The sequence below is a fragment of the Lytechinus pictus genome, chromosome 7, assembly GCF_037042905.1.
Source record: "Lytechinus pictus isolate F3 Inbred chromosome 7, Lp3.0, whole genome shotgun sequence".
Classification (NCBI taxonomy): Eukaryota; Metazoa; Echinodermata; class Echinoidea; order Temnopleuroida; family Toxopneustidae; genus Lytechinus; species Lytechinus pictus.
The window spans coordinates 17,261,142-17,333,230 of record NC_087251.1 but is presented as its reverse complement, the minus strand read 5'-3'; the positions used below and the strand labels follow the sequence as shown (position 1 = coordinate 17,333,230).

Genomic DNA, 72,089 nt, shown 5'->3' with positions numbered 1-72,089 from the left:
CGGCCATGGCCAATGACTATTCCATTTCAGGCAGTCATATTTGATTTGTAATACGCAAAATTAATATTTAAAATTAAATTTTAATCGATAAGCCTAAAAAGACACTTTTGATATATATATATACATACATTACATACATACATATATACATACATATATATATACATATATACATACATATATATATACATATATATATATATATATATATATATATATATATATGTATATATATATATATATATATATATATATATATATACATATATATATATATAATGTATGTATGTATGTATCTTGAAATATACATGTATACATTCTAGTGAGATGACCAGAATCCTGATTATAATCAACTGAGTGTGTTATTAAAGCTATTTATTCCTATATCCTCTCTCTCTCTCTCTCTCGCCCTCCCCATCCATTTTTTTATTCTCTTCTGTCTTTCTTTCTTCCTTTTTCTCTCTTTGCCTATGACTCTCTGTCTCCTTCTCTCTTCCTTTCTTCATTAATTCATCTTCTCCTTTAAATACATCTTTTGTTCAGAACCCCCCAAAAGAATAGAATTGGCCAAAGACATATCTAATTCCAATTTGACAAATGTATTATTTGCATCAAGCATAATCAGAGTCGATACATATCAAACGTGCTTGCATCTGATTATTATGCTATACGATCTTACCTAGTGCGAGTGCCCCGATGTGAAGAGCCAATGTCAGAACATGGCATGCATGCACGTATATTATAGGCCTATTGATCATATCCATCGTAAACTGATCCCAATATTATGACACAGTCTGAATGTGTACTCTTAATGATGGTTTCCAAGTGGTGGTATTACCTCAAACTGATAGGGTACACTCCAAAATTTTAAATTTTGATGATGAAAAATTGTACAAAATAATCTATCCTCGCGCGGGAAGAATGACAATGCATGATTTCAGTGAAATTCAGTCATTCTATTATACGGCAGTACTTCCCTTGCTACCTTCAAATAACACAATGTGTATATTAGCGAATGGTAGGCATATTATATGATTTCATATTTGCAAAGTCGGTCGTGTGATACGGTGGGTCGCACATCTACAAAAGCTTAACGAGGCATAAACAAACACTCTGGTCCAACACGCCCGGGCTGAGGAAAGAGAGAAAGAGGTAGAAAAACAGAGAAGACAAAAAAAAGTGTGTGGGGGTGAGTGGGTCGGTTAGAGGGTGTGTGTGTTAGTGAGGGTGTGTGTGAGGGTGGGTGGGTTTGTAATACGAAATAAAGAAAGAAAGGGGGAGAAGAGGGGACAGAAGGAGGGGGAGCCTATCCGATTGAGGAGAAAATTACTAAGTTCAAAAATATAACAAAGATAATAATGTTAATAATGAAATAATAATATTAATAACAATAATGATGATAACGCCATATTTTACCAAGGAGGTAGCCACTTCAGTTCCGAAACTTCTTCCACTTGGCTCTTCTTAGCATGATAATGACCCCAGCTTTAGCACGGCTATGATCAGGCGCTCGATCACTTACCCATCATATTACACCTGGATGTGGGTGCTGCGTAGGGATTCGAACCATGGACCTCGTGCTTTATCGTCCGGTGACTTTTCCACTTATTACTTTTGTCATTCGCTACCCCGATGAGCCCAACTTGACTGAATATCTTTTTTCTGCAGTCTCCATATTCTTTAATTTAGTGCCATAAAGAAAGTTAGATCCTGATGGCATATATTTTTTTTTAATTGAACTGTCCTGGGTGTCTTCATTCGTCTTTACGTCTTATCCGTTTCGTTAAATGACTCCCATGCTTTCTCCCGTCCTCTCTTCCACTTATCAGGGAGGTCTTACGTAATCGGGGAAGTTCCCGAGTCGCGCGACCTCAGAGACCACGAGTTGAGGACATATTTACTTGCTCGTCAAAATAAGAGTCGCGTGCGACCCTGACTGACCTTAGCGAAGGTCAGACCTTGTCAGATTCTTATCAAGGCTTGGATAATCCGGTCAAAGCATCGTTTGTTCAGTGGAGCGAGAGTTTCACGCGTGCCTCGTATATATCGTTGTCACCTTTTCTATGTTCTCTGACCAAGGAGTTGATATCTCGTTGCTCTGACTGACAGTAGGCCTATATACCTTTCGGGCTTTTGAGTTGAACTCTGAAGGATAATGTATGTTTTCCATTATAACTAAGCCAATTATTAGGGGCCTTCTCCACACTATTATCAGCGTAGACCTGTATTTGAAAAAATTACACATAAGCATTTATTCCTATACACACGATATAAAAAAAATTGTCTATGACAATTCATCATTTTCATGATTGGATTATTAGCGGTATAAGTCAGCATAAAGTATATAACACTGAAATAAGTGGTCGATGAGGTAACTGTTGAACCACGACCTCTTTCTTTCTCTTCTTTTATTTTAAATGATTAATAATTTTGTAGTACAGAAAAAAATGGTTTCCATCAGATTCTGAACGAATGTGACGTGTTTCCATCATGTAGGCTTAAATGCACTAGACATACATTTCTATAGTTCCATACAAGTCGAATGAGATCAGGTGAGTAAACCAATCGAACCCCGGAATGTCCTGGTTTTTGTCATACTGAACGCATGTATTAGTAGGCCTATAATGCAGGCTTACTAATACATGTGTGTAATACAAAGAAGAGAGTCAACACTCCTTGCTTAAACACTGGGGCCCGTATTCTGATAGCAGGTTTAACTTAAATCCAGGTTTAAAGTTGTGGTTTAAGTATGGGAAGCCAAAAGTATCAAAATTTTTATTAAGTTGTATGTTTCTTATGTTTACTGTGCTCTTTCCTGATTCATCGATGCCAAGACAATCATCTATTTATACTTCCTAGACAATTATGAATGATTTGAGAGCCAAATGATCTGAAGTATGATATCTCTACTGTTAGTGATTTATGTAACAATTGGCTATCCATACTTAAGCCTCAACTTTAAACCTGAGTTTAAGTTAAACCTGCTATCAGAATACGGGCCTGGATATTTATAATCGACCATACAACATGTATACAGCTGCTTGCAATCATTTCATCAAAATGTCTATCATTTATCTTATGCAATATTTCATATCAGGAACATATTTTGTCTCCCATTATGCTGGAGCGCAGAGTAAGTAACTATAGCTCGAGCATGGTAAGTGCATGTTCCATTCAATATGAGCAAGGAGATACACAGTTTCCGGAGTGTATCCTGCCCGTGTATATTCTGCATGCCTCATCTCATGTAGATAATGTCGGTTGGCAGAATGCAAAAACCTCACATGAACGCGTGTACGTGAGTAGAGGGGGAGAGTTATTTTTGTCGCGTTCGAAATTATTATGGTGTACTTTCCAAAATACTATATTCTCATTTGCACTTTGGCTCATGCTGTAGTGGTGGTGGTGTTGATGACAATTTTCATCATTGATTTCATTGATGATGATGATGATGATGATAATGAAGATGATAATAGTAATGATAATTATGATTGATTGATGACGTAACAAATCTACAAAATGGCATTTTATTTTTCATCAGTATGCCTACATCTACTATGAACGCGATTTCTTACTTTTTTCTCCTTCTCTCCCTGTCTCATATTTACTTTGGTCATCTTGAATTATAATTTATAATTTTTATTTTTATCATCCAACATTGGAAATGATTATCACGGACCCCCCTCCCACACACAAAGATTGAACAATAACACACCCAGGAATAACACGATTAATTCGAATTCAAAAGCATTTTTCTTTATGAGGAATTTTCCTATGATTTCATTTCTAAAAAGTTGGCCGTTGGGAAGATTCAGAACGCAGACATTAGTGTCTCTGTATCTAATTATCTCTGGAATCGACTTTTTAAACGATGACACATTTTGTGAAATTAACTAATGACCATTAAGTTAGCATTCGGAGATGTTTTAAAGGACAAGTCCACCCCAACAAAAAGTTTATTTGAATAAAAAGAGAAAAATCCAACAAGCATAACACTGAAAATTTCATCAAAATCGGATGTAAAATAAAAAAGTTATGACCTTTTAAAGTTTCGCTTAATTTCACAAAACAGTTATATGCACATTATGGCTGGTATGCAAATGAGGAGACTATGATGTCATCCACTCACTATTTCTTTTGTATTTTATCATATAAAATATGAAATATTCTAATTTTCTCCTCATTGTGAAGTGATACAACGATTAATTCCTCCCTGAACATGTGAAATTAGCATTGTTTAACACTATATGGTTCAGTCAAGTTGGTCCTTATTGTCAAATCTATTAATGAAATATTGTATAATTCAAACAATAACAAACAAAAGAAATAGTGAGTGATGGGCATCATCAACTGACTCACCTAGTTGTGCATATCACTGTTTTGTGAAAAATAAGCGAAACTTTAAAATGTCATAACTTTCTTATTTTACATCCGATTTTGATGAAATTTTCAGCGCTATGCTAGTTTGATTTTTCTCTATTTATTCAAGTCAGCATTTTTCTGGGGTGGACTTGACCTTTAAGTTATAACATTTTTAAAAAGAACTTACATTTTACTCCCTGATCCCTGCATTCCTGTACTGGATGTCTGGCGAAGTAGGCCTAAAATTGACCATGTCTAAAGGTAAATGCCATGTGAATTGTGACTTGATCAGAATAAGTTGACATTACGAGGACTGAAGTAAAAAAAAAACAAGATTCTTAAATTCGGTATTTTTCCTGCATGAGAGCCCTGATGCAGACTGGGTAGACCTATCATGGCCAAGACATAATGGCAAGAACATTTATACTATGACGAGAACGCTATCATGACATAGATAAGACGAGAACGCTATGACATTTAATGACAAGAATGCAATCAATAACAATAATAATATTCCGCTTTAATATAGCGCTTAATACATCGGAATGACGTATCTATAAGCGCTTTTTATATATATACCAGCCCCAAGGGATCGTCGCCGATTGCCCAAAACATATAGTCATTTCATTTGATAACTTTTCATGACCAAGTAAGTTCAACCATTTTCTTTTCTCAATAACAACAGGAAGTCTTCGCATCTCCAATGGAATTGTACCTGGTGAGGGTCGTGTTGAGATTCTTGGAGAATCAGGAGTTTGGGGAACAATATGTGGTGATGGATGGGACATGATCGATGCAGGAGTGGTCTGTAGACAGCTTGGTTACCCGGATGCTCTAGAAGCCTTAGTAAATACAGATTTCCGTAACATACAACCAGTCTTTGGTTCTAGATCGGGTCCTATTCTTCTATATGGACTAGGATGTAATGGATATGAGAGACATTTAATAGACTGTCACGTCATTAAAAAAATTGGGACTTTACAATTGCAGGCACAGTAAAGATGCAGGGATGAGAGTCGATATTGTCACTCACTCACTATTTCTTGTGTTTTTATTGTTTATTGAATCATACGAATTTCATCTCTTTTACAGATTTGACAATAATGACCAACTTGACTGAACGACACATGTTAAACAATATTAATTCCACATGTTCAGGGAGGAATAAAACTTTATTACTCAAGACAATGAGGAGATAATTAAAATGTTTCATATTTCGTATAATAAAATGCAAAAGAAATAGTCAGTTGATGACGTCATCAGTCCCCTTATTTGCATGCCGACCAGGGGGGCGTTTCATGAAAGGACTTGTCGGACGTTTTATCCGACAAGTCCCATTTTATCCGAAAGTTACCATAGGAACTGTGCCTCTCTGCCAATCAAAATCATGGAAAGATGTCAGATCTGACAACTTGTCGGATGAAAATATTGATGAAACGCTCCCCAGGATGTGTATATAACTGTTTTGTGAAATTAAGCGAAACTTTAATATGTCATAACTTTCTTATTTTACATCCGACTTTGATAAAATTTTCAGTCTTATGCTTGTTGGATTTTTCTCTTTTCATTCAAATCAACTTTTTGTTGAGGTGGACTTGTCCTTTAAAGGTGCACTGAGATGTTTGTGTGTGTATGAGAATGTTTTGTGTTTTTATTATATCATTGTTACTTCAAGTTTTGAATGCATGATGTTGCAAGGGGAAGTGTCCAAACATGGAGCTATTATCAGTCAGACAGTGAATATCTTGCCAAATGCCTTGTGCATTAGTAGTCTTGATACATAATATGCTTATCTTTTCATATCTAAACTACATGTATTGAAATTAAATTGTGTTGCCGGGTTGTGTTGGTCTAAAACTATGTTGGTGATTTGATCACCATTGAAAAAATAGCGATGCTTTCAAGCACAGCTCCTTCTGTTTCTCAGCAAAACATTATGGTATGAACTTTGTAATGGAAAAGGCAGCATAACATAATTATTCATCAGAAGTGGGTATATATTATAAGAATGTATGATCAAAATGATGCATTCTTTTTTAGGAAACCAGGAACCATCTTTGTAATGTTTATGTACATAATGGTGTGTACATAAACAATGTGTTTGGGAAATGCGGTACTCATACCTCGATCACGTTTGCTCTACGGCGGCCGTTCGGCGAGTCGAAAACAGTCGTTATTAAATTTAATTCAAACCACATGTAGCTGGTACCAAAAAAAAATGTTAAAACGGCCGTTTTCGACTCGCCGTACGGCCGCCGTAGAGCAAATGTGACTGAGGTATCAAGGTTTTCCCGTCGAATTTCATCAGTGTTGAAATTAAGTTAATGAATGGGCGTTCAAGTTCGAGCGGTTTTTATAAACTCTCTGTACCCATGGTTCATTTTCATTTATTCAGCATTCAATAAAGTTTAATATAATTCCGTTAAAATTGGTAAAAACTCAATTTAGAGAGAAATATGTTCTAATTAACGACTCAAAGCTATCATTTAATTTCGCGCCATCAGAATAGTCGTTCATTTTCACCCTTAATACCATCTTCAATTTCATCTACAGGCACACAATTTTGTACTTTTAACGTCCGAATTCAGATATCATGTTTCTGTGCTGATTTTTTTATTACGTCACATTACCTTTAAAAGATCTTTTAACTGAATGGAGAGTTTTGCGGTAACAATATGTATGTTAGTCCTAAAAAGGAATTGGTTTATCTTTCTGATATAGTACTAGTAGCTCTGAAAACAACTTTTATTCTCGACGTTTCGAGCACATAAACTTTGCTCTTCGTCAGGAGTCTTTTGTCTTTCTATTATTTTTCTTATCCATAAATGAATAACACAATTTTTGATAACGTAATTTCATAATTGGCTAATTTCTTCAGTATGTGGTCACCTTCGGTGATTTTGTTGTTTATTCGTCTTCTTTTCTCTTTTTAAAAACATAATTGTGATTCATATCATGCGGTGGAAGGGATTTGATCGGGCACATTTATATCTATAGTTATCACGGAGGAACGACAAAAAAAACGAAGTTGCTTCGATGAGGTTTGTCAGAGGAATGATAAATTTCGGTTTATGATAAAAATCTAAATTCCAAGTAAATCGAATGTGCATAATTATGTTAAAAAATAGTAAAAATGGCATAAACAACGAAAACAGTGCCTATATCCTGTAAAATGTTTGCATATTCAAGAATTTGAATTCTTCAACATGCGCAAAAAGGGTGCCGGTTCTCAATTTGAAAACACTTCTTGAGTCATTTTAATTTGATCGCCGTTTTTGCACATTTGAGTGAGATAACCATTTAATAGCATGCCAATAAAACTATTAGGCTCTTTAAATGTTGATCTCATAGGTCATTCAAATTCGTCCCACATTGAATGATTATATCACTAAATCGGATGAAATTTCGATGAAGTTGGACGGGAAAACCTATATTATCTATCGAATGTTGTACACCATGTTGAAAAATAATATTGATAATTGTGCTATCATATTATAGGTTCGATGGTAAATAATGTACTTATGGATCCGTTGAGATGTACTTATTTTGTGATTCCAATTGAATATTGTGCAATAAATTTTGAATAATAAAACATTATTTCACGGGTGCAATGTTCATAATTCAATTTTTTAACAAGGTGATCATGATACAGGAAATCCTGAGGAGAGAGAGGGAGAAGGGGGGGTGGGAGGAAGAGAGAGGGAGAGAAAGGGGAGCTAGGGGAGAGGGGGAGGTGTGCAGAAAGAAAGCGGGACTCGTAGACAAAATGTAGAAAGAGAATGAGAGTGTCAAGGGACTTGGGTTGGTATGGGAAAAATAGAGAATAGAAACGGGGAAAGGAGACAGAAGAAAGAGGGGCAGCACGAGAGAAATTACACCATGTCCTCCTGTCCTGATATCCTTTATCTTTTTCAACCATTGCGATGAAGTTCTGTGAACATCGAGTAAGCTATTAAATGTTCATTTCCTTTTTTTTCATGCTCGTCATTTGCTACAATTTTAAGCTGTTGCATTCACCCATTTTCTTAATGTTTGTGTGGTTACGTGGTGAGGAAGTGTACGTGGGTACAGGTTTACTAGTCATAAAACAGAAAGGGGACACTATTGATAAAATTTACAAAGACCGTTATCCGTAAGTCCGACATCCATGTGAACTAAGAGGAACTGTTCACAATTTACCATGAGGATTTTTTTATCATAAAGACTGCTATTCATAATCAGTAATTGTGGGTCGCTTATTATTAGGACCATTATATCAGGGTTGCTAGTTATGGCAGAAGTGGATTGCTATTCATATTCATCAAAGAGGGGATCTGCTCATAGAAAATCTCTATGCATTTTGGTAGAAAATGATCACGATGCATAAGTTGAGGAGGTTGCTGGTCTGACACATGTTTTTTCTTATTTTTAACCCTTTAATCATTTACGACTTGTGACTCTCTTCTTCATTTATCACTGGCAGTCTTTATTGAACATTACTAACAATGAACCCCTTTCGGTGTGAGTACTGGTGACACTTATACCTTGGTCACATTTTAGTCCAGTCAATATAGAGTTTGACCCACCACTAATTGCAACACGAGATATTCCACTGCAATTATTTCAAGGAAGGTCCCCTAAACAACATACTAAAAGTCCCAAGAAATCCAAGCAGTGGAAATTTATGAAATTTGCATATTATGCAAATTAGCCATAAAAAGTTAGAAAAATAAGGAAAATAGCCCAAAGATTACAAATTGAGTGTCCAAAACAATGTAATTTGAGCGAAAATCCATGATAAATAATTGTATTCAATGTTCTTTGTCAAAAGTGCAAAAAAATCTACCTCATTTGCATAATATGCAAATAAGCATCCTTATATGGAAAAATGTCAAGGTATTGTGATTTTTCTCTCATTAACTGCTTGAAAATTTCATTAATATTGAAATTTACATGCTGCTATCACTAAGGACGTTGAATACATTTGCATTCAGCTTAGTGTCTGTAGTGTAATTTGCATATTATGCAAATAAAAGTATCTAACATGTTATAAATATTCAAGAAAACACACTGGTGATACATCCCTCAAAAATTGCAAGTAGATTATCTATTGAAATTGGAATATGGCAAAACATTACAGGAAGGTTTCCTAAACACCATATTAAAAGTCCTTAAATATACAAGCATATAGGAAAATCACAAAATTTGCATTTTATGCAAATTAGCCATAATAAATTACGAATAAGGAAAATAATCCAAATATTGGAAATCAAGTGCAGAAAACAATACGAATTGAAATGAAGCCCATGATAAGTTTTACAAATTTAGTTATTTTTAAAATAAGAAATCGTAAATAAATCTACCTCATTTGCATATATATGAGCATTTTTATATGGAAAAAAAATCAAGAAATTTTGACTTTCTCACAAAAACAGTTATGAAAACATTTCAGTCTAGATCAATATGATGTGATCACTAATAATGGCAAAAACTTTAATAATCAGCTTAATATCTGAAGTGTAATTTACATATTATGCAAATAAGCATCCGACATGTTATAAATATTCAAGGAAACACATAGTGATACTTTCCTCTAAAATTTCATGTAGATTATGTGTATTAACCATGATGACCTTCCCTACACTTCTTGCTTGGTTGATATTGACTTTTGTCACGAGCAGTTACCCCACTCATATTGTACAATGATGAGTCCATTCTACATGGATCCCACCGCTTGAATGCTTCATTATTTCCATCCAAGTCTTGCTCTCTATTTGAATTTGTAGAGACTTTGCGTTTCTTGCGAGTATAGTCCACGCTAGCATGCTCCTGGATTGCCAAGTGATTAGCACAAGATGTCACACCCGTACAAATAAAAGCCCGTTAGCTTCGAATATTTGGTCCTTGTAGCACACCACTTAGCTTATAAACTTGGGGTCCTTGTATTTAAAGCGCTTAACGATAAATCTCCACCCTACACATCAGATCGAGCTCTTATCTCAGCAAAGACCAACACGCAGTCTCAGATCAGCAGATCAAGCATTGCTGAGGGAATCTCTCAGCCACACAACGTGGGGTGACAGAGCCTTCTACATCTCTGGACCAAAGCTGTGGAATAGCCTTCCCCAATTTATCAGGAGAGCAGAGACCCAATCAGTTTTGAGTCGTACCTTTCTGTTCCCCACTCCAACATTATCCCAAGAATAACTCAATTGTAGCATTACTAGAACAGTACTTGAACTGAATGATGATCCTAAGCACTGTTTGAAGACATTGAAATTTGTGAGATATTCCCTATTTTTGAGCAAGCGCCATGAGCGCCCAGCTGAGGCGGATACCGGCGCTTTGCAAGAACCCATCATCATCATCATCATCACTTGTCTTGGTGGTGAATATGAGTACTTGCTTGGATCACAAGATCTCTGGGCATGCTTAATAAGAGTAACAATGGGCATTTGCCTATACGAGCGACATGAACATGATGAAAGCCATTCATAAATTCATGATGAAGGCTTAAAGTGCATTATAGGCATCTTTCTCAGATACAGGAATCGTGATTAGACGTTCTTGCTGAATCCATTTTCTGTTCTTTCCTATTTGATAAATCTCCTATGGCAACCATCTCCAAATATTAAAGCTATAGTTTCTAAGTAAATCGTATGCAAATAATAATATTAATGTCCTCATATTTATGGTAAACAGAAATTCCTCAGTGAGACAATGAACAAACCAGATGGAGGACTAAGCCAGATTATTGCCTTTCCAACAAGAGGACACAACACAATGGAACACCCTTAACATCACCATCAAATACCATCCAACATTGATCAGACAGTGTGTACCACTTCCAGGATACTGTGAGGTTATCCAGAGGAATAAACCTTTTAGTAATTATGGTACGACTAAGGATGTTCTTCTGGAGGAATGCTGACTTTAATAGTGTCATGCAGATGTACTTTGGACAATCATACAACTCTCTGTACTGAAATCCGACAAGTCGAGCATAGGAGACTGAATGCCAATGAAGAGGACTTTAACAAGAACACACCGTTAACCATGTCTTCTTCCGACACAAGTTTCCTCAATGGACAATGGACATAAGTTGTGTCGGAAGATGTCAAGAGTTTTAGAGAAAGGCTAGGAAGGCTTGCACATTTTAGAGCTCCAAGAGCATCAGTAAGGTAAAGCTCAGAATTGCTACAATGCATTAAAGAGGACCATAAGAGGGTTTGTAGACAGGCCTATAATACATAATTTGTTGACCGGATCGACAATGATCCAGGCTGTAACAATTAGCATGTTGGGAGCCCATAATATCAATAGCTATGACTACATTGGAATAGCATTATTAAAGGAAGGCAAAGATTTTTAGTCTTAGTATTCACCACTGATCATGATGATGATGATGGTAACGCTGCTCTACAAGTCCTGGGACCCAGTCCTGACCCAGATATGGCCAGACAACATATTGTTTAGTCAAACAGGTGTAGCCAGACTACTGAAGAAATTGTTAAAGAAAACACCCTGCATGAAGCTATTAGGCCAGACAGAATCTCTGCTACACTTCTTAATGAGACTACTCATCAGATCTTACCTGCCATAAGTTTGCTTTTCCTGGCCTCCCTTTATCATGTTTATACGGTGAATTTTCAACAAAGTATAAGTCGTTCCCATCCAAGGTTGTCAACTCTAACAAACTACACACCAGTTCAAATACTGTGCTTTGTTCTTGCCGTATCCATCATCTTGTCAGACTAACAACGCGGCTTAGGAAGCGAAGAACATATTTCCAGCATTTTTCCTTGAATATAAATCATATTATGATAGATTTGAATGCTTAGTGATAGCAGCATATTAATTTGAAAAACTGATATGTTTTCACTGCAGTCAATGTGATAAAAATCAAAATTTCTTGACATTTTCCATATAAGGATACTTATTTGCATAATATGCAAATGAGGCAGATTTTCTAGCTTTTTTTAAATAAAGACATTGAACTTATAATTATTCATCATGAACTTTTGTTCAAAATTACTTGCTGTGGACATTTAATTTGTAATCTTTGGATTAATTTCCTCATTTTATATTTTTTTAATGGCTAATTTGCATAATATGCAAATCAATTTTCAGGCATTGGGATGAATTCTCATGCTTAGTGATTTAGTAGCATATTAATGTCAACATTAATGAAATGTTTTCAAGCAGTCTATATGAGAACAAGTGGAATGCCTCTGGCCGTCTCACCTGCATCACGCGATTCAATATAGCAGCAGTGCTGATTTTGAAAACTACTATAACTCGCACAAGATGTTCAGTGATACTTGGTTACTCTTATTTCCACGTTTTATGAACTAGACCAATACACTTATAGAGATATGATGGCAATTCAACAAATACCCCCAACGTGGCAAAAGTTCTTTGACCTTACATGACCTTTGACCTTGATCATGTGACCTGAAACTCGCACAGGATGTTCAGTGATACTTGATTACTATTATGTCCAAGTTTTATGAACTAGACCAACACACTTTCAAATTTATGGCTGTAATTCAACAAATACCCCAATTTGGCCAAAGTTCATTGACCCTAAATGACCTTTGACCTTGATCATGTGACCTGAAACTTACACAGGATGTTCAGTAATACTTGATTACTATTATGTCCAAGTTTCATGAATCAGATCCATAAACTTTCAAAGTTATGATGGTAATTCAACAGATACCCCCAATTCGGCCAAAGTTCATTGACCCTAAATGACCTTTGACCTTGGTCATGTGACGTGAAACTCATGCAGGATGTTCAGTGATACTTGATTAACCTTATGTATAAGTTTCATGAACTAGGTCCATATATTTTCTAAGTTATGATGACATTTCAAAAACTTAACCTTAGGTTAAGATTTTGATGTTGATTCCCCGAACATGGTCTAAGTTCATTGACCCTAAATGACCTTTGACCTTGGTCATGTGACATGAAACTCAGGCAGGATGTTCAGTAATACTTGATTAACCTTATGGCCAAGTTTCATGAACTAGGTCCATATTCTTTCTAAGTTATGCTGTCATTTCAAAAACTTAACCTAAGGTTAAGATTTGGTGTTGACGCCGCCGCCGCCGTCGCCGCCGCCGCCGCCGCCGCCGTCGCCGCCGCCGTCGGAAAAGCGGCGCCTATAGTCTCACTCTGCTATGCAGGTGAGACAAAAATCACAATATCTTGAATTTTTTCATATAAGAATGCTTATTTGCATAATATGCAAATGAGGTAGAATTTTTTGCACTTTTGATTAAAAACATTGAATTCAGTTATTTATCATGAATTTCCATTCAAATTAAATTGTTTTGGACATTTATTTTATAATATTTGGATTATTTCCCTTCTTTTTCTAATTTTTCATGGCTAATTTGCATAATATGAAAATTTCATAAATTTCCACTGCTTGGATTTCTTGGGACTTTTAGTATGTTGTTTAGGGGACCTTCCTGGAAAGCATTTCAGTGGAATATCTCGTGTTGCAATTAGTGGTGGGTTACCCCCCTATTCTGGCTAGATTGACTGGACTATTTGCTCTACGGCGGCCGTAGATACCTGAATTCGATAAATTTCTGCGGCGGCCGCAGAAAATCTGCGGTGGCCGCAGGGTCGACGTACGGCGGATTCTTACTTTTTACAGGCCGTAGGGGTGGCCGCAGAATTTTAACGCGGAGTTATAACATTTTTTCTTTTCTACGCTCGCCGTAGAAATTAGACTAGCCGTAGGCATGGCGTAGAACGGTCTACGGCGGCCGTACGTCGAGCGTACGGTGGCCGTGCGGCTGCCCTCGTGTTTTTCTTCCCTCCTTTCCCCTTCTCCTTTTGTGTTATCTGCTCGGGAGCCACCAGGCGCGTATTTAGAATTTTGCACCTCGGGGGCCCTACCTATAATTTTGGCCCATATGCATGTGTACTTTTCAGAAAAAATGGCGACCCCTCCTCGTCAGGCAAACAGGTGTCTTAAATGCATGTTGAATTATCTTATTTCATAATCTCATGAAAAAGGGCAACTGCAGACCAGGCACTTTTTGAATGATGACTTGATAAAAAGTAATCTATCCATGAATATGGTGTAATACCACTTTTTTTTAAAGAACAAATGTGACCAGGAAGCACAGATATTGCCCTTTCACCAGCGGCTAACTTGGGTAAAATATGACGTTATTATCATTATTATTAGTATTATCATGGGGAGTTAAATGCTGATTTTTGTTGTTTCCTAGGGTGTAGTTCTTACTTAAGACTAAAGCGTTTATTAACATCTTAACTTTATTCATACAAACAAATTAGCATGGTTAAGGGAGATTTATTTCATAAGTCCAGATAAATAATGCGAACGCGATTTTTGATAGCTTCTGTATAGACCTGAAAATAGAATATTCTGAGAAGTTTTGTAAGCATGAGCAGGTTGGGTATCTCTCTATCTGTCAGGGCGAGCTGAAAATTGTCTATATTCCAAAATGACCCAAAGTTTGGAAATTCTAAGCATTATTGGTAATCATGAACAGGATGGGCACTTAAAAATTATTCGATCCGTGAGCTGAACCTATTTTATATTTCGTTCCAAAACTAGACATTCTACGCAATTTAGGTAATCATTAACAGGATGTCCATCTAACTAATCATTCGATGCGAGCGCGAATCACCCAAAGGTCGATTTGCCCCCCCCCCCCTCCCTTCCTAGGTCGAACATTACTGATCGTATAATATTCAGATCAGTGTCAAACATTAATTTGGCGACCCCCCCCCCTTCCTAGGTCGAACATCAATTTGCCCCCCCCCCCCCACTTTTATTATTCCCCCTTTTCTCTTCTCCCCTTTTCTCTTCTTCTTGTTTCCTTCTCTCTTTCTTTTCTCCCTTTTCTCTTTCTCTTCTTTCCCCCTCCTTTTTTATCTCCCTTTTCTTTCCCTTTCTTTCCTCCCTCTTTTTGGCGCCCCCTTTTCGCCTACCCGGGGGCCTGGGCCCCGAACCCCCCTCCCTCCCACCCAGAATACGCGCATGGGCATGGTGCGACACTTTGAAAACTTTCTGAAATGAAATGTCTAATGTAAAATATCATAAGTGTGACAAGCAATTCATGGTATACTCACTGTATAGTTCCCCTGCGGCCGCCGTGAGGGTGCCTTGCGGCCACCTCGCGTCTGCCGTAGTATTTGTCAAAAACCTACGGCCAGCGCAGGGTCGCCCTAGGGCGACCGTACGTCATGATTTCAAGGACATACGTCAGCCGCAGATTTTTTTCTCCATAAATTAAAAAATACGCCATGCGGCGACCGTAACATATGTGACCACTAGAGTAAGTGGCCGTGGAAATTCTGAGGCGACTGTAGAATTGCTACTCGCCGTAGAAATTTTAGAATCTACGGCGGCCGTAGCAAATGTGACCAAGGTATTAATGACCCTGTTTCCATGTTCTGACTAGCAACTAGATCTATGAAGAATAGGGAATTTGCATATCTCAAATACAAACTGAGAGCAGAAAAGATATTCTGTGAAATGTAGAATTAAAACATGAAGCCACTCAAATTAATTGCATTTTAAATTGACTTTTGAAAAATTACTGATTCAGGGACAAAAGCATATGCAATGATGAGCCACTAACTTGTAATATGTAAAATTGACTTTTCATCCAGGCCATCAGTGAGAGAGTTGAAGGTCAAATACACTCCATATGATACATAAGGACATTGAAAAATTGAACGAAGAAACAGAAAATAAAATATCTCCTCTCTTCCTCCTTTATTCCAACCAGATCAAAAATGAATCAACTTGTGAAGACAGAATAAAACCCCTACTATTCATAAATATGGATCACAGCTTAATAAACAATTCATGTCCGATAATAGAATAAATAACTTAGATAGTATACCATCTTCACAACATGAAAATAAGCATGCCCTGCATGGTCATAGACAAATTGTATAGTATGTAAAAATAACTCCTGTAAATTAATGCTCAACAGAGCTGCAACAAATTTCAGCAATATCGTTTTAGTGTTTGAGGTACACGGTAAGACAAATTGTTCAACTAAGGTTGAAAACATGCACTTTATGCTTCTAGTCTCATGAAATTACTTAAAAGTTGTCTAGACAAACTAATGATGTCAATTATTTTATGTGGCCGTGAGTTATGAGGTGTAACATGATTTCATGGATTTACGAGCACAACTATCAAAGTTGCACTTGCTCTTATAAATAAATAAACTTTAGTCATGGTTGTGAATCAATTAAAATATCAGTCTCAGATTGACTTTGAAAGGATGTTCATAATGCACCTAAGAAATGGGGTTCATTGTAAAGCAATGGAATCGCCAAAATGATAACAATTCTTCCAAAGGTGACATGTACCACACACAGATATTGAGTGCTACACTGCAAGTATTTATATTTTGAATGTGAGTGTGTTTGAAGAACAATCTGTTGCAATGGGCGAGTTTGTACTGATTTTCTTCCTAAACATCATGGAAAAGATTTGAGTTTCCATCGTCCCACAACTTTAATCTCTAGAGAATTTGATTTGTATGCAATTTGTTTGCATCCAAGGAACAAAAAATGAGTTTCCTACCATTGTGACATTTTATGTTGCCTTATGACAGGGACAGTGCCTCAGGGGTAAGGGGTGCAACCACCCCCCCCCCCCCTTGACTTCAATTAGTGGAGAAAAAAAAGAGTATAAAATGACAAACCTAGGTTGACTTCCCCTATTTTTCAAATGAAAACAAAATTATTTCACCCTCCCTCACCCATCTCCAATAAAAATATCCTGATGCTGCCCCTGCTTCATGATAACCTATTAGATTTGTAGAACACATAGAACGTTACACAGCTTTGCTGTTTAGCTTCGTTGTACTGTCCATGTCTATAAAAAATTTGGTAGTTCACGCTAAAATCATCCATACCTAGCATTGTACATGTACATGTACATTAAAGGACAAGTCCACCCCAACAAAAAGTTGATTTGAATAAAAAGAGAAAAAATCAACGAGCATAACACTGAAAATTTCATCAAACTCGGATGTAAAATAAGAAAGTTATGACATTTTTAAGTTTTGCTTAATTTCACATTTAGTTATATGCACATCCTGGTCAGTATGCAAATGAAGGAACTGATGACATCACTCACTCACTTTTTCTTTTGTATTTTATTATTTGAAATATTAATTGCTTAACATATGGTTAAGTCAAGCTGGTCCTCATTGTCAAATCTGTAAAAATTGAAATATTGTATAATTCAAATAATAAAAAAAATAGTGAGTGAGGGACATCATTGATTCTCTCATATGCATGTGACTAAATTGTGCATATAACTATTTTGCAAAAAATAAGCGAAATTTCAAAATGTCATAACTTTCTTATTTTACATCCGATTTTGATGAAATTTTCAGCATTACACTTGTCTGACTTTTCTCTGTTGATTCAAACAGTTTTTTTTCTGAGGTGAACTTGACCTTTAATGTTAGATATCTGTTCTCTGTGTCATTGACTTATTCTTGAATGACATTAAAATAAGGTGTGAATCAAGTACCTTCAATTTGAACCATCCCTATTTAAACAATCACACACAAGATGCAATAAATATCAATAATGTGAAGTACTCAGTACACAAAACTTGTTCATGTATTCTAGAAATGATTCTTGGCATGTAATGATTTCAGTACATCAGAATTAGATTAATCAAAGTATGGTTGACAGGAAGTGACAAGGTTTATCTATGTCCCTGTAAAGACCAAATGTGTCTTACCAAGAGTGAGTAGAGTATTTTCTTGCTCATATCTGGAAATAATATACTATTTTACTAGAAATTTTAATATACATGTAGTTGCTGTAAAATATACTTGACATTTTAAAAGAACCTTCATTGAGCAAATAGCCAATATTCATGCAATGTGTTGTAAATGAGAGAAAACAAAGTAACTTAAAGTCCTTTCGTTAGTTGGAGAATGAAATATGGGGAATGTTTCCATGAAGTAAATAATGTTGAAATAGAACTTTCATCTAATTTATACAAAGCCAATCTATGTAAATATTTTTGTGATTTACAACAGTTGTCAGTGAAAAATCAATTTTTTTTCATTTACAATCAATGTTTTCTCAATTTATCCGAAAGTGTAACTAGTCATATTTCATATATCTTGAGAAAGTAGCAGGTTCATTTAATTTGATGATTGTGCTTACCCCTTTTTATGCTCACTGCACTCTATATATAAGCAATTGTGTGGCATAAGCTTTAATATGGTAGCATTTGACTGGACCTAAAGTAGATTTTTGTTGTAAGTTGCTACCAAAAATATAGACAGCAACCATTTGTTGTCTCCTACCAAGTAGGAAGACAAAAGGTGAGAAAATTAACTTGTAAGGAGTGGGGGGGGGGGGCTCAGGCAGACAAGACTGGTTTAATGTTAAAGTCTGATACGGAACTCGTATAGGAAGGCACACAACAGAGCAGAATACAAACAGTAAGATACACTCAATAGATATGTATCAAACCATTAATGAATGCCAATTTGAGGTACCTTGGTTCCCTAAAGCACATATATATTATTTTCTTTATTGAACAGGATGATAGAGGTAGTTTCAAAGTTGAATATATGCTAGAGTGAGTACTGGTACCTTCCCATATGATTTCATAAAAGACAACCTTCCAATTTTTTCCTGGCAAACAAAAAGAAATATGGACTGTTTTTGTTATTTCTGTGAGCTCTTTAGTATTGCCTGGAGTCAAAACTAGCTCAAGCCTGTATCTGCTTCTCATAGCAATCCATATATTTATTATAAAGACTAAAAGCAGAATCTTTATAACTTATAGTTTGTTGTAACCATTTAATGGGAGCAGTCCTTGGTGTAGTTGCTTAATAAGATAACATGTCATCAATGTCCTTAACCCTTTGCGTGCGACGGGCTTCCACAGAAGCCCAGCGAGTCATTCACTTAGCTACGACGGGCTTCTACAGAAGCCGAGAAATGTTTGGTTTAATTCAATGAAGTTTTTCAGCTTTTTCGTAATTGTTATGTACCAAAATCTCTGCCACTATTTACTTTATAAACATATTTCGATAACAGATTGAAAAAAATATACAGCTACGTGGGGAAAAATCCCGAAAATAGGAAATCATTTCAACTTTACCCGATTTTTTCGTTGGAGTCGGACGGGAAGGATAAACTTTGTGACGAGCACGTACGCGCGCGCATAAGGCCTGATCACGTGATTTTTTTTCCGATCACGTGATTTGATCCATATCGTTGTTCTGATAGATATACGCTAACATCTTTTCTGCAAGATCGTCACGTAATAAGCTACGCGTTTATTCACCATTTTCGTCTTATTTGTTTAATCAAGAAGATATCACTCTAGATAGAATGATATCTCCTTGGTTTCATCGATTGATTGCATTTTCAGAAAAGCAAAAAGCTTGTAATGTCTTAGTACTTTGAGCTGATCTCGGTGCACTTTTGAACTTTTTCCCTCCCCATCATCCCTCTTCTTCTCATTATTTTTTGTCTATACTATTATGAAAAAAAAGAGAAAAGAAAGCAGTTTAGCACACCATTCATCTTCTGTTCTTTTCAAAAGGGGAACGTCCATGTAGTTCATGATATCGGCACTACCCGAACAAAAGAATGTCTGGGCGGCCACTCAAGCAAATTCCTTCCTAAAAGAGCAGGATACAGATGGTCAACGCCCCGAACAAAAGGAAGATTAGTGTTTATCGGCAGGATGACCCATTGAACGCTTTTCGTACTTAGCAATACAAAAAGCTTTTATGAATTTTTTTTTTTTCGACCAACATACCGTATCTACAAAAAAAAAAGGTCTCGTTTACCGACAACACAGGTGCTTATGACATCCGTCAGTGATTCATATTGCATAAAGGCGCTTCCCGGCTGGGTGATGATGCATATAAGGATGAACGAATAATTATTTAGGGAAATTATCGAAAAAAATATGTTCAAATGTCAGGGATAACGAGAGAGAATGAGATACAGTGATAAAAGGGGGAACAGACAAGTGCGCTTTTGCTAAAAATTCCATGCATGAATATCTACTTAAACGAATTACAACATGACTTTATTTTTTGGTTAGATTACTTCAAAAAATCCCACAACGTTTATTTGTTGCAACTCGGTCCTCAGACCCTTGCCAAACTGATGACTGTTTATCATTGTTCTTGTTTGACCCCCCCCCCCCGATGGAAATGTTCTGACCTACACTCTCATATATTGCTTGTTTGTCTCCTCTGTCCGATTTTCTGTTTTTTTAATTGCGAGTAACGCGGTGGAAAAGATAAGAATAAAGACCGTCCTGGCCCCCTTTTTCCCCGTTACGACCCCCAAAAATCGCATTTGGGGCGCTTACCATGGTTTGCATCTAAACCAAAATGTTTGGAAAAAGATGTTATTCAGGGACAGCAATGCTTTTTTTATGGTACAGGGGTTGAGCTGTGGGACGGGGATGAAGCGGCTAAAATATTACAATTTGTTAATTCATATCATTTTACAGAATGAATTTATAATAGGTTAGGTTTTAGAAGCTCTTCATCTTATTTTCTTTTCTCTCCCAGATGAAAACTTTTGCATTGAAAAGTTGACGGAATCATAATCACTTCAAATGATAAAACCAATAAAGAACTAAAAGTTTCCTCGCGCGAACTTGGAGGAAATAGAATGATACAGGATGAGAAATTACGCTAAGGCACCCCCTATAAAGAAAACACGTTTGACTGGCGTGTCACCCGATAGAACTCTCTCAATCCTACAAACTTTTATTCATGTGTAACCTACACCCCCCCCCCGCAAAAAAAAAAATGTTGATACCGACCCAAATTTTATTGAATTTCCTACTTTTTTGCCAATTTCTTTCTCCCTTTTTTTTACCGGCGAATAGCGTGGTAGAAAAGATTCATAGAGGGAAACAAAATTGCTTTCGTTACTGAATGTGGGAGGGAGTGGACCGGCCGAAAAAAAAATCAGAAATTTATATAGACTTCGGATTTTTTGTACATGTTTGCTGCAAGGGGTGAGGACTGAAAATACCTATACCAACTCCGCCGCCTCTGTACTATTAGATTGAACGATTAAAACGATAGAGACAAAAATGAATTCTAACTATTGTGAATGTTTTTTTTTAATGATTTATTTTCGGTTGTGAAATCAAGGAGACAATAGAACAGAACGAAGGAGACAATCGAACAAAACGAAAGAACAAATAAAAAACACTTATGATTGCGGATGCTATAATTTATTCAAGAAAAAAATACTTTCTGTTACTTTCAGTAATTGCTTGGCTCTTTTTGAGGGAATAGTAAGATAAAGAAAGAAACGTATAAAGTGACAAGAAGAGAGTCGGGAGGTATGATTTCAGACTTACAATTTTAGTCACTTTTATTCTTTTAACTCTTTTAAATAATTTCAGGATATTATAAATCGAATACCGATGCGCAAACTTCAGGAACAATATTATTTTATTATTATTATAATATCTGCGCGGGAAATCGACTTAAATGAGACATAAAATTTATGAAAAAATCTAAAAAAAGAAAATTACTTTTAGTGAAAGATTGAGGCCTCTGTCTTGCCATAACCCTAAGCCCCAAGTTCACAAAAAATAGTTTAGTCGTGCATTTTTATACGATGATGATGATCATCATCATCATATTGTCTTTTGCAAAAGATATCTACCCACGTTATCAATATAGAAAATGGAAGATGATATAGAAATTATTGTGAATTGACAGTTACAATAGTAATTTTAAAAGGTTTTTCGGGACATTATTTGAGAAACAGGGGGGAAAAACACCAACATTTTCGACATGATGACCACGATGCATTAGGACGAGAGGCCCACAAATGCAACCATCTCCGATCAATACAAGTTGCCAAAAACGAGGCATTCTCTCGGAACCGTTTCCGATTAAGAGAGAGAGAGGGGGGGGGGGGAGACGTTAGATGTAATGTAAAATGACAGGTACTGAGAAGAAAAATCAGAAGGGATTGAGGGGATGGGGGCGGGTATATACCTCGTAATCCAAACCGGGAAGAAAGAAGACGATACAGATATTATTTAAATGAGAAGAACTTAGAGAAAAAAGGTGTAGAAGGGAGGGGATAAAGAAAGACGATAGATATAAGGGAATGAAAGCGATAGATAATACATTCAGTTACAGGTTAGAAACCAGGGAAAAGGGAAAACGAGGAAATCTTTAATTGGTACCGTTTTATAAATACATTATACATGCACATTTTATATTGAAAAATGCGCAATAATTTAAAAAAAAATTACCATCCGCCAGTTAAATAAAATGGTTTCAGTAGCTTTCAAGTGCTATTGAAAATTTGTAAACAAATTTTATATAATACGAGCCCCTGGAAAACTTTTGAACCCCCACCCCCGCTTTCTCTCGTTCTCTCATCCAATATTGCTCTTATTTTTGTCCTCTATTTCAAAGGAAACAAAATAAAGGAATTAATAACACCGTTTATCCTCTGCTCTTTTAAAAATGAACAAAAGAAAGTCATGGCGGACGCTCAAACAAATTCCTTATAAAAAGAGCAGGGGACAAATAGCCAACGCCCTGAATAAAAGGAAGATTAGTGTATTTCGTCAGGATGACCTAGTGAATGCTTCTCGTATTTAGCGATACAAAAAGCTCTTAGGAATACTGCTTTTTATATTACGACAGTAACAATAAAAAAGTAAATGTTTACTTATTTAAAACATGCAGGCGCTTAAGACATGCCAAGAACATTTTCTTGAGCATGACAGTGCTTTCTTCACAAAAAATACAATTTTCCCCTGGGTGATGATACCCATAGGGATGGAAGAAGATGCAAGTGAGATTTAAAAAAAGAATAGAAAATGCAAATCGAGATACATGTATAGGAGAATGATAAATCGACAGAAAGAATGGAGGGGGAAAAAGAGGAAATAGAACAAAAAGGTATAATGTAAACCATTATGTGCGCTTTTGCTATTGCATAAATATTTACTTATAAAGAATTAGAATACTATAGTCCCCCGCCTCAATTTGAAATTCACGTCATTTAATAGAATGAATTTGTCATGTTAGGTTTTGGAAGCTTTTCATCTCATTCTCTCTTTCTATTCCATGTGAAAATTTTTGCACTGAAAATTCGACAAAAGCATAATCAGTTCAAACGCTAAAACTAACAATGAACTAAAAGTTTATGCTACAATTTCAATAGATAATAAAATTTACTTTCTCTCATTGTGACGAACAGTAATCGGTAGCATCGTTATTTTGGAGGGAAAAGGGAGATAGAAAAATGAAACGTAGAACGAGACGAGGAGAGCGTTGGGAGGTGTGATTTCAGATTTGAGTCACATTTACCCCCTTCGCTCTTTGAAATTGCAACAGCAACAGGAAAACAAATCGAACACTGGTATGCAATCTTCAGGAACAAAATTATTTTTTATTACAAACTATAATATATGAAAAGAAGAAACCAAGGACAATTTTTAGTGAAATATTGAGGCCACCGTCTTGAAGCCCAGAAGCCAAAAATCACAATATAGTTTCGGACTTTCGTTGCGCAGCATCATCATCGTACTTGCAAGTGAATATATTCACCCTTTTTTATTCATTCTGGAAAATAAAGGTATTTGGTATGCTGTGATTTCACCCAAAACGGATTATCGTCGTAATTATACACTTTGCAAATGATCTGAATACAAGGAGGTAAAGAGACCATTCATGAGTAGCGTGACAATAGGCAATGAAAAAAGCACTATATAGAGCAGACAACAAAGCGGTATCGATCGAACCCGACTTGTCCGCGCGTGCTGATTGCCCTTACGCAATTTTGTACACAGTGCCTATTGACTTGGGGAAAATATGAAGAAATTACAAAATAACACGACTTTTTCCTCGTAAATTTCTTAACTATTCTGTTGATTTGAGAAGCGAGACCTTTAATTCTAGAAAGAAAAAAGGCTGATCTTTCATCTTTACATTTACTAAAAATCCTGAAAATACTTCAGTTTGGCGCAATTAGCAATAGATTATGAAAACACCGCCACAGATCAAAATAGCAGCAATGTACAAAAACGGCTCCGCCGCAGGGAGAGGTATCCGGTTTCGTGGGCCCGCACGCAAAGGGTTAAGGCTGTTTAGGACATCTTAGAAATAATAATTTACACTTACTTCATTCACAACAATTCACTTTCAGCACTGCACACAAACCTCTCCAAAATGAAAATAACAGTCATTGGTGTGTCAGGAAAGATGATTAAAAAGCAAAGGGTCTATTCATTCCACTGGAGTTAGACGTAGAGTTGCTTGGAGGGAAAGGTGATCAGATGCCCAATTCAAATTAGGAAGCCCTCCCATGGCGCTAACTTCACTATCTGTGAAAAGGTTCAGACGTCCAACAAGAGAAAGTTCACCTGAGAAGTTTGATGTACCTAGATGTTTTGATGTACTACCTTCCTTTATATGTTTACTGTAGAAGATATAATCTACCGTACAGTTAGTTTTTGAATGATTGGTGGTGACTTCAGTATTTCCATGGCTATGATCATAGACAGAAGAGAAGAGGAAAGGATGGACGAGTTGGCCTTCGATGTCATCGATTTGAATATCTTGATTGGCTGGATGATCTCTTGAAGATTGTCTAGTTCGTCTTGAAGTACCACCTGTATTTAATGTACAAAGTTGTGTGAAAGCAACGATTGCATCATCAATTAAATCCTGATTCAAGATTCACTCTAAATATAGTGCCATTAAAAAAATGGCACACATAATATGGTGTAAATAAAGTCAAATCTCTTTTTAAGACCAAAGAAATTCCACTACAGCGGTGAATATGTCAATAACACATTCTTTGCATATTCTGGTTATACCTAGAAACATTTTCTGAAATAAAAAAAAATAAGTATGTTCTGTTTCCCCCCAAAATTCTAATATTTCATAAACAAAATAATATATAATTCCAAGAACCCACCTGGATTTCTAGATGATTGCATTCCAGCATCCGCATAACGGCAGTGTGGGGTCACTCCCAGTTCCTTGGGCCAGAGTGGGCTACTCAAGGGAATCTTTGCCCGTCCAAGCTCCTGACCAGATACCTCCACACTGGCCAGACCTTCATAGGTCACCTGACCATTCTTGATGAACTTGTAAAGAGGACAGTGCGGAACGCTGTTAAAATCACCACACAGGATGACAGGATGATAGGTGTTTTTTCTAGACCTGTGGTTGGTTCTAGAAAGTCTCTCTATCTCTGCAAATAGCAAACCTGAATGAGGACAATAAATATTTCTTGTTAGCGGAAAACATGATAGGTTATTTACAGCCAGGATAAAGTCCATAAGAGATGACACCTATTGCATTTCAGCATCTAGGTACAACTGAAAACTAACTGGATGGCTTAGAATTAAAGGATACTAGATAAAAAATGTGATAAAGGTACATACTTCAAATTAACTTAGTAAAAAATGGGTTCAATCCTTCATTTTTTCACAATACCATGAGCAGATGTTTATGTACCCATCTAGCCAATCTATTCAATAAGTTTCAATGCCACAATACTTTCAGTACCATTGCCACATTGTTCAGCCCTAATGTACACCCATTGCATAAAATGATTGTTCCTTCCTCTAATGCTTCTCCATGAAGTATTTATTAAGTGAGGTATATTGTTTACCTAACTGTGCCAGCTTGATGTCCCCACGACGAGGGTTCCACAGAAGATGTGTATTAGCAACACATAGCTTATGGGATGAGGTCATTCCCCTTGGCTGTAACATGACCACGATGGCTACATTATCTCTGTCCATCAGTCCGATGCCACGTTGATACTCCAGCTTGGTGTGAGAGACTTCATAGAAGCGGTTCATTCTGTAGAACGTTGCACATCCATCTTCTTTGTCCCCAGTTCTCTTCTTATAAATGGATGCATAACCTAAGATATAATGGAAATAAAATCGTCACTTAGAAATATAATTATGGTAGGTTTTATGTATGTAAAAAATTACTTTACACGCTCACATTTTGATTGCAATTTTGCGGTCATAATGGCAAGGAAGGCATTTTCTAGTTATTCATATTAAAATCATTTAATAATCTAGTTATTAAAAAGCCTATGAGTTAGAAAGTCTTTTGTAATGATTACACAAGTTACACATTATAATTTTTATTTATGAATCTCTGCATTAAGTGCTGTTCATACATGGCAGGACATTCTATGCAACTTGTACAGATCTATTTAAACTATATCAATAAGCATTCACCAACCTACATGTAGTGACATCTTCCTGTCACACCATGTATGAACACTAACAACAATGATGCTGATCTATGACGGACCATGTCTGAACATGATAGTGAACATTAAGGCTTAAAAAGAAGACAGATAGATTTGCCATCTCACCTCTTGCCTGTAAAGCAGGATAGAAGAAATCATGGAAGTGCCTTTCTTCAACTTCTTGTAGACAAATTATCTGAAGTAAAGATAAAAGGGGGTGTTACATTCTTTAGCCTTCATATGGGTGAATCAACATATATAACAAGCAATCAGATGTTGTGATCAAATTTGGATCTAATTACCAGTAATATAAATGCACCTGTCCATGTAGACAACATTCTACTGGAATATTTTCTAGTAAAGTAATCTAAAGTAATAGCTCTACATATGATTAAAGAGAAATAACTTTGGACTGGAGAATAAGAGCAATCATTCTGAACTAACAAACTACTGTTAATACACATAATATTGGGAAAGATTTAAAGTAATCTTCAAAATACATGAAGCTCTCAAAATATCAATATTAATCTTATATAAATAATTATAAATTCATGACTGTTATGAAATGTTGTCTTGACTCTAGAAAGGTCATATTCATGCATTGGTCTGTGTAACCAATATCCTTATGACTTTCGTAGTAGATTATTCATCAAATAAACCTCAAATTACCACACACACAAAAGACAATCAGAAAAAGTAATGACTCTAGAATCTCTAGAATCAATCCTAAGTGAATCGAGACATATTAAAGATAGAATGAATTGGCTAGGATGACATAATAAGATGTAGGGAAGGGGTAGGGGCTAATTTGCTTGTCTGAGTCTCTTTTGCTGGTAGCAGCATGGTACACATACATGGACATCCTGGGTTTCTCTAAACCTATCTCAGAATGCGCCCACTCTTGATAACAATACTCACATCAGCATCAGCTTTTTGGATCTCTTCCAGGATTCTCTGTCTACGATGGTTCCACAGGAGGATATCCTGATCACAATGCCTGTAGAGGTAATAGTTTGTATCCAGGAGACCCTGTGCTAGGACGTTGTAAGACACAATGGAAAACTCACAACATTTGCCCGGAAGCTTGGAACTTGGGTTGCCCCTCTGCTGAGGTACATTGAACCATAGTCTCTTCCTATAGGTGCTCGTGGAATCTATCAAAAGCAATTTGTAAAGCAAAATGTCAGCTCTGTTGAGTGCACAGAGAATATGAATATTGCTTGTATTTTGTAAACAGTGGACAATAGTTCCCTATATTGTGAATAATAAAAAAAAATATGCTTCTTTTTGTCATCCTCCATCCATCATCAGCAATCTAGCCTTAGAAGGAAAACAAAATGCATCAAACAAATTGTCACTTATGTTGAATTGGATGAAATGTCAACCAAATAGATATTTTTATACATTAAAGTTGGCATAGATTCCTTAAATTAATCAATTGCCTATAAAGTCATAACAATTTTTTGGACAAGAATATGCAAAGCATTAGCTTTTCCCCCTTTTCTCAATCCAAATTACTCCTAAAAACATTTTTCTGTGGGCCAAAGGGAACTGTGTTTACTGGGTACCGGTAAGTAACCTTTATATAACATGACAGAATAACCTCACCTGTACCTGACTTGGAGGCTTGCCGTGATTCTGTGGATGAATGAAAATTGCAAGATGGTTGAAAAGCAAGGTTTGGAGGTAGTGCTGACCCGCTACATGGTTGACTATGAGACCTAGGATGATGTACAGGGGCTGTGTTCTCTGCTGTCTTCTTGGAATCTGGCTCAAAAGAAACAGATTTACTGCTAGCTCGATTACGACTGAAGGTAACTGTCAAGTGTTTGGGCCAATCAATCTGCATATTTCTGACTTGATTCTGTGTGCATTCATTCTTCCTGGGACCCCTTCTCCACTCACAATCTTCTGTTCTTGTGGGCCAATTAGCCTGAGTGAAACCCTGACTGCTGGAAGTTCTTGAGTTGTATTTATTACTCTTCCTTGATGAAGCTTGTTCTGAAGGGTCCATTTCACGTGTGTTTGAAAGATTTGATCTCGAGTATGGATGAAAGCCTGGAGATGTACGGCGTCGCTGAGGATCCATTTCCGATGAACGCTCCATATTCATAGACCCTGGCATCCTTTCATTGTAGTATGATGAGTAATGTGGAGTACGCAAAGGGTGACAAATCTGTGCATGAATGGGCATTCGCTGTTGTGTCTGTTGCAAGTAATTCAAGAACAATGGATTATTATACCAGGTCCATGAAGTTGGAGAAAGGTTATACCATGGATGAAAACTTAAAGCCCTGTGGTTTCTTTGAATAAGAGACTGGTGGTTGCTCAACTGACTAGCATTAAAGCGATGTGCTGAGTTCAGAATATGTCTTGGAACCATCGCTGTTGTAGAGAGAACAATTGGTGGATAGTCTAGAAGCCCATCAACAAATTCCATATATTTCAAGTTCAGGAAAATTCAAAAGCTTCTGTCTTCTCCATGTATGATGGCCTATGCATACAAAGAAAACAAACAAGAGAAAACCTGATCAGTAAACTAGACAAAAGGCAGTGCTGCACCAACCCAAAATCTCGAGATCCTGGCCCGATCAGCCCTCTTTGCGATTAATCTTGAGATTCAAGAAACTCCATCTCCACCAGCGCAAGGAGAGTGATTGCATCAGATCCTATATATTTTGAGCATGCGACTTTCGGATCTTAAAGTTTCAACAGCCCGTGCTTTTGAATAACTTCCCGCGGTTGTACTCCCATCACTTTTCTAAGCTCAGCGAGTCAGTGATGTATTTTTCGTTAACTATGATGATTCTAGTCTTAGCATATATACCGGTAAATTTAAAAGCCCTAATCAGGTCGACTCATGTGGTAACGTCTTGGAAGACAAAGGCAGATGTAAAATGCGAGTTGCATTATGGTCTGCCGCCATGAATAAATAATCCTGAGTCGAATCTCGAGTGCGTCTCTGACGTATTAGCGGGATAATTCGAGCTATTTTGCAAATAATCTTAAGTTGACTTAGGATTGCAATGTCGAGATTAATCCAGCAACCTATCGCGATGATTGCATCTCCGTTACAAATAATCTTGAGATTGTTCAGATCGGGATAATTTGCCGGATTAGAAATAGTGCTATTATTTGAAAACTTGGGCTGGTGCAGACGGCTCTATTGCTACTTGGCCTCAGGGTTAGTAAATCCATTCTCACAATAACTGAGTGAAAATGAAGTTGGTACCAAATCCAAGAGATCTGTGATAATGTACTCAGGAAAAAGGTAAATGCAAAGAATAAAAAAAAATAATAAAAAGATATGTGATGACGTCATGCCTTTCATATTACAACAGAAAAACTTTGTTTCTCGCCTATGTACTCATTACCTTTGCAGGTCATAACCTGTTTTCACCATTTTAAATCTGCTTTTGCACATAAGAAAGTGGATGCTGGTCTTTTGCTCATTTGTCTTCTTGGAAAATCATTTTGGTATCACGATGGGTGGGCATGTCTCGATAAACATCTGATCTGAAGAATCAATGAAAGTGGAAACTTTTGTTTGATCTATGTTATAATTGCGTGTGCATGTTTCTTTGCCCAGAGCTCAAAAGAAGGGAATTCCCCCATCTCAAGTCTCAATTATCATGCATATAGACATGAACTACATACATGTAGGATTCTACACGTACAAACAAACTTTGTTTCTATAGCACATGTGCATCCATACCCATTTAGTCATTTTTAATGTACTTTGCTTAGCTTTGTACAGACACAAGAGACCGAAAGACAAAATTTTCCTCATTTAGATCTAGATCTAGGACTATATTCAGGGAAAAAAACTATGAATCAAGATTTGATGGTAAGGGAACAGGAAAACAAACATCCATGACCATGGCATGGGTAGGTACAATGGCCATGGGCATGGAAATATGGAATGAGGAGAAACTAACATTACTAGGACACCGTTCTCTCTACCTTCCTAAAACTAGTTTACTGGAAACTAGTTTAGTGGAAACTAGTTTAACGTGTAGTGAGAACGGTCGAAGCAATCTTCCAAACCGGTTCAGAAAACCACCTCGTAGTTTTCAAGATCGCTTTGCCTCGTTAAACTGGTCAATTTAGGATTCCCTTGAATACCCCTGGCAGTGGAGGGGTATTTGGACCAGCACAGTAAGCGTTAAAGGGGAAGTTCACCAATAATTTTTCATTATTTATTCTGCTCTTTTTACAATTTACTTTTAGTCAGGTTGATCTTTGAGAAAGAACAAAATGTTTAAAAATCAACAACACAATTAGTGAACTCCTTCTTCCCCGAAATAACAACCCGTTGCCGTTGGAACAATCTCTAATTCAGGCAAGCAATTGTCACCTCAAGAAGCTCTGAAATCTTCAAAAACAAACTACAAAGGCCCTCCCAAAACCCAAACCCCTCAAATCATAAATAATACCACCACTCTTGTCAGCCCTGAGTAACACTTCCTGGCTAGAGGACTTCAGGGAAAACGAATATAAGGCACAATTACAGACACAAGTAACGTTAGATCTCTAACATAATAGTCAGGCAGCATATGTCATTTACTTCGACAAATTGGCTAAGTCTGATTTTTCACTTTTATGTGATTGGTGACATCACAAGGAACAACTTTCAACTTGGTGACAAATTTCTAATGGTCATCTTGACCATGTTAGCGGTCAAAAGAGGGTCAATAGGGATCAATTTTTCAAATTACCCCGATTCTGTCGAATGGCATATCAAATTGTTTGTCTTGTTATACTGAACAAAAATTTGTACACAATTATATACTCTTGACCTCCCGTTAAAAAGTTATGACCGGAAATGTAAAAAAGGTCAACGAACTTTTGTTAAATGGCAAATTACACTGAAGGTGTGAAGAAAGCTAATTTTTCCTTGTTTTTATGCATGTTTGTACTTTTTTATTTTCGATGTTGATAAGTCCATCGTCAGAAGTCCTTATCCAGAAGATATAAAGGGTCAAGACAAGGTCAGGGAAAGGTCAAAAGGTCAACAATTTTCATTGGAAGCCAAAATACACGTCTAAAAGCGGTTAGAAGTTTAGAAGTCTTATTTTTCGTGGGTTCTTTATTTTGAAGTCTCTTTCTATATAAAGGGGTCAAACGTGCTCACTTAGGAACAAAATAGATAAACAGAGATAGACGTCGAATACATTCAGTGTGGTATCATGGTATTGCAGGAATACCTTGAAACGACTTGACAAACCCTAATGCCCTTAAAAGTCGTATCATCTTCATGATGTTATAAGTGCAACCAGCTCTTTCCGAGTTTCTTGATTTAGAAATTCAATTCAAGTTCAATTCATTTTCAATATACTAGTCTTTGATATGTAAAGATACATTTCATCCATTTGCTTTGTACAGAATATTTTAATCAACAGAAAGTATTATAATGTTTTGGGGTATATATGTGCACTATGTTAACAGACACATTGATTGATCAGTGCTCCCAGCTCCTAAGAAAGATGCCTAACATCTTATTTGGATTAACTTACGAATAAGATTATCAGGATAGGATTGATGATGATATGATAAGTTGGAATCCAATTGCTCTTTAATTGATTTCAATGTGTGGCGGTTATATTATTTCTGACAAAGAGGCAACATCGTGCAAGCATGCTCATAGTAGTCAGTCATGGGTCTCCATCTTGCTGATGTGATATATTCTGACCATTACTCGATCTGGAGCCAAGAAGGACTACACATTTTTGATTATGTTCTGCCATTAACACGGCTTGTACTATTTTATCAAGTGTGTTTTTTCCAGAGCATACAACGTGAAATTAAACTTAATATCAGTTCTCACGATAGTGATGTGCATAGATGCAGATTTTGTTTTTGTTCTTTTGTCGTTCTTGGTTTTTTTCCTACTTGCTGAACGACCTGGATGTTACTAGAAAGAATAATCACATATGTCATTGAAGTAAACCACGACCATACCGCAGCGGGAAGGGGGGGGGGGCGGCAGCTGTCCCCATAAATTGTGAAGACTTGCATTTTTACTGAAAAAATAAATATAATTGACCAAAAGTATGCACGAATTCCTTAAATTTCACTTTACAAAATGCAAAAGGGCCCCAATGATAAGCTCAGAACAGCACATGCACCAGAAATGTGTAGTCCTCCTTGGCTCCAGAGATCGAGTAATGGTCAGAATATATCACATCAGCATAATGGACACCCATGACTACAATGATCATGCCTGCACGATGTTGCCTCTTTGTCAGAAATAATATAACCGTCATACATTAGAATTAATTGAGGAGCAATTGGAGCCCAACATATCATCCTCAATCTTAACCTCATTATCTTATTCACAAGATAATCCAAATGAAATGTTAGGCATCTTTCTTAGGGGCTGGGAGCACTGATCAATCGATGTGTTTATTATGTTAACATAGTATTATACTTATACCCCAATACATTGCAATAATTTCTGTTAATTAAAATATTCTGTATAAAGCAAAAGAAGGAAATACTTATTTACATATCAAAGGCTAGTATATTGAAATGAATTGAACTTGAATTGAATTCCTAAATAATAAAAAATCCCTGGTTGCACTTATCACATCATGAAGATGATAAGATTTTAAGGGCATAAGGGTTTGTCAAATCGTTTCAAGGTATTTCTGCAATACCATGATACCACGCTGAATGTAATAATAATAATAATAATAACGCATTTCTTGTATAGCGCGTATCACATTATGTATAACGTCCCTATGCGCTTCCAAATGACTTGGATATACATTACCCTGGCTTTAGCCCCGCAGCCTTTTACAGCGCGGTGGCATTTCAAGGAATAAATTCCTGCCAGGTACCCATTCATCTCACCTGGGTTGAGTGCAGCACAACGTGGATAAATTTCTTGCTGAAGGAAATTACGCCATGGCTTGGGTTCGAACCCACGACTCTCTGTTTCAAAATCAGAAGACTAATCCACTGGGCCACAACGTTCCACATACTGTATTCGACGTCTATCACTGTTTATCTATTTTGTTCCTAAATAAGCACATTTGACCCCTTTAAATATAATGTCTTAGATATAGACTTTTCAAAATAAAGAACCCACGAAAAATAAGACTTCTAAACTTCTAATCGCTTTTAGACGTGTATTTTGGCTTCCAATAAAAGTTTTTTGACCTTTTTACCTTTCCCTGACCTTGTCTTGACCCTTTATATCTTCTGGATAAGGACTTCTGACGATGGACTTATCAACATCGAAAATAAAAAAGGTACAAACATGCATAAAAACACGGAAAAATGAGCTTTCTTCACACCTTCAGTGTAATTTGCCATTTAACAAAAGTTCGTTGACCTTTTAACATTTCCGGTCATAACTTTTTAATGGGAGGTCAAGAGTATATGATTGTGTACAATTTTTTGTTCAGTATAACAAGACAAACAATTTGATATGTCACCCGACAGAATCGGGGCAATTTAAAAAATTGATCCCTATTGACCCTCTTTTGACCACTAACATGGTCAAGATGACCATTAGAAATTTGTCACCAAGTTGAAATTTGTTCCTTGTGATGTCACCAATCACATAAAAGTGAAAAATCAGACTTAGCCAATTTGTCGAAGTAGCCGGTAAATCATGACATTTGCTGCCTGACTATAAGTTGAAGTTACAGTAGTCTACACAAAAACTCCTCCAAACAGACGGATTTCAGTTGGCGATCTAATCAAGAGTCGGCCGTTTGGCTCTTAGACTTTAGAGTACCTATTTGTGCAAGACTTCCATATGTCCCCCAACTAAAATTGAAAAAAGAAAATATGGAGGTTTATCAAGAATTATCTAACATAGTGTGGCGTAACCGGGCCCTGTCGGGGGTAGCGTTCTGCCGTCTCGCAGTCTCCAGAACCCGGTCCACGCTTCTCCTCACTTATATATCTCTTTTTGGGCAGGTTCGCTCACAAAAGTCTATTGTGCAACATGGTACACTCTCTCGCTCCTCTGAAATACACCGGATCACCCGCTCACTCACCCTAAATCATGCAAATGAAGCAACTTTGGAGATATTCAATATAAAGTTCAACTTGATTTATTCGGAGCTTACATCTTACAACAGCACGCCACCGCAGCTCCCAGCGAACTGACGTACTTCTCCAATAATCGCAAAGCATATCACAACTAAAATATCGCCCTCTACGATTAAACTATGAAATACATCTTAAAGGTATAACTCATTATGCTACACAGCCCCTCCCCAAGTCTGGGATGTCCTCGGACCAGGTATATTAACAACAAAACATAAAAATGAATTTCTTCAAATGTTATCTCGCTCTCCCAAAGAAGAAAATAAAACATTAAAACATCGTTAAAAGTATACAGGTATATACATTGGCATAGTACATAAAGGGAGTACCGTTCTTACATTAACAACCAAAACAATCTATATACAGAAATAGATAGAAAGAGCAAACAGAGTTGTATTGAGATCAGAAAATGTCAAGATGAGAATGATATAAGAAAGGTTAGAAAATAGGAAAAGGAAAACATGGAAGCAAAAATATAAATCATACATTAAGGCATAAAACAACATGTTGAATACAAAAATCAAATGCGTCAGAGTCTGACTGTTTCTGGCACAAAGTAATATATAGCGAAAGTTCTGTCCAATATCTATTATTCGGATTTCTAAGTGCTTGAGGATTTTTCCTGGAGGGTTTCTTCAAGGCGCATGTCTAGAACTACTTTTCATCATCTCGATCTCTCTCTAAAGACTTCTTTGGAGGCCAAGGCGTTACCCTGTCGTAACAATCAGCGGATGTGCATCCATTCCAACGCAATTCCTTCGAAATATCTATCTGAAGAACAACATCACATGCCAGGTTGCATTCCAACCTTGGTCACACTCCTACTTCCTGTAGAGTATGTCTTGCTTCCTCTCTAGCTGTGCATCCTCCAATAGGACTTCTCCACACTAGACTTTGAAGCCACCGTTGACCAATCGGGCCGGTCGACTGACTGATGCTCTGCTTCCAAGATCTACCTGATCGAAGGTTCTTTCTGTTGGTATCTGCTCATTGCTGATGTCAAGTTCCACGGCAACCACCCTTGCCTCTGCAAAGATCCAACCAAGTGCCCGATGATCCTTCCTGATCTCCGCCCATAGAAGTTCTGTTGCAGCTCCGAAATACTACCATGGCCCATGACTCCTTTTGAGCCCCATAGTAGTTTTTTCTCTGCTTTCTGAATGCAGTACCCCACTAGCATAGGATATGACTTGCTCCTTCCCAACATAGGACAGCTCCAGTTCCCTCGTTGCTAGTATCTGCATATCCAACAAGTACTTCTCTTCGACGTTCAGAGATCCCTATCTCCACGCTGCACTTATCCTGCAAGGAATTTCAGATCCATTCTTCATAGCCACTCGTCGTAGGCGCTATACATTTACATGTATAGGCGCTATCCACGCTGTCGTCTACACACCGACTCAATAGGCGCTATTCACCCACGTGTATAGGCGCTATCTCCGCCACACACACCCAAGGCGCCATTCACCAACGTGTGTAGGCGCTATCTCCGCCACACACACTAAGGGCGCTATTCACCAACGTGCATAGGCGCTACCTCCGCCACACACACTCAATACGCCATTCACCAACGTGTGCAGGAGCTATCTCCGCCACACACACTCAGGGCGCTATTCACCAACGTGCATAGGCGCTACCTCCGCCACGCACACTCAAGGCGCTATTCACCAACGTGCATGGGCGCTACCTCCGCCACACACATCCAGGGCGCTATTCACCAACGTGTGTAGGCACTATCTCCGCCACACACATCCAGGGCGCTATTCACCAACGTGTGTAGGCACTATCTCCGCCACACACACCCAGGGCGCTATTCACCAACGTGTGTAGGCACTATCTCTTCTTGCCTCTCTCCAGGCTCCCTTCCTCTGCGCTATCCACGCTGTCGCCAACACACACACTCCGGGTGCTATTCACCATGTGCATCGGCGCTCTCTTCTTGTCTCTCTCCAGGCTCCCCTTCCTCGGCGCTATCCACGCTGTCGCCAACACACACACTCCAGGTGCTTTTCACCAACGTGCATAGGCGCTCTCTTCTTGCCTCTCTCCAGGCACCCTTCCTCGGCTCTCTTTACCCCTCTCTCCTGGCGATCTCCATAGGAGATATACGTGGCGCTCCCTGTAATACAGGCGCCTAAGTTCAATGAGCTTCCAATACCACGTTGTTCAATCCCACCGCGGCCACCAGTGTGGCGTAACCGAGCTCTGTCGGGGTAGCGTTCTGCCGTCTCGCAGTCTCCAGAACCCGGTCCACGCTTCTCCTCACTTATATATCTCTTTTTGGGCAGGTTCGCTCACAAAAGTCTATTGTGCAACATGGTACACTCTCTCGCTCCTCTGAAATACACCGGATCACCCGCTCACTCACCCTAAATCATGCAAATGAAGCAACTTTGGAGATATTCAATATAAAGTTCAACTTGATTTATTCGGAGCTTACATCTTACAACAGCACGCCACCGCAGCTCCCAGCGAACTGACGTACTTCTCCAATAATCGCAAAGCATATCACAACTAAAATATCGCCCTCTACGATTAAACTATGAAATACATCTTAAAGGTATAACTCATTATGCTACAATATATATCTAAGAGATTTAGGAAGGAAAAGTTGTATACATATTCCAAAATATGGCTTAATTCCGTCAAAATCTTAAGGGTGTGTGTAATTCCCAATGGCATCAGTTTATTTGGTCAGAAAAATAAATACCCAATACTCTTGGAGAGTAGACTAGTCGTAATATCAGTTAAACCGTTATGAAAACCCATGGCGGCTTTCAACAATTCCCGCTTTCAGTGCTAGCTCAGTGAGTGAGGCGACAGAATGGAGAAGCCTCATTCTGCAGCAAGAGGTTCGAATCCAAGTTCCAACCACGACCGTAAGGAGAAAGAAGAACGAAAGAAGGGGATTTGGAGAAGTAATTTTTAAAATTATACCCCTTTCATATTGCGCTTTTCCCCTGCTAACTTTGCCAGCGAAGGGGAAAGTGTCCAGTATGTAAGGTACACAGGAGAACTTCGCCCGCGAACTTCTTGGTGGAGAACTTTGCCAGTGAAACTGTTTCCCCGACGAAGTTCGCCGGTGAAACAGCCAGTATGAAAGCAAACCGGAGGTCATTTTTTCCCTCCCCGAAATCCCCTGAACTAATTCTGCGCGCTAACTAGCTATTATTTCCTTGGCTAAATGTAGAAGGCCACTTATTTCCATCCAAGTAAATCACCTGTCGACTTTAGCCGAGGAAGAGATGTCAGTGCGAAAGGGTACATTTTTTTCTTCGCCGGGGAAGCTAAATGAGGAATGTGTGCCGGAGAAGTTCGCCGGGGAAAATGAAGAGGCCAGTTTGAATTGAAAGGGGAGTATAAGTGGAGGGGACATAAAGTCATAAGGAAGTCTTTCCCTTCTTTGGCCTGGGTGTTGGAAAATGTACCCCAAATCTCAAAGAAGTAGAAGGTTTCAGTTCTTTTATACTGGGCCTAGATCTAGAGTCTAGACCCTATAAATTTTAGACGAGCGAGGCGCGAGGCCGAGGTCGATGAAATCAGCCCGGTCCCATATATGCAAATTTTCGTTAGTGCTGGACTCCTGGAGAATGAAAAAAAATACCCAGAAATAGTCAACTGTACAAACAAATTAAGTAAACAATATTTTCAACATTGACAATCTCACACAAAAATACGAAATTTTCTTCAGATTACTAAGAAAAAACTAGAATCTGGTTTACAATTGAATCGAAAACTTACATTATTTTTGTCCAATCTCTTTGACTCGTCTCTGGTCTGGACATAGATAGCTCTTGAGGATGATCGATGACGACGACGGCCGGATCGTGATGGCGCTGTTCTTCTTTCTTTTGTCTGCTTTTTTTTTAAACAAAACAAAATATCATACAGTGCGTTATCATCAATAAAAGTTTTCACTTTGAAAAATAACTAGAAAATATTACACCATGGGGTTGTTTCATATATATTCTTGGTTTTGGTGTCATCTATCAGATGAGAGTAAAAATTTTGCCAGAATATTTACATTTTAGTGAGCATCGTACTACACCATATTACACTATTTTATATTACGCCATAATTACACCATATTTCAGCATATACGCAATATTACATCAACACTTGACAAATTGCAATGGTTCCCCTTCAAATTTCGCATATACAGTTTAAAATTGTCTCATTTCAACTTTCAATCTTTTGAGTCATGCTCCAAAATATCTTCTGAATAATCCAGGTACACTCCCAGGCAAGTCGCTACGCTCTGCAAATCGAAATTTCTTAACTATAAAAAATTACATAAACATCTTTTTCATTAGATAAGTCCTTTTTTATGTGCATAAGTGCAACAAAGAGAAAAAAATAGGGAAAAAAATGAAAGAAAAAACAAATGACAGAAAGAAAGAAAGAAAGAAAGAAAGAAAGAAAGAAAGAAAGAAAGAAAGAAAGAAAGAAAGAAAGAAAGAAAGAAAGAAAGAAAGAAAGAAAGAAAGAAAGAAAGAAAGAAAGAAAGAAAGAAAGAAAGAAAGAAAGAAAGAAAGAAAGAAAGAAAGAAAGAAAGAAAGAAAGAAAGAAAGAAAGAAAGAAAGAAAGAAAGAAAGAAAGAAAGAAAGAAAGAAAGAAAGAAAGAAAGAAAGAAAGGAAGGAAGGAATTCGAATAATTCAGGAAGCGGGAAAGAAGAAAGAAAGAAAGAAATGAAGGAAGGAAGGAAGGAAGGAAGGATTAAGGAAGGAAGGAAGCAAGGAAGGAAGGAAGCAAGGAAGAAAGAAAGAAAGAAAGAAAGAAAGAAAGAAAAGAAAGAAAGAAAGTAAGAAAGAAAGTAAGTTCTTTTGCCTTTTGATATAAGCCTACTCTTCTCGAGGATACTATACACTCTTCTCGAAGTTCTCGGGGATACTATAATCTACCAAAAAAACGTCGACAGTGTCGACAAGCAGCAGGTCTAGAGCCAGCGGCCGGTCGAGGTTAGATTATCAGTAGGCTCATCTTTTATTTAAACAAAGAATCCTGAAAACCATATAATAAGAGGTCAAATTTTACAACTTTTTATTTTATTTTTTAAGTTCACCCTCGGTTTATTTTGAAAGGCAATGACAACTCAGGAAGAAGGGGCCGGGGGGGGGGGCACTTTTATAATCTTATCTAACCTTTGCTACGCGCGGTGCAAAAATGTGACGTAATAATGATGAAAATGACAAGTGCGCAAAAGTCACCACGGTTTCACGTCAAGCGCATAATAATAGGAAAAACAAAAGATTGAAAACACCTCGAAAAAGTAAAAAGAAATATCGGATTCATAAAACCATGCACACAAAGTAACAATTCCCGAAAACTTAAAAGCAATGCAACGTTCGAATTGTCAATCAACAAACAAATACATGTAATACAACAAGCTTCCTTCAAAGTTTGAATTCTTTTAAAGACGGCAAAACCACGGATAATCAACAAGTAATAATTAAGTTCGATCTCATCATGTCACTTTGGCACCATACATCTCGCAATGTGATTCACTATCGTCGATTCTTGTCGAAGGCCTCTCGGATTCAGCATTTCTCACAGCAATATAAATCAATATGGACCGATCTTCAACCAAGTATCAGTGTTAACCCTAAAGTATCACTAGTTGATGAAGACTTGATCATTAAGGCATCAGGATTAAGTCATGGCCAACCGGTGACAATAAAAGCCGAAACTCAGATAGGATGCAGCGAGGAGAAACTTGTATCTCTTGGGTGCTACGTGGCCGACGAAGCGGGATGTGTCTCAAGTATGTTGCAACATTATGATCAGTAGACCTTGTCGCCAAGCCTAGGTGTTGTCTTTATCATTCAAATTTCTTCTAAGCCTTGATCATTAGTATCTGTTATTGGAAAAACATCAGATAAAACGAAACCACCTTTCTTAACACGAAGTCTCCCTGCATGGTGTTGTGTCGCTATATTGCTTTAGTTATTGAATAATGCATTTTAAAAATATAGTCATGACCAAGAATACTATGGGTTTTCTTAAAGAGTCAAGGGATGAAAAATCTTTTGTTACATCTTCAGGGGCGGATCCAGCTTTCGCCAATAGGGGGGGGGGCCGAAAAAAAATTTACCCATATTTTCCCAGATGGGCAGCTCAAAGTTGATTTTTGTTTGTTTCTTTGCAGGGGTAGTCCTAACGGTCACTTCTTAGCTTTATTCTCACAAAACATGAATAATGCCATATAAGCCTTAATTGAATAGTACGAGCACGAGCTAATTTTTACGGAAATTTCATGTATTTTGTCCTGAAAATTGAATATTCTGACCAATGATTGTGATCATGAACAAGCTGTGTATGTAACTAAATAATTACTGCGAGCGCGAATCGCTAGCAGAAATTTTTAATATACGTTCTGGCCTGATGGAAAACAGAGCGTAAGAACTGTTTGCAGTTACCCATGAAAACAATACATATTTCAACAATCAAATAATGCGAGCGCAAAGCGCGAGCTGAAAATGTATGACATTTTGACCTACAATATGGACATTCTAAGCACTTTTTGTAATCATATACAGAATAGGTATATAACTAAACATTTCATGCGAGCGCGAAGCGCGAGCGAAAAAATGAGATTTATACCTAAAAACGGGACACACTATTCATGTTTCGTAAATCACAAAAATGATGACTAATTGGGTATTTTCCTCCATTAATAATGCGAGCGCGAAGCGCGAGTGGAAAACTTTTGATATTCTGATATGAAACTGGAATATTCAAGCACGTTTTTAATAAAGAACAAACTGCGTGTTTTTGAGATTTAGACCTAGAAATATCTGTATTCTAGATACATTTCTTTTATCATGAAAATCAATAAAGCGCAAGCGCGAGCTAAAAAAAATGAAGACGTTCTGAAGAGGGTCAATTTAAGCACTATTTCAAGCATCGTAAGAAAATTGTGAAGTGGATATGGATCGTACTTGAATGATGCGAGCGCGAGTCGATTTTTTTATTTATTATTTAGACCAAGCACCCGGAGAAATTGTAAGGACATTTTGTCATCACTATGAAAATGACTATTTTTTCCTATTCCTCTTCCTAATCGCGAGATGAAACTTGTCGATATCGATATTCCATTCTGAAAAAGAGACAATTTCATTATTAGGAATTCGTGAAACTGTTACCTTATTTATCAATTGAATATTAATAAGAGCTCGAAATCTGTTGATATTAAGGCCTGAAAACAGGACATTTCAAGCATATTTTAAAATACTGTTTTACAGCCTACTTGTGCACATATGGTAATCCTCCTATCGAGCTAATCGGCCGTTGATGGAGTGCAGGAGACCCATGTGCAGGAGAATGTCTTGATACGCGCAGAACCGGTAGCGTGGTTTACCTACAGTTTGTGAACTAACAGAATGCGGTGCCACTGCAAGTAGGTCTGGGATCGGGCCGGCCGTTACGAGGCTGTAAATTAAACATGGGTATAATACCCCTTCGTACCTTTCTTTCTGTTTTTTTCAGCGTTTCTGTCAAGTTAAAAGGATTTTGTTTTTGGTTGCCAAAAAATAGGGGGGCCGGGGCCGGCTCGCCCCCCCCCCCCTTGGATCCGCGCCTGATCTTAGTTGTTATTAAGACCTCGGCTCTACTCGCCTTGTCTGTCTTGAGAATAATACTTTCTTGTATTCGTCACCAGGACGAGCGACAAAAAATGCCACTTCGACGACACTCTGTGGAGTGTCTTATGAAGGATTTGTCGGACGACATTTACCATAGTAACAGTCAAGCACACGTGCTTCTCAAACGATCACATTCAAGGAAAGTTGTCAGATCTGACGACTTGTCTTGACAGACGAAAAATATTGACGAAACCAGAACAACACTATTCAGCCACCCTTTCCCCAGTTTCTGTCCAAAGCATTATGATCTGGCAACAATTTCTCCAATGATTATTTCGATCTGTTGAAGCTAGTATAAGTCAAACAAAACCTATACTAAAAGTAACACTAATTCTGAATAGATTTTGATGACGATGGAGCGTATCTGTGGTAAATTTTTATTTATTTACTTTTTTTGGTCAAACTTTATATTCCCTGTTATAATCTAGCTTCGTCGCAGCCTTCGTTAGGGGGAACCTATCGAGGGATTGAACCCCTCGGACCTATGTGGAGTATGCGTGCTTCCTCAACCAGGATACCCTTTGGTGCTTTAGGCTCAGAACATCGCCCAGATCAACCACTCAATATCTCATTCTCCCTCCTGAACGGCCATGTTGGTAAGGATCATACAAGGGATGACGTCATGGTTGATGATTGTGACATCATAAGAGGTTTCATGGCGGGAAACATTGAGAGGATTCCAATCCAGGAGGGACCGATGGAAGGGACGTTATACGTACCAACAGACCGAGGTTAGTGAAAAATTATAGACTGCCAAATAAAATAATGCAAATATTTTAGTGTCAACGTCATGATTTATTCTTTTTGGGGGTCTGGTTAAGAATTTAATTTGTGTTTGCTTTTAGATTTTCCATATTTTTGTTTCATTTAGAAATTTTTGTTTTATCTCATCAATATTCTGCTCTAATCTTAGTATTTTGAGAGATAGGATATTGCGGAATTCACGTCAACCCTCAGACTTTATACTTAATACTCATATGAATATTCAATACATTGGTTGATAAATTTCTTGTTTTGACCTCAATAATTTGTGTCTATTTTATATGTTGATTTAAATCTGATACATTTTGATTGCTTCAAGTCATGGGATTCGCATCCGAGGACATTCATTTCCATTCATGCTTTCATAATAAAGTTAGATTCCTAATTCTTTTCATAACCACAGAATATACATGCACTTAACCCAGTGGCGTACCGTGGGTCACGGCATTGGGGGGGCACCAGCAAAAATCTTGAGTCACTTAAAGAGCGCGCGAAGTGCGCTCAGTTGCCAGGTATACTGACATAATAGAGACATTTTTAGGACAGTGTCATTAAACGGATATGTATCTCACTGATCACATAATGCGAGCGCGAAGCGCGAGCTGATTTTTTTTTAAATTCAGACCTAAAAAGGACATTATAAGCAAATTCTTGTAATCATAATACATACCTGTCTCGCTAAACAAACCATGCGAGCGCGAAGCGCGAGCTGAAATTTTTGTATATATTGACCCCAAACAGGGACATTTTAAGGACTATATTTTAGGAATCCATTAAGAGTATACATATCTCACCATAGTCATCTATTGTGAGTGCCAATCTCTTGCTGATTTTGTTAGAATAATATACATCTAAACACATGAAGCACTTTTTGTAATCATTGTAATCATGGTTAACATACGCATCTCACTAATGAAATATTGCGAGCGCGAAGCGCGAGCTGAAAATTTAGGAAATTCAGACCTGAAGAGGGACATTTTAAGGCTTGTTTGTAGGAATTCACGAAGATCATACGTATTTCACTAACAAAAATATGTGAGCGCGAAGCGTAAGCTTAAATTTTTGCATATCATTGACCCAAAACAGGGATATAAGGACTATTTTTTTAAGGAATCCATTAAGAGTACATATCTCACCATAGTCATCTAATGCGAGTGCCAAACGCATGCTGATCTTGTTAGAATTACATGTAAATGACACATGAAGCACTTTTTGTAGTCATTATCATATACGCATCTCACTAACCAAATGATGCGAGCGCGAAGCGCAAGCTAAAATTTTTTGATATTCAGATCAGAAAAAGAGACATTTTAACGACTGATTTTGGGAATTCATGAAGAACAGACATATCTCACCAATCCACGAATGCGAACGTAAGCACGGACAGGAAATGTTTTATATTAAGACCTTAAAATGGGGCAATCACTTTAAGTAGTCATGAAATAGAAGCATATGTCACTACATAAACAATAATAATTCGAAGTGCGAGGAAATATATTTGATGTATATTGACTTGAAAACGGGAGGTTTTAGTACAACAGGATTATATATCTTGTTAAACATACAAGGCGAGCACCAGGAACAATGAAGACATAGGCCCTGCGCAAATTATGTTTCATAAAGTTATAATTTTTTTTAAATGTAATATAACATAACATAATTATAACATAATATAACATTATAATTAACAATAATTTCTTCTTTCCCCACTACGTTTCTTTCCCTTTCTCCCTCTTTTTCTCCTTTTCCCCGTTTTTTTTTTTTTTTTTTTGGCCAGCCGATTGGGGGGGGGGGGGGCACGTGCCCCCCCATTCCCCCCGTAGTTACGCCACTGACTTAACCCATTGCCCAATAGAACCAAGTGGTCCCTGTGCAAAGCCTGTATGTTAATCAGAAATTCAGTAAGCAACAGGTTAATTATACTTCACAAAAATAAAAACTTTTCCGTTTTATATTGTAGGTTCAAAGCCTCTTCCTGCTATTCTTGATTTCCGAGGAGCAGAAGAAGGCAATCATGAACATCTTGCAGCTCTTCTTGCTTCTCATGGTTATGTTACCATGACAACAGGATTCCCTCTTCAAAGTGACACCCTCATCAATATCAATTGTCTTGAGGTATTTTTTTTGGGTTATTCTTCATCTTGATAATGTTTCATGAAAATACCTAAGTAATGATTTTTAGAATATTGCAACAGTAGTTATACATTATGCACATTGTATACATAAACGTTTAACTGTTTAATAGGTCATGCTTTCAAATTCTGGCAATAGTTTTGTATTGAGGGGTGGGGGGGGGGCTCGTTGGTATATGTCATATGTAAAAAGTTGCGATGCTCTTAAATTACCATCGCCTAGGCATTTCATGAATTAGAAGTGAAGTAAGAATGGATGAAAATACGTGTACATCAGACGACTCTCCCCCCCCCCTCTTTCTCTCTCTACCTCCCCCCTCCATCTCAATTTCACTATCCCTCTCACTCTCTTTTATTATCTCACCATCCTTCACCTTATAATTTTGAATACTTCCACTCTCATCCCCTATCGCTCAAAACTTCCGCTTTTCTTATCAACAAATATATACAAAATCGATTAAAAACAACAACAACAACAATGGATTGGGAGCAAATGGAATCTTTCGAAAAAACAAACAAACTTGTGTGTAGTATCACGTGCAGTTGACTGTCTCTTAATTTTATCTGTGATAATTGTCTTTCGATTTTTTTTTCTATATTCTCCATATATTCATGATATTATAGCAATTATTCCACCGCCTGGCTTACCACAGGATGGTTGATGAGAGTCGAATCGGTGTGTTATCAAGGGGAGATGGTGTTGCCGTTGGTCTTGGCGTAGCTTCTCATCTTAACCACCTTCCCCTACAGTGTTTAGTGGGTATCAATGGAGTCAGCTTTAATACCTCATTCGGCTGGATTCTACCCGATGGTAGTAAAACCAATTTCTACCCGTGAGTATGATAAAATGCTCATAATAATTAATCAAATTCTAATTCGTATTTATTCATTTGCAACAGAATATATAGCAAAATCATTACATATTTTACGTTCGGTATCATAACTGAGAATAAAAATAAACAAGTGTAAGAACATTATGTTTTAGTACCTCATAATACACATTTATAATTTGTAAACAATAACTCATAATACACATGATATTTTTCTAAACATGAAGCTTTATGATACCAAATTTAACTTTATGAAATCGTGTTTTAAGCGAAGTTTTTCTGAATTGTAAATCAAGAGCTTCTTATTATAACAAAACAAAACAAAATGGAAAGAAGTGTAATGACCCGAGGAATGCGGGTGTCGAACTCGACATCCACAAAGTTTGGCTCGGCTAGGGCATTACAAATGTTGTGAAATAGGGAGCAGCATGATCAATCAAATGAAAATGGTTACAGTAGTTTAATAAAAAAATTGTGAAGTGGATATGGATCGTACTTGAATGATGCGAGCGCGAGTCGATTTTTTTATTTATTATTTAGACCAAGCACCCGGAGAAATTGTAAGGACATTTTGTCATCACTATGAAAATGACTATTTTTTCCTATTCCTCTATCTAATCGCGAGATGAAACTTGTCGATATCGATATTCCATTCTGAAAAAGAGACAATTTCATTATTAGGAATTCGTGAAACTGTTACCTTATTTATCAATTGAATATTAATAAGAGCTCGAAATCTGTTGATATTAAGGCCTGAAAACAGGACATTTCAAGCATATTTTAAAATACTGTTTTACAGCCTACTTGTGCACATATGGTAATCCTCCTATCGAGCTAATCGGCCGTTGATGGAGTGCAGGAGACCCATGTGCAGGAGAATGTCTTGATACGCGCAGAACCGGTAGCGTGGTTTACCTACAGTTTGTGAACTAACAGAATGCGGTGCCACTGCAAGTAGGTCTGGGATCGGGCCGGCCGTTACGAGGCTGTAAATTAAACATGGGTATAATACCCCTTCGTGTCGAACTCGACATCCACAAAGTTTGGCTCGGCTAGGGCATTACAAATGTTGTGAAATAGGGAGCAGCATGATCAATCAAATGAAAATGGTTACAGTAGTTTAATAAAAACTTGAAAAATCATTAAAAAAATTTTTTTTTGCTTGCAGGTACTATGAGAGAGCTAAATCATATAAACCAACCAATGGATCAGTCAAACTCTGCTCTCAATTTGATCCTTTCAGGATCGAATCAATATTGAGTAAAACACCAGATTGTTTTGTGCCGGTAAGTTTCTCTCCGTTTCTCAAAATGATGGCTTTATCTCTTTATTTGTATTTATTCATAGTTATCTATGGAAAGATAGAAAGATGAAAGAAAGAAAAAAGAAAGAAGGAAGGAAGGAATGAAGGAAGAGAAAGAAAGAGATAGAGAAAGAAAGAAAAAAAGAAAGAAAGAAAGAAATAAACAAAAAAGAAAAAGAAAGGGAGTAAGTAAGAAAAGGAGCACTGGCAACGTAAAGGCTATTATAGGGGTGAATTAATGACTGAAAGGGAAAAAAAATCTCCATTTTCGATTTTTCAATAAAGAGGGAAAGAAGAAGATATTAAATCTACAAGCATGCAGATTAGATTTGATTGGATGTATTCACTGTAAAAGCCATATTCAGCTGTTAGGCTGATTTACAATGAGGCCATGCAAAATAGCAAAAACGTAAAGTTAAGCATGACAATAAAAGAAAAGGAGGAAAATGTAAAAAGAAAATATTTATCGATGGCGCATTGAGCAAGAAATGGTATCAGAGAATTCGTTGAATCATATTGTTATGTATCACATGAAAATACATATAACCATATGACACTGAATATAAACACATAATATGGTTTAAACCTACAATTTAGTGAACGATGATTCCGTGATCTAACATAAATAGTCGTGATTTCATTGTTTAGTCGACATATACCATTCCAGTACTTTTTTAGAATTCCATCTTTACTTTTATACAGGTTGAAAATACCTCCATTCCTTTGATGATGTTTAGTGCCAGAGATAATCCTTATCTACCATCGCAGTACTGTATGGATGAGGTAAGGTACCCTCAAGTTATTCTACCGAATGCAGTGTAATTGTAATAATGAAATAGACACATCTTTATGGGTGAAAAGTTATCATGAATCAGAAAACCGTGACAGATCACTGTATGATAAACCCTTAATCATGTGAAATGCCCTCAAGTAACAGCAGTTTCACACACATGACTCCACATATATCCTCATAAAAAGATGTGAAGGGCGGGACCCTTTGCCCCCCCCCCCCCCTCTCTCTCTTGACATCTTCATGAAGATAACAAATTAATGTTGGCGACCAAGGTGTCTGATTTTTGATGATTTTAAATGATGAAATTTTCTATGTCTTGCTCTTAGCTGAAGTCACGGTTACGTCATATTGGGAGGAGTGACCAGTTGGAGGTGATTGAATATTCGGACATTGGTCATCTTCTTGACCCTACCTATGTATCTCATGTCCATTCATCGTATGGGAATATGCCAAGCATGACAGGTGGGCTTATAATGAATGAATCCTTGTATCATAAGCTGATTTCATGAAGAAACAGAAGTATTACACGATGAATACAATCTTTAGTAGTAGTAGTAGTATAGTTGTTGTTGTTGTTGTTGTTGTAGTAGTAGTAGTAGTAGTAGTAGCAGTAGTTGTAGTAGTAGTAGTAGTAGTACAGTAGTAGTATAATAGAAATAGAATAGTATTATAGTAGGAATAATAATAATAAAATATAATAATAATATTATTATTATTAATGATAATAATAATGATAAATAATAATGATGATAATAATAATAATAATGATAATAATAATTGATAATGAAATGTTCATCGTCATCATCCAAACTTCAAACATCTGAACGACTTCTCCAAGCGATTTACTAACCACTAAGTCTAGTTTGTTTTTGTTGTTGCCGACCAAGTGGAATATATTGTAGCAATGTAATAATAAAGTTTACTTTTGATACTGTAGCAAATATCAAAATTGTGTAATATTTTTTGTTCCAGATGGGTTGCGAATAGCATGGGGAGGAGAGTCGACATCACATGCACGATCACAGAGAGACATGTGGGAACGAACTTTGGCTTTCTTTAAAGATAACCTTAAAGTATAAAATATCTAGAATTTATGTTTCGATTCACAAATTTAAACGTTTATTTTCGGTTCATTTATCAATCTAGATTGTTTTATAACGTTGCATTGCATTGTAAATATACAGGCAGCAAATATAATTTGTATCATAGTATCACGTAATTGTACAATAAAAGATGTATAGAAACGATAAACATATCGAATTGCTTTATTTCTTTGTTAGTTTGCCTTTGATAACGGAGAGCTATAACGATGCCACTTTTTTCTTGATGAAAATAGATTATATAATTACATGTATGTATACATAAAATTGAGGGCAAGCTTATGCACGACGGAACTATCCCCCGGCCCTTCTCCCTCTCCGTTGTTCGCTCTCGATCTCTTCCCTTCCCTCCCTCTCCACCCCCTCTCTCTCTCTCTCTCTCCTTCTCATTCTTTTATCTCTCCCTTCTCGCAAACGATATAGTTCAGAAAAAAATCTTTAAATACAAACGACATAGATATCACATTACTAAGTCACTTTTCCCATACTACAATCATGACAATAGTCAAAACTGTTTCAAATGTTTGATAAAGAATTTATTCCGTTTCTTATACCAAATTATACAAAACAACCATGAAGATCATGAAATGGGAAATACTGGAAAACAAGACAGGTTGTTGTAGGTTTCCTCGAATAAATAAACAAAAATTATTATCACGGAAAGTCTTAATGTTCGATGTTCGAAGTAACAGATTCGAAATTCATAAAGCAAAAATATACAGCTTTACATTTTAAAAAATCGCGCAGTAACACAAAACAATTTCCATTGTTACTGATATAGCATGACTATTTTATTTTGGCCAAGTTTTGTAAAAAGAATATCAAGGCCGGGTATTTCATGAGTTCCATTATGTTTAACCCGGCGACAATATCTCCGATGGAAAATTTGCACGTTAAGACAAATATGAAACCTAACCTACACAACTAAAAATAATATACCCTATCCTAATCTGTGATATTGTTCCGACTCAAAAACTTTATTACAATCCTATCTCTAACTTTTTGTCCTCGGATATCAAGACCGGATCAAATGTCGCGGGAGCACATTTCGTGTCACTGTTTAATGAAGATAAAATCTTTATATTATACATTTTTTTCAATTACATTGAAGCGGTCAAGACTGTATGGAGTAACGTACACAATGGACACTGTCTGATTGGCCTGAATTAGCTTGCTTGCTTCACTCCGTCACTTAAAAGCATAATCTTCAACATTTCAAGCAATCTTACCCCCAACCCCCTCCCTCCCTCCCAGTAATATATAGGACCATTCATAGTGGCGTTTTTAAATGACATAATTGACATTCTTATTGTAAACAAACTTTATGTAGAGAAAATTGTGTCATTTTGGAACTGAAAATTACACTCTTAAAAATGTTAGGCGACATACTATCCACACAGCAATTGGTTAAAACTTTATCCAATTCTGGGTAGTTTTAGACCAATAATGTGTACTTTGGGTGAAAACTACACAGTATTGGTTGAAAACCACCCAGAGTTAGATAATTTTTGTAAACAACTGTTGTGTGGACAGTATGTTGCCCAACATTTTAAGAGTGTAGGGGAAAATTTTATATGCAGAAATATTGCTGTCAAGTTTCGTCATTACGCAAACTGGAAAGAAAGAAAGACAATCCAGTTTGTGATTGCTTTTACTTTACTGTTCAGAGACTCAAATTCACGCTTCTCTTTTCATACAGAAAACAATCTGAAAAAAGCCATTGGACATTCACTTTAAATAATTGACATGATTCCTGTTTGCCAATAAAAATGAACTCTGCTCTTATCCATTTCGAAAACACTTAAATAAGTACCGGTCTTTATAGGAGTTCATAATTATTATATAAGCATACACTCTAAAAAAAGTTTACCCAATATTGGGTAAAATGGGAACTTGCATGTTTTGGGGTAAAAAGATACAAAATTTTTGTAAATTTTACGCAATGTTGCGTTAAAATTTACCCTTCTAACACACATTTTACCCAATATTGGGGGAAAATTATCCAGAAAACATGCATATTCCCTTTCTATCCAATATCAGGTAAATTTTTACTGTCTGTTTTTGGAGAGTATAAAACTGCTACAGACACGAGTTTCAATTCACCTTCTCTGTCAAATAACTTGTAATCAAAATATATTTTTTATTCAGAAAATCATTCAGGTGTCGTCAGTGGGTAGCAACACATTTCTGTCGGTTTTACAAGCTATCTCAGTATCAACTATTCCTCCATACTTGGTCTCTTGGTGATCACTGTTAAGTTTCTCTGCTTGATCACATTTTGCCCATGATTGCAGTTCTGAAGTCCCAAAGACCATGAAGAGAAACCATGCTGCAACAGCAATGTAAAATGTCACCCAGAAAAATGACCTCCATCCCGCTATATCGGCCTGTAATGTACCAAACAAGCAATAATTTGACAGGCATATTCAACGATTTCACTTTCAGGCAAAGCAATAAAAATTGAGAAAAAATGAAATCTTTTAAAAACTGTATATTTCATGTTATACATGCAATCTTAGTAAAATAGAAAATGCCATGCACAGTGGCGAATGGGGGCCAGAAATTGCACACAGAGCAAAAAGCTGCCAGCGAGCGAAGCGGTCGAGCAAAAAAATTGAAAATACAAAAATCGAGCTTTGATGATAGATTTTTGGACATACAATTCAGAAAATGATATAATTGTTCATCCTTTTCCTTCCCTTTATTCCATTTTCTACTCTTTTCTTGATCATGAAACTTTTGGGAAACATGTGTAATTCCGAAGGTTCGTCAATCCGAAAACGAATAAGGTTCGTTAGCCCCCAAAATGAAATAAGGTCCGTTTTTCCGAAAATGAAATTTTAATTTATTCTAGGAACAAAAACGGTATTATGCAGTAATAGTTTCATCGGAGGATGATATATTTGTATATGGTGTGGTCAAAGCATGTATTGCATTAAAGGTCAAGTCCATTCCAGAAAAATTTTGATCTGAATAAATAGAGAAAACTCAAAAAAGTATGTCGCTGAAAATTTCATCAAAATCGGATGTAAAATAAGAAAGTTATGACATTTTAAGTTTTGCTTATTTTTCACAAAACAGTGATATTCACAACTCAGTGACATGCAAATGAGACAGACGATGATGTCCCACTCACTATTTCCTTTGTTATTTATTGTTTGAATTATACAATATTTCATTTTTTACCGATTTGACAATAAGGACCAACTTGATTGAACCATAAAGTATTAAACAATGCTAATTCCACATGTTCAGGGAGTAATTAATCATTGTTTCACTTGGCAATGAGGAGAAAATTTGAATATTTCATATAATAAAATACAAAAGAAATAGTGAGTGGATGACGTCATCAGTCTCCTCATTTGCATACCGAACAAGATGTGCATATAACTGTTTTGTGAAACTAAGCGAAACTTTGAAATGTCATATCTTTCTTATTTTACATCCGATTTTGATGAAATTTTCAGAGTAATGTTTGTGGGATTTTTCTCTTTTTATTCAAATCAACTTTTTGTTGGGGTGGACTTGTCCTTTAAGAACTTGAATCAAACATCTTAATTTCGATTTTCTCTGAGCAATTGCTGCTTGATCGAGCGAAAAAATCAGAATGTTGGGGACTTTGTGTTGGTCACAATGTCCAGATAAGGGAACTTTTGGGATAAGGGAGTCATTTTTAACAGAAAAAAATTCCCGGAGGAAAAAAGGGACTTTTTTCAAAAGGGAAAATACCCTTTTTTCAAAATGAAATGTAACCTTTTTCGAAATTAAATACTCTTTTTTTTTTAAGGACATCATAATACATTTCAGGTTATGGGCAATTTACGTGTTTCAGATTAACGAACCTTCGAAATTACGAAGTGTAACCAAACTGTTGGGGGTCTATGGCCCCAAGGCCTATGATCTGTAAGTCAGTGCTCATGCACGTATATTATCAGGGGCGACGTCAGAGCACTTTGATAATGGGTGGGGGAAGACGACCGAAACGAGAGACAATTTATTCTCAATAATGAAATAGGGGTATTATTACTTTATCATTAAGTTAGAGGGAACGTGAGGGCTTTTGGGGTAAGAAACACGAAATACGTTATTTGACCACCGCCCCCCCCCCCCCCCTTGGCCTTCTGACTCCACGAATCTGCAGACCTACCTGGTTCTCTGTGTAGACCGCAACAACCGCTGGTGAAATAAAACCAGTGAATGTTGCAATTGAGTTGGATATAGCAACAACCATTCCTGCATAGGGCGTGGCAAACTCCATCATAGTGAGACTCGATCCAGAGTAAGCCAAACCAGTACAGGCCAGCCCCAGTGAAATGAATGTGATGGCGAGAGTTGCATTGCATCCTACATAGCCCGCCAGGACGAGGAAAATGCCCGATGGTAAAATACCTGACGATGAAAAAAAAAAAAGTTATCATTTCAGGGTATTCCTCCGCCTTCATAGGCCTTATACAAGGGAGACGTTTGAATTTAAATTTTTATCAGCGTTTAGACTGGAATCGTTAGGCCTATGTGTGAGCGAGTAGAGTAATCAAGCAAAAAATGAATGTGATTTCATAAGAATTTTTTTTTAAATCCAGCACCACATCAAACAAGTATAGCCAACGCCAGTTCTTCTTATGATAAAGTGATAAAATTCTTCTTTTTTCACGATTTGCTTTTATCCTCAGAAGTCAGAACTCATTCGATGGAACTAATATGTTGTTTGATAATTGGTTGTTTGAGGGCGTCGCGACGTCTTTATTTATATTTTTCCTTTCTTGCTATTTAAGAAAATTATCTGCCTCACCCACCCCGACTTAATTGTTCAAGGATGGACTTGTACCGTATCTGCGCCCTTAGGCAGGTACTATCGACTTTTATGAAAACGAAATATGTTATACAGATTTGAAATCTTGTTAAGATCAAGTACTGCATTTGTACCCATTAACAGTGGTATATCTTGGAAATCTGTCCTATATACCGGGTGAGAAATTTCGTTGTCAGTGGTTGCGACACAAGCATAAGAGGGCGCATTATGATCACGTAATAATTGTGCCCCTTCCAAAATCTGACGCCGGGAGCAAGCGCTGCAACCTTGCAACTTCCAATTTTCGGCCGCTGCGACTTCTTTGGTTATTCAAATTTCTTTGTCTTTCACCCCCCTTCATTTGTCCTTTTCCGCCCAACTAAAATGGAGCTCGTTAATTGCGCCTTCTTTCTTTTCGTTGTGAAACAAGTATATTCGAGGTGGGGTACTTGCTCCTTGAGTTAGGACACTCAACAAACTGATCTTACCCAATGTTGTCATCAATTTCCTTACGGTGGTCAAGCTGAAGTTGGTGTGAGTGAGAAGGAAGTCTGCGAATATTCCACCACCAATGATGAAGATAAAGAAGACGATATGTGGCACTGATGACAAAAAGCCTGCCTGCATGCAAGAAAAAAATAGAAGTAGACCTATTTCTCGCCGATTAACCTTTATATTCCACGTCTTGTTTTCCTTTGATGTTTTCTTGGGGGTGGTGATTATCTTTTATTCAATCCCCGTTTTGTTGTTAGTGAATAAAGGCCCAATATTCATATTTCAAAGTAACCTCTAAAATGAAAAAAAAACACACAGGTACCATAATTATGAGGGGAGAGGGGGAAGTTTACTGGTGTTTTTTTTTATTACTATAGGTATTAATTTTTGTGTGTGTATTTCCATACCTGAGAAATGTCAAATCGGAGAGCTTCTTTTAAGAATATAGGCAGGTTAGATGTCAGTGAGTAGAGGACCCACATAAGAGCGAAGTCTGCACCAATCACAGCCAACAAAGGAAGTGACGTAATAAAACGCTTCCATGGATATTTCTTTGGTGGCTGGAGAAAGGAATACACAAGTTAATTCGACATTTTATGTGCGATAAATATATTGATAATTATCATTACATTTGCGTAGACAATTTTGGAAATTAGGCATCTTCTTGTAGATGCCTCTCGAGAGAGGCATAAGTTTCTATATTAAATTCTTTCAAAATTTTCAGAATGGCATTTAACCCATCTTTGTATTGAACACTTTGATTAAAGTTATAGAAGATTAAAAATGCAGAAATTATATTGAAATCTGCTTCCATCATCTTGACTCTATAGAGTATAAGCAAAATTTGTACGCATCAGTTGGCTCAAGTAATTTGTTCTGATACATGAACACATTCATTACTTCTCAAGTTGTAATTACTTGTTTTGAAAATAAATATTATTCTTTATATTACGTTTCATCTGTTCTGTAAATCGATACATAGACTGATTATATGCAGTTTTTGTTCACTTTCAATACCTTATCTTCAAGTCCGAGTTCAGATATGATGTAATTCTTCTCTTCTTCTGATATTCGTGGGTGTGTCATGGGCGAGGAATGGACCACAGCAAACCATAAGAAACACCAAAGCACTGCTATGGAACCTATACGCCACGTGTTGTCATGAATACAATAAATAAGAAGGGTGTATATGAGCTTAAATTCCATTCAAATTAAAGTTTAGTAAAATGCACCTTTTTGTGTAAAAGATAGAAAATAGTTTCGTACGTGCTCAGACAACCCTAACTAAAAAGATACAGACGAAAAGAGCTGAGTGTTTTTTAATTCTGACTTGCGGATCTATATTGTTTTTGCAAGGCAGGGCGGTAAAGGGGTGTTTTTCCAATTTTTGACAAGAAAAAAGTAGGAGGTTGAATCCGTATCTGCATGTCGATTTTTTTCTCACAATTACATGCTATTGCTAAGTAAGCTACGATAGTTGTAATCACCGTTCCTCTTTACTAATTGAATTACTAAAACATTGCTTTTCTCACCAAAAATATAAAAGGTGAACTGCCAACCACCAAGGATGTCGGAATCAGAGAGAATACCCGAGATTGGTTGGGCAATGATTTGGCCGACTGATGAACCTGAAAAGATAATGTTATATACTCCTAATTAATCAACAATAATTATTAATTAAGGCACATAAATAAACACACGTCTGATACTCTTGGTAAATGATTCCAAAGCAAGTTTATTCCGCATTGCGCCTGCGCAGCTACAATAGTAAGAAACAGTGAGTCATGGTATGACATCATGTATGACATCATTATCAATATATAACATCTCTCCCCCCTTAGATTAAACATACCTTTTTAACTTCCCAATTCAATTTGCAACTCAATAACTGTACCAGTAAATATTCAACTGGTCATGAAACTATATATTGAAATTCAACAATTTCCTTTGATATCAGTTCCCAGATTCAAATTTTACTTTGAGAAACTTTTGATAAGACATTATTAAATGATATACGTCAGTCAGGAACTGAAGTTAGATTTAAGAAGAATAAATTCAATGATACTTTTTTGTTTCACTGAACTAGGCAATTAAATCAGGAATTTTGACAAGGTCAAAAAATGTGTGAGTTAATAATCCAAGACAAGATCGTATTAAAATTATTGTTGCGTCAAAAATTACGAAAATCCATAATAGTTCCTTAATAAATCTCAAATATCGTGATCGTCTTCACGATCGGCGCGAATATCACGGATGATAACGTCATCATCTTCGTGTGTCGGGCCGCTGTCGTCATTCGAGGTCGATGAAGTCGAGATTCGACTTCGCAGCAGGTCAACATGACGTTTCCAATTCAGCGTCGAGCTATTGGCATTGACATTTACGACATAGGATACCGGACCGTTACGTTCGACTACCTTTCCATTGGTTACCTCGCCCGTAATTTCTCACAAGAACTTCTTCTCCTATCTTAAATTCGCGAAAGTCTGCGAAAAGTGTGAGCGGTCTGTGAGAATTGCTTCTTTTCAACAGTTGCGTTCACATCAGGCAGAACAGAAACAATTCTCACAGACCGCTCACACTTCTCGCAAACTTCGCGGATAGGAGAAGAAGTCCTTGTGAGAAATTACGGGCGAGGTAACCAATGGCTACCCGGAAAGGTAGTCGAACGTAACGGTCCGGTATCCTATGTCGTAAATGAGGCTGTTCTCACTACGTTCCTAAAACTAGTTTACTGGGAACCGGTTCAGAAAGCCAGTTTAAAAGATCGCTTTGCTAGCGTTCTCACTTGATCACACGAAAGTGGTTTTCAAAATCACTTCACGTATAGCGCTCTTGTTGCTATGGAAACGCTCTCAGTGGGGAGACACGTTTCGCGCGAAATTCGAAACCGCAGCATAGGCATTCTACACCTGTCGTGTGGAGTAGCGCGCTCAAAATGTGCGAAGATCGCTTCCCGAAGAACGGTTGTGTCCTCACTTACGCTAAAAACACTTTTCCGATGCGAAGCGATCTTGAAAACTACATCGCGAGGTGGTCTTCCAAACTGGTTTGGAAGAGCGCTTCCAAGAGCGCTTCGACCGTTCTCACTTAGCGTTAAACTAGTTTCCACTAAACTAGTTTCCACTAAACCTAGTTTAAGGAACTGAGGTAGAACAGCCTCAATGTCAATGCCAATAGCTCGACGCTGAATTGGAAACGTCATGTTGACCAACTGCGGAGTCGAATCTCGACTTCATCGACCTCGAACGACGACACCGGCCCGACACACGAAGATGACGACGTTATCATCCGTGATAACGAGAATGATGATCGCGATGTCGACGAAGATCAGATAGACATTCGCGCCGATCGTGAAGACGATCACGATATTTGAGATTTATTAAGGAACTATTTAATGAATTCAGACGAAGTGTGCTTGATTTTCATTAGCATATTAATTTTTGTTTTATTTTGCATGGAGAATTCCAATGCGTATCTCATGATTATTATGTTGAGAATTGGTAGTAACATACTTATAACAAATAATCGTGTTGATAAAATTGGTGGTGGTGTTGCAATTTTTGTGCCGAGTCAATTTGAGTATGTTATTATTAAGACATGAATTTAATGAATGAAAATGCAGAAACTTGAAACTTTATTTATTGAAATTAGTGATCGTGATAACAGAAAAACTGTATTGGGAGTTGTTTATAAGCCTCCTCGCAGCAATAGTGCTGATTTTCTAGACACTTTAAATAATTTACTACATTATCATTCTGTTCAAAACAAAAGATGTATCATAATCATGATAATGCTGGGAGACTTTAACTATGACCTGTTAGCGAGTGATACTAATATTTTTGCAAATGACTTTTTAGAGACATTCCTTTCTGCCTCCTTTTTGCCACTTATTTCTAGACCCACTAGCATTACTAATACTTCCGCAACTCTGATTGACAATTTTTTCTCCAATGTACTTCAGAATTTAAATCTGGTATAATTATCTCAGACATGCCTGATAATTTCCCAATTTTCATAAATTGTTCTAATCAATATCAGCCAAACAACTTTCCCGATTATGTACCTAAGAGGCGTGTATATAGTGATACAAATATATCTCGTTTGAAACAGAGTTTAGAAGAAGAAAATCTTGGGATGATGTATTTAGTACAGAATGTGTTGACGAGTCCTATAAAACATTTATTGATATCTTCATGAGTCGTATTAATGAAAATATTCCTTTTGCAAAGCCCAAGTCCAAAAATTATAAAAGATCACCCAGATTACCTTTGATAACGAATTCAATTCGTCGTTCGATAAATAGAAAAAAAAATCTATTATACTACAAATATATATTAAGATTAACTGAGAATACTCGGAGCCAATATACTAATTATAAGAATATACTAACAGGGGTCATCCGTACTGCTAAAAATGCATATTACCATGATCAATTTAACCAATGCAAGAATGATCTTAAAAAACATGGAAATTGATCAATTCTACCATTAATAATGGTCCAAAGTTTTCAAAGATAACTAAGCTTATGCATAATGATTCTATTATTGAAGATAAAGTTCAGATGGCAAATATTTTCAATAATTATTTTTCACAAGTTGGATTCAAGCTCTAGTATACCAACAAACTCCCATTCATTTCATCAATATCTGGGGGATAGAAATCAAAGTTCTATGTTTTTCTCTCCTACAAACGCATAGGAGATAATTATAATTATATCTAGCCTAAAATTAAATAAAAGTGCAGGATTTGATAACATTGATAACAACCTTCTACAGAAAACTATGAATTATATAATTGACCCTCTTATTTACATATTCAATTTGTCATTATCATCGGGAAATATTCCAAAATCAATTAAAATATCTGAGATAATACCAGTCTTCAAAAAGGGTGATAGTTCTTTAGCAAGTAACTACAGAACCATTTCATTGCTTACAAACTTATCTAAAATTCTTGAAAAATTGGTTCACATATACGAACCATATGTTTTTTTTTAAAGCACAACATCCTATCCGATACTCAATTTGGTTTCCGGGAAAAGAGTAGCACTTCCCATGCAATACTTTCTTTAGTTCAAACAGTTGCCAAAGCTTATGACAAGTCTTCGAATACGATTGGTTTGTTCTTAGATTTGTTTAAAAGCTTTCGATACAGTTGATCATAACATTCTCTTTTATAAACTTTCTCATGGAATTAGAGGGGAACCACTAATTCAAGAATTATCTAACCGGGCGTTCAAAGTTCGTTTCACTTTATTATAATATTTCTGAATGTAAACCTGTCCTTTGTGGAGTTCCACTGGGCAGCATTCTTGGCCCACTTTTGTTCATTACTTATATAAATGATATTGCTATGTCATCTAGATTGCTTCCATTTATACTTTTCGCTGATGACTCTAATATATTTATGTCGCACCCCGACTCAGAGCAATTGATGCAAATATTCAATGACGAGCTAAAAAATGTTTCTAATTGGATAACAGCTAACAAACTCTCTCTTAACCTAGAACAACTAGCTACATGCTATTTAGCAACAAGATTACGACTGTACCAAAAGATACAATCTTAAATGATACTGTCATTCAAAGAGTGCGATCTACTAAATTTTTGGGACTAATCATTGACGAAAAACTTTCTTGGAAAGCACATATTGATAATATTTGTAAAATTATTGCTCGCAACATTGGTGTCATTAGAAAATTAAGTCACTTCTTACCCCATTATATTTTGTTATCATTATATTCAACGTTAATTTTTCCTTATATGAATTACGGAGTTGTTGCATGGGGTAAAGCAGCGAATTCTCAAATTAATCGACTTTTTATATTACAAAAAAGAGTGATTCGTATTATTAATCATGCAGAATTCAGGGCACATACAAATATTCTGTTTTTGAGAAATAAAGTATTGAAGGTTAAAGATTTATATTATTTTCAACTATAGGACAGTTAATGTACAAGTTTATCATACCTTTTAATGATATGTTTGTAAAAAATGATAAAATTCATAAGCACTTCACTCGTTTGCACAGAAAACATTTGTTTTTACTGGTCCAAAATTATGGAATTCTTTTTCAAAGGATATCATACAATGTAATTCAATACAAAATTTCAAAGGAAAACTTAAAAAATATCTTATGAATTCATATTAGATTATCGTTTTTTCCTAAAGTAATGTAATTCAGAACTTAATATATAAATGTGTTTAATAATTTCTCTTTGTATATATGTTTAATCGTTTTATGATTTCTGTATACAAAGTATACTGAATCATTTATTTTTTTATTATTTATTTATTTTTATTTTTATTTGTTTATTTTTTATTCATTGTATATATATTGTTTATTTCTTTATTTTATCTTATTTTTGATTCATAAAATGTACTTATAAAAGGGGGCCTTCACCCTACAAGCTCTGCTTTTTAGTTGGTCTCCTTCTCTTTCGATTTCATGGAATTATTGTATTATAAAATTATTTAAATGTTATATTTTGTAAATATGTATATTGAACTATCATTGTAAATGTAAAACGATTGAAAGAGAAAATAAATAAATTGAATTGAATTGAATTATCCCCTAACAGTCGGTATGCGGCGTACAGATGTGGGAGGCTTTGGTGCGCTGCCCCCCCCCCCCAAAAAAAAAAAAATAACGACCAAGAAAAAAAAAGAGAAAAGGAAAGAGAAGGGTGGAAATGTCAAAATGTACCACAAAATTGGATTTTTGTAATTAACATGTCGAATGTTTTGCTCGCTCGCTCGCCATACCTGGCCCCCTCAAAATGTTAGGTTCATTACACCCCAGACCGTCGCTCCCCCAATCCCCCACTATTGGGTGGAGATGTATAACATTACCCGCAAAGATGATAGCGAGTAACTTGCTTCTATCTGCCGGGGGAGCCCAACGGGACATCATAGAATATAGACAGGGGTACGTTCCACTCTGTTAAAATGTTATCAGAAATTCAATTTATTTGTACATAATATTAATCTTGGGAAGTTCATGAAATTACGATTAACTGGAACAGAGCACAAGTTTCTTATTTTGTAGTTATAAAAAGGATCACTTTATGCCTGGTTTCATTTATTGCCAACACATAATAACATGCATCCATCAATCAACGAATTATAACTGCGCAAAATATAGATAATGTGCAAACAATGGAGCTTTAAGTGCAAACGCAATTGTCGAATTAATATCCACCGGGAATATCCCTTACAACATCGTCGGTGGAAACACAGGGATACACATACATTATTGGAGAAAAGTACATTAACTTCCACTATTTCATTTCGATGTAACGTACATGTATATACTCGCCCTCAATCATGGCCGTCTCCAAACTCTCAATTATCCTCAAAGCAAAGCTGTAAGCAAATGCTCGAGCACGAAATTTTCATAATCCACTCTTTTCTCTATCTTTTCATTTTGGTCATCCTTTTCCTATATTTTTCATAAATTAATTAAGAGTTCATGCGCCATTTTTATATCAATATCATCATAATGTTACATACAAAAAATATACAGCCATATGTCGGCCTGAGGGAAATCCATATTTAAAAACAAAACAAGTTGAATTTAATTCTCGAGGTGAAACATGATTATAGTAAACAAATAATCAGGGGCCGGTCGGTTTATAATCAAAGATTTCCCATCAAAACCAAAGCAAAACAATATGATTTATAAAACGATCTAGATTATTTGGCCGTTGTAATTTAAATTACGATTGATCGCAATTTTGTGTTACTGAGTCCGGGATCCTTTTCATGAAATTTTGGTTCACGTGGGAGGGGATGAGATAATAACTGTACTTGAATTCTGCTCGTTTTCCATTTTTTAAAATTTTGTGCAGAAAACTGCAATCAGCCAAAATTATATCTTTTTCAAATATACCAGCAGATATTAGATTTGGGATTGATTAAGGATAAAATGATTTTGAGACATATATACCTCGGAAAGACCGGCAAGTATTCTCAGTGTTATGATGACTGGAGCTCCTCCGTTATAAGCTGCTAAAGGGATAAACAGTTGAAATATAGCCGATCCTAGATACCCAAAACCTATCAACCAGTAGCACGATCCAGGATATTTATCAGCTAATACACCAGCAGGTACCTGCAGAACTGGAAAGCCATAATATATCGCGGCTAAGATCTGCTCCTGTGTATGTGCGTCCCATGGAAACTCTCCTGTCTAATAGTGATATGAAGGTATTGAACGTGAGTTAGAAAAAAAATTGGAATTTAAGAAACTGGACGGGAACCATTAATTTCAATCATTGGAAATGACACAACAACGAATATCCCTTCTGCGTGCGTATATACCGCAATTCATGCTGATAATTTCTTATATATAGGGGGGGGGGGGCTACTGGTACATTATTCAGAGAAATTAGCTTAGGTTCTGTTGATCGTTCTTTGGATCAATAAAGGTAGTGATGCAGTTTAAACAAGAGTGGCTTGTTGGATATTGTAGGGAATTTTCATAACCACTACGCAGATGCATTCTGGAACATTGAGAATCTATTGTGAAAAGCCCTTTGTCGAAAATCTCTGAATCAAAACAGCAGTTTTGTCCTAGACTGACGACATAATTATTTGCAAATTTTCTTCAGCTCCGAATCTTAGGGCGATCTGCTGTCCCGATTCACCAATTTAATTTTCGACAATAACCTCTGAGTTTTTCATTGTGATTGGACGAGTATTTCAATAGAATTCCAACGTTCCAGAAAGCGTCTGCGTAGTATTGTGAAAACTCGCTATTGCCAACTTTGTATGGGACATGCATACTCGATTAACTTCTATCGCTCTTGGATGCATGGATGTTTTCGTTTAGTTTCGTTGTTGTGAAGCATTGCAATTAACAGGAATTATCATTTCGCCAATATTCCAATATGTATTATTATATAAGCCCTCATCAGCGTCAGTTTCTTCCGTTTACATGGTATACTTTTCCATCTGGATATAGGTCTGATTCGGCTAACGTGTTAGAGTGCCGTAAATCTTCTTCTGGGAGATAATGTGCTCCATTATCATCGTGATTTTTCATCTTTGTATGGAAACATGATTCAAATAATCTAAATGATTGTCAAAAATATAACATCTGTATTTTGTGTTATCGCATCGAAGCTAAATTAATACACCAAGAATGTGGAAAACAATAATCAAGTAAAAGCCTCCTACCCTAATGTTTTCTTGGTAATCATGTTCCGACCTAGCAGGACATAGTTCAGTCGAGTTGGAGACATCATAGGAAGTACTGTATGAACTATTAGCCATCGCTGTCATGGCCACACTAATGTTGACCCTATTCATGAAAGTACAAGTCAATCCTAAGAAACCTACGTAGCTTAGGATATATCGGCAAGAGATCAGCGTATTTGGTGGTCCTATGTCAAATAAGATAAAAATGCAACGAGATGGAAAAAAAAGAATCAGTCATTCAACGTGATTTTATTTCACTTTGACTTAATTTCAATCTACATCTAATGATTTGGATCACAGTCAGTGGAAAGTTCAAAATGCAATAAATTTGATAAGATAATTATTTCATTGTCGTTATGTATTTTTCCTTTTTGTTTGGCTGTCTGTGTATCGTATACTTTCACGCACATTTTCTCTTGGGTTGGGTTGATTACATTTATGAGTATGCCCATTTTTCTATTATATAAGATGTGAGTTCAGTTGTGAGAAAACATTAGATCCGAGCAAAAGTATTTTTATACATAAAATGAACTCATAGGCGGATCCAGGGGGGCGAGGGACCCGGGCCCCCCTTTTGGCGGAGAAAAAAAAAGAAAAAAGGGGGAAAGAAAGAAAAAAAAATGAAGGCAAAAGAGAGGAGAAAAAAGAAGGGGAAACATAAAAGGAGAAAGACGAATGAAGATGAGAAGATTTGAAAAAATAATTTTTAAAATATTTCATGTCACTATATACAGTATAAAATTTTCGCTCGCGCTCGCATTGCCTTTTAGGTGATTTATATATCTTGCTCAGTGGCGTACCGTGGGTCATGGCATTGGGGGGGGGGCACCAGCAAAAAATTTGAGCTACTTAGTGAGCTCAGTTGCCAGGTATACTGACCTAATAGAGACATTTTAAGGACCGTGTCATTAAACGGATATGTATCTCACTGATCAATTAATGTGAGCGCGAAGCGCGAGCTGAAAATTTTTGATACTCAGACATAAAAAGGGACATTATAAGCAAATTTTTGTTATCATGATACGTACCTGTCTCGGTAAACAAATAATACGAGCGCGAAGCGCGAGCTGAAATTTTTTGTGTATATTGACCCCAAACAGGGACATTTTAAGGACTATATTTTAGGAATCAATAAAGAGTATACATATCTCACCATATAGTCATCTAATGCGAGTGCCAAGCGCTTGCTGATTTTGTTAGAATTACATCTAAACACACTTGTAGTCATTGTAATCATGATTAACATAATTATGTATCTCACTGATCAAATATCGCGAAGCGCGAGCTGAAAATTTAGGAAATTCAGACCTGAAGAGGGGCATTTTGAGGCTTGTTTGTAGGAATTCGCGAATACCATACGTATTTCACTAATCAAATGATGCGAGCGCGAAGCGCGAGCTGACATTTCTGTATAATTATATTGACTCCAAACAGGGATATTTTAAGGACTATTTTTAAGGAATCCATTAAGAGTATACATATCTCACCATACTCATCTAATGCGAGTGCCAAGCGCTTGCAGATTTTGTTACAATTGCATCTATAAACACAAGTCATGAAGCACTTTTTGTAGTCATTGAAATCATGATTATCATACGCATCTCACTAATCAAATATTGCGAGCGCGGAGCGCGAGCTTAAAATTTAGGACATTAAATAGGGGCATTATAAGGCTTGTTTGTAGGAATTCACTAAGACCATACGCATTTCACTAACCAAATGATGCGAGCGCAAAACACGAGCTCAAAATTGTTGATATATAGATCAGAAAAAGGGTAATTTTAAGGAATGATTTTAGGAATTCATGAAGAGCAGAAATATCTCACCAGTCCACTAATGCGAACGTAGGCACGGACAGGAAATGTTTATGTTAAGACCATAAAATGGGGCAATCACTTTGTGTAGTAATGAAAAAGAAGCATATGTCACTACATAAAACAATTATAATTCGAAAGTGTGAGGAAATATATTTTGTGTATATTGATTTGATTTGACAACGTCAGGACCTCTCAAATATACTTGAAAACTAAAGTGTTCGGGAAAAAAAAGATCTATTATATCTAGTTAAACAGACAATGCGAGCACCAGGAACAATGAAGACATAGGCCCTGAGCAAATTATGTTTCATAAAGTTTTGAAAAAAAATGTTTTTTTATGTAATATACAGTAACATAACATATTATAATATAATATAAAATTATAATAAACAATATTTCATTCTTTCCCATTACGTTACTTTTCCTTTCTCCCTCTTTTTCTCATTTTCTCATTTCCCCCGGGTTTTTTTGCCAGCCGATGGGGGGGGGGCACGTGCCCCCCATGCCCCCCCCCCGTAGTTACGCCACTGATCATGCTCAATACGGAGCTTAAATATCAAATTTCAAGTCAATATATAAAAACATATTTCCGCTCGGAAATCGAACTTTCATTATTTTGTTTGATTTAGAAATTAATATTTAAAAAGTGCTCTGTAAAAAATATATGTTTTTATCTTCTGAATATTAACATTTTCTGCTCGCGCTGCGCGCTCGCAAAATTTGATTTGTCAGGTACCTATTATTTACCTGTATTCCATAAAGTTCTCAAATACCCCTATTCAGGTCAAATTGTCAAAACGTAACAGCTACCGCTGCACGCTCCCATTTTGATTGGTGATTTGATATGTATATCTATATATTAATCCCAATTTCATCACAGTTTATCAAAAATTTCAGCTCGCTATTTGCGCTCGCATTGATTGTTGAAAATACATTAACAGATTTTTCGCTCTCATTAGGCTTATTAGATAAATAAATAAGATTTCAATTTAATAATCAAATTGACCCTTTTTAAGAATGGAATATAGACAAGTTTCATCTCCCGCTTAGGAAGAGAAATAAGAAGATAGTCATCATTTTCATATGACATGATGTTCTTTGAATGTCCCTGTCCTATGTCAAAACTCAAGGTGATAATAATGAAACATATCAGATCTTTTTTTAAATGTGATTCATATCCACCTCACAATTTTCCTCCAAAGTGCTTGAAATACAAAGCTTAAATTGACATTTTTTTCAAATACATATAAAATATTTTAAGCTCACGCTTCGCGCTCGCTTTATTGATTTTTATGATGAAAAAAAAAAATAGGTCAAAATCTGAAACACGCGCACGCATGTTTATTGAGATAGGCAGCTTGTCCTCTATGTAAATCATTATGAGCCTATATATCCAGTTTCAGATCAGAATATCAAAAATTTTCTGCTCACATTTTGCGCTCGCATTATTAATGTAGGAAGATACCAAATTGTACTTATTTTTTTAATGATTAACAAAACAGGAAGAGAGTGTCCCGTTTTTAGGTTTGAAATCTCAATTTTTTCTGCTCGTGCTTCGTGGTCGCATCAATTGTTTGATTATAATTTATACCGTTCATGATTACAAAAAGTGCATAGAACGTTTATTTTTTAGGCCGGAACGTCAAAAAAAATCAGCTAGCGCTTCGCGCTCGCATTAAAAGTCATTGCAAATTGTGTTTTTCAAACAAAAATCATAAATGTATGATTATTTTTAGTTTTGTTGGTTTAAACGGATTTATTTTATGCTATTTATGATCGCAAAAGGGTCCTCGACAAAGTTCTTCGGGAAAAACAATAAAAAACAAAGGTTTGAAAAAACAAAGAAATACATAAGAATTTAAAAAACAATAAAATACATAAGAAATTAATTATATTTTTGCTATATTTGATACTCCCACCAAAAATTAGCATTCTACTAGCTATATAAATTGAGTTAAAGGCAAATACCTACACAAAAAACCAAATTTATGGCAAATTTCATATGCTTATTTGCATAATTAATAAAAAATATTACATTTTTAAAAAAAAATTTCACTATACACTCTTGTAGTTTAAATCCGGCTCTACGTGCTTGCAAATTTTCGCGGCGATTGCGCAATCAGCGGCCGAGATCTGAGGGCGGGGGGTCAAATTGACCCCCCCCCCCCCAGTATATACTGGTCCGAAATAGCCCAGTTAAGATAGGGTTAATGGCTAACTGCAAAACATCCTTAACCATGTTAACAGGTCCCTTTTCGACAAGGCCAGAACGCATTATACACATTTCTGCTCGCACTTCGCGCTCTCAATAATTATCTAGTTACATACGCATTTTGTTCAGGTTCACAAACGTTGCCCAGAATGTTCAATTTTCAGGACAAAATACATGAAATTTCAAAATTGTTTAGCTCGCACTTCGCGCTCACACTGTTTAAATTGGGCTTATGAAGTTACATTTATGTTGTTTATAATTATAAAGCTAAGAAATTATTGTTAGGACATGGGCGTTTTGCCCCCCCCCCCCAAAAAAAAAAGTCACGATTAAGAAAAAAAAAGAGAAAAGGAAAGGGATAAGGGTGAAATATAATATTATTTTCCAAATATTATGTCAAAATCTATCACGAAGTTGGATTTTTGTAATACAAATTTCAATATGTTCGTCGCTCGCTTCGCTCGCTCGTAACTTCTTATTCAATTTACGCGACATGCCATATCGAGCCTCTCAACCCCTTCAAAGAAACAAACAAAAATAAACTTTGAGCGGCCGATCGGGGAAAATATGGGTGAAAAAATTGTTCGGTGCCCCCCTATTGGCGGAGGCTGGATCCGCCCCTGGAACTGGATGTAATATTTGATTTTTTTCAATATCACCTTTATTCAAAACAAAAATAAGTTACAAACAACGAAAATAAGTCCAGGTTATTCGTGCTTTTTTTAGGACGAAGTACAGGACTAATAAAAGAATTACAGATACAATTATAACATATCACAATCAAATTTACATGAAGCGATTATACATTGGTGATTACAGAGAAGAAAATTGAAATAGATCAAGCACACACCCTTACAACTGAAATGGAGAGAGCACAGAGGGGAGATAAAAAGAACTTGATGAAGAGATAATAGGTGGAAGAAAAAGTGTGACGAGCGAAAAGAATGGAAAACAGGAAAAAAGAAGGAGAAGACGAAGGAGAAGAAGAAGGAGAAAGAGACAGAAGAAAAAGAGGAAGAAGAAGCAAGGGAGTGCAATACAAAGTTTTGTGAATGAGATAATATTGCAAGAGAGACAAAATAATAGTAGGGGGAGAGAGGGGAGGAGAGGGAGAGAGAGAAAGATAAAGAGAAAGAGAAAGATAAAGAGAAAGATAAAGATAAAAAGAGGGTTGAAAGAAAGAGGATGGAATAGTGGAAAGGTGAGTGAAAGGAGGGAGAACAGTAAATAGTGAATATCTGTCCAACTATTACTTACTCCTTCGCGATTGAAGTAAAGGCTTTCGTTCTCCTTCTTCCGTATCTTCCCCATGTATATCACACACAATGGCCTTATCCTCCTCGAAGTCTAAATGTGGCGCCATTTTTCAGATAAACTTTGAAAGACACAATTAGCAAAGTGGACCGCTGTCTTGACTAAGCTGTTTCGATTAAAATATATCTTCTTCGCGGAAAGGTGATTTCAAAAACTGATTCGACGGAAATGTTGGGTCCCTATATCTAAGGTAACACATGTTATTTTAATTTGCACAAGAACTAACTTTAAGGTCAAGCTGAACAAACTGAAGTTTGTAAATATCTTGATAGCACGAGACAATAATTCCTTCTGATTAAAAAAATGATGATGCATGGGTACAGAGGGTGGCTGTAAAAAAAAGACATGAAAAGACGGCAATATAGCAATATAATATATATAAATATCATAAACCAGTTCTCGCTAGATCAAGTTTAACCTTTGCAGCAAAATAGCTGTCTCAGCAATTCTTACATTATGGTTCACAACGACCAACAGACTGTATGACCGATGGCGGGAGTGTGCTTCCACATGCTTTTAATAGGTTTGTAAAGGCCTTCTGTTAAGAGATGGTGGATAATCGCAATAAAAGACATCCCAATTGCTGTGTGGGGTTTGGATTAAGATTGGGTAAAAAAAACCCGAATGATTGACTGAGCGACAATACTTACAAAAGAAATAAAGAATATATAGGCCTATTGTTGATCCTTTTCGACGCATTCAAAATAATCTTACTGTACCCCCGCCCTTGTGTACACCAGATTGCAACAAAAATTGCAGAAAATGTAAATCTCCATTCCTCTTGGAACGATAATACACACACAGATATAGAGGAACATAATGATGGTTATGATGACGATGATTACCTTAATAACAATCACAATCATACTATACTAGAAGCGCTATATTCCTCCTGCTGCTGCCGCTGCTACTATACTCAGTGGCGTAACTACGGAGGGGGGCACGTCCCCCCCCCATCAGCTGGCAAAAAAAAAAACCCTGGGGAGAGGAGAAAAAGAGGGCCAATTATTGTATTTAATTTGCTTAGGGCCTATGTGTTCATCACTCCTGCATGGTACTCGCATTGTCTGTTTAATGAGATAAATAATCCCTTTCAAGGGGATTAAATGGTACTAAAACATTCCGTTTTCAAGTCAATATACACCAAATATAATTCCTCGCACTTCGAGCTTTCATTATTTTATGTAGTGACATATGCTTCTTTTGCATGACTACTAAAAGTGATTGCCCCTTTTATTGTCTGAATATAAACATTTCCAGTCCGTGTTTACGTTCGATTAGTGGGTTGGTGATGTCTGTTCTTTATAAATCCCTAAAACAGTCCTTGAATGTCCTTTTTTTTAGTCGGAATAAAAAAAAAAGTCAGTTCACGCTTCCTGCTCGCATCATTTGGTTAGTGAAATATAGTCGGTATTAATGAATTTCTATAAACATGCCTTAAGATGCCCCTCTTCGGGTCTGAATTTTAAAAAAATCAGCTCGCGCTTCGCGCTCGCAATATTTGATTAGTGATATACGTATCATGTTCATGATTACAATTAATGACTACAAAAAGTGCTTCTTGTGTTTAAGTGTAATTCTATATAAAAAAATCAGTACGCGCTTGACGCTCACATTATGGTGACTATGGTTAAATATGTAAGCTCTTCATGAATTCCTAAAAGATAGTCCTTAAAATGTCTCTGTTTGGGGTCAGTATATATAAACACTTTGCGCACGCATTATAAATCGAATCAAGACAGGTACGTATCATGACAAAAGAAAATGCTTATAATATCCCTTTAGGTCTGAATATATATATTAAAAAATTGCCTTTGCCCCCTCCCCCATTCCTTGAGCCACGGTATGCCATTGCTGCTGCGGCTACTACTTCTACTACTACTACTACTACTACTACTACTACTACTACTACTACTACTACTACTACTACTACTACTACTACTACTACTGCTACTACCACTACTTCTACTACTACTACTACTACTACTACTACTTCTTTTACTACTTCTACTACTACTACTACTACTACTACTACTACTACTACTACTACTACTACTACTACTACTACTACTTCTACTGCTACTACTGCTGCTACTACTACTACTTCTACTACTACTTCTTCTACTACTACTACTACTACTACTACTACTAGTACAACTACTACTACTACTACTACTACTACTAATAATAATAATACTATACTACCACTACTACTAATTCTACTACTGCTACTTATACTGCTGCTGCTACTCCCAGGGGCCGCGGAGCGGTTTTCAAAGTGGGGGGGGGGGGCTGACCATGCTAAAAATCACAATCATATGGTAAATTTTACGTTTTTGTACACGGTTTTGGAAAAAAGTGGGCCCCCCCCCCCGGTTCCGCGGCCCCTGACTATAGCTTTGATTACTACGTCTACTAAATTACTATTACTACTAGTATCTACTTCTAAATATAATTTAAAAAATATCATTTTAAAACCAGAAATTAATATGGATAGATGTGGATTAATGTGTTAGGGGTGCAGGTTTAATGCTGACTAAGCAATTTTACTCCCATTTCTGAAAAGTTCATTCACCGAAGGGCGGGGGGGGGGGGGTGGGGGTCTTGTAGAATTAATTGCTAATAAACACAGCTATAAATATCATCGCTATATTTCGACCAATCACAAGGAAGCATTAAACTTGTTGTCATGATCAGGGGAGGTGTCAGAAGGGGTAGACGGTACGGAGTGTTCGACCGCTCCCTAATTTTCCAAGTGATGAAAATAAAAATATAGAAGTGAACATCTTAAAATAAGAAGGAAAAGGGAGGCAATTTTTTGTCGAGAGGAATGGAGTTTTGTTAACGTACAAGTAGGCTTCATTAATTAAACTTACCTTTGTGTTGCCTATACCCCGGCCTTTCCAAAATATTGAACGATCAAGCGATATAAACTTGTATACTTTCGCAGGATGACAAAGTGATCTGACTCATTTATGGATTGTGCTCAGCAGACCTGCATTT

General features: G+C 36.7%; 4 protein-coding genes across 9 annotated transcripts in view; 1 reads left to right on the top strand and 3 right to left on the bottom strand.

The window, feature by feature from the left end:
• LOC129265443 (deleted in malignant brain tumors 1 protein-like) overlaps nucleotides 1–1,654 on the bottom strand; it is a 14,083-nt gene extending 12,429 nt beyond the window's left edge. For 2 of the 3 annotated variants that reach the window (XM_064102107.1, XM_054903436.2), the window contains exon 1: nucleotides 680–1,003. In XM_064102107.1, the coding sequence (XP_063958177.1) occupies nucleotides 680–764 (85 nt within the window). In that variant the 5' untranslated portion in view covers nucleotides 765–1,003. Of the gene's footprint in view, nucleotides 1–679; nucleotides 1,004–1,522 lie in introns of those variants that run through there. The other variant, XM_064102108.1, reaches the window with a different exon arrangement.
• A 22,125-nt stretch (nucleotides 1,655–23,779) lies between these two features.
• On the bottom strand, nucleotides 23,780–38,766 carry LOC129264852 (protein angel homolog 2-like). 4 transcript variants are annotated; one of them, XM_064102105.1, is made up of 8 exons: nucleotides 38,720–38,766; nucleotides 38,437–38,550; nucleotides 28,240–29,125; nucleotides 27,550–27,785; nucleotides 26,758–26,827; nucleotides 26,032–26,289; nucleotides 25,330–25,623; nucleotides 23,780–25,021 (listed from the first exon to the last, which is right to left on the bottom strand). In XM_064102105.1, exons 3-8 carry the CDS (start codon nucleotides 29,069–29,071, stop codon nucleotides 24,636–24,638), a joined length of 2,076 nt encoding a protein of 691 aa, XP_063958175.1. In that variant the 5' UTR covers nucleotides 29,072–29,125; nucleotides 38,437–38,550; nucleotides 38,720–38,766; the 3' UTR covers nucleotides 23,780–24,635. The 4 variants fall into 4 exon arrangements, with proteins under 4 accessions (XP_063958175.1, XP_063958176.1, XP_054758783.2 ...); XM_064102106.1 differs by lacking the exon at nucleotides 38,720–38,766 and adding an exon at nucleotides 30,006–30,147 and having other exon boundaries at nucleotides 38,437–38,499; XM_054902808.2 differs by lacking the exon at nucleotides 38,720–38,766 and having other exon boundaries at nucleotides 38,437–38,713.
• LOC129265444 (acyl-coenzyme A thioesterase 1-like) lies at nucleotides 37,520–49,216 on the top strand. Its single transcript, XM_064101382.1, has 8 exons — nucleotides 37,520–37,613; nucleotides 42,765–43,067; nucleotides 45,059–45,213; nucleotides 45,855–46,063; nucleotides 47,229–47,346; nucleotides 48,066–48,146; nucleotides 48,483–48,592; nucleotides 49,129–49,216. The coding sequence occupies exons 1-8, from the start codon at nucleotides 37,520–37,522 to the stop codon at nucleotides 49,214–49,216; spliced, it is 1,158 nt and encodes a 385-aa protein (XP_063957452.1).
• A 2,196-nt stretch (nucleotides 49,217–51,412) lies between these two features.
• On the bottom strand, nucleotides 51,413–63,854 carry LOC129265955 (sialin-like). Its single transcript, XM_054903854.2, has 9 exons — nucleotides 63,723–63,854; nucleotides 62,491–62,733; nucleotides 61,395–61,482; nucleotides 56,073–56,168; nucleotides 55,558–55,682; nucleotides 54,948–55,100; nucleotides 54,534–54,666; nucleotides 53,404–53,645; nucleotides 51,413–51,643 (listed from the first exon to the last, which is right to left on the bottom strand). The coding sequence occupies exons 1-9, from the start codon at nucleotides 63,852–63,854 to the stop codon at nucleotides 51,413–51,415; spliced, it is 1,443 nt and encodes a 480-aa protein (XP_054759829.2).
• Nucleotides 63,855–72,089: the final 8,235 nt, after the last annotated feature.

Excerpts from the sequence above, each read along its gene's own strand:
- LOC129264852 (XM_064102105.1), bottom strand. The coding sequence starts at position 29,071 with ATGGAATTTGTTGATGGGCTTCTAGACTATCCACCAATTGTTCTCTCT. Across the intron at positions 27,786-28,239 it reads AGCCTCCAAGTCAGGTACAG|ATTCCACGAGCACCTATAGG; the intron begins GTGAGGTTATTC and ends TGCTTTTGATAG. Across the intron at positions 26,290-26,757 it reads TCCTGCTTTACAGGCAAGAG|GTTATGCATCCATTTATAAG; the intron begins GTGAGATGGCAA and ends ATTATATCTTAG.
- LOC129265444 (XM_064101382.1), top strand. The coding sequence starts at position 37,520 with ATGGAGAAGCCTCATTCTGCAGCAAGAGGTTCGAATCCAAGTTCCAAC. Across the intron at positions 43,068-45,058 it reads ATACGTACCAACAGACCGAG|GTTCAAAGCCTCTTCCTGCT; the intron begins GTTAGTGAAAAA and ends TTTATATTGTAG. Across the intron at positions 48,593-49,128 it reads GTATCTCATGTCCATTCATC|ATGGGTTGCGAATAGCATGG; the intron begins GTATGGGAATAT and ends TTTTTGTTCCAG.
- LOC129265955 (XM_054903854.2), bottom strand. The coding sequence starts at position 63,854 with ATGAATAGGGTCAACATTAGTGTGGCCATGACAGCGATGGCTAATAGT. Across the intron at positions 55,683-56,072 it reads GTTCACCTTTTATATTTTTG|GTTCCATAGCAGTGCTTTGG; the intron begins GTGAGAAAAGCA and ends CGTGGCGTATAG. Across the intron at positions 53,646-54,533 it reads GAAATTGATGACAACATTGG|GTATTTTACCATCGGGCATT; the intron begins GTAAGATCAGTT and ends TTTCATCGTCAG.